The sequence below is a fragment of the Lepidochelys olivacea genome (genome assembly GCF_965140295.1).
Source record: "Lepidochelys olivacea isolate rLepOli2 genome assembly, chromosome: 1".
Taxonomy (NCBI): domain Eukaryota; kingdom Metazoa; phylum Chordata; order Testudines; family Cheloniidae; genus Lepidochelys; species Lepidochelys olivacea.
Genome location: NC_140411.1, coordinates 152,002,739 through 152,074,827, shown reverse-complemented (window position 1 = coordinate 152,074,827; position 72,089 = coordinate 152,002,739). Strand labels below are relative to the sequence as shown.

General features: G+C 41.3%; 1 protein-coding gene across 1 annotated transcript; it reads left to right on the top strand.

The window, feature by feature from the left end:
• The first annotated feature begins 29,718 nt into the window (after positions 1–29,718).
• TMEM47 (transmembrane protein 47) lies at positions 29,719–66,540 on the top strand. The gene is made up of 3 exons (XM_084612975.1): positions 29,719–30,354; positions 47,433–47,573; positions 61,946–66,540. The coding sequence occupies exons 1-3, from the start codon at positions 30,129–30,131 to the stop codon at positions 62,122–62,124; spliced, it is 546 nt and encodes a 181-aa protein (XP_084469101.1). The 5' UTR covers positions 29,719–30,128; the 3' UTR covers positions 62,125–66,540.
• Positions 66,541–72,089: the final 5,549 nt, after the last annotated feature.

The window sequence follows — 72,089 nt, the reverse complement described above, 5'->3', positions numbered from 1 at the left end:
CCTGAATAGGAAAGTGGCAAGAACGAAGATATATAATATCTAAGGCCCTACTTGAATCACATAGCCTATCTATCATCTTCCATCTATCATCTGTCTATCGGGCCTACTTGAATCATGGGATGCTCTTCAAATAATTGTGGCTGAGTTGCGGACAAGACATGGAAAATCGCAGAAAAGTAATAATGGACCTTTATTAATAGCAATAGTTTGGAAAAGCCAAAGTAAACCTATTGGTTTAAGAAAAAATTGCTGGAATGATATAAACTCTCAAGTATTATGTTATGCCTGCTAAATTTTTTGATAACCAGACATTTTGCTGGAACTATATTACATTCATTTTAAAAAATAAAGTGACAAGTACAATATAAAATTCAGAAGACTTTAGCTTTTTACATTTTACAGGCATTGCATGTTGCTGTTATACTAATTACATAATCAAAATGTATGCAAAATTGTGGACTGTGCAAAGTAAGCTAATTAAAATCAAAATTGCAGTAGAAACCTAATATTGCACGATCTGCAATATCGTGAATGAAGTAGGGCCTGAATATCCCTAATTTCAATGAATCCATAAGTGCTGCTATTAGCTATTATTTCTTTGTTAGTCATGAGCGCATAATTATATTATATTTTGACATTGCTTTTAATATCTTTCACAAGATATAACCATACTTTCACAGAGTGCAGGAGAACCTCAGTAATTTGCACTAATGTCTGAGATGAAATTTATATTTACCAGACTACTGTAAATGCACCAAGAAAGCAAATGGATGTTATAAAAGAATACAACCTCACAAAATATGCATTGTTCAAGTATTTATCAGAAATGTGATTACTAAATTTAAAAAATTTGAAAAAATAAACCAAATTGTAAAAATAAGGTATATACATATTTATGTTTACACACACACACAATGGGACGAATTTTCAAAAGGAAGGCCTCTTCTTTTGAAGGCACAATTGCGACCTGAAAAAAACTGGTTTCAGAGTAGCAGCCGTGTTAGTCTGTATCCGCACAAAGAACAGGAGTACTTGTGGCACCTTAGAGACTAACCAATTTATTTGAGCATAAGCTTTCATGAGCTACAGCTCACTTCATGCAAAAACTGTACATTCAATTGGATTGCAAGTGCAACTCTGAATTGTTGCAACTGTAATTACCTGATTGTGCATGCATATCAGGTAGTTAGAGGCACAAGCATTTAGATTTGCAGGGAAGAAATGAAGCTGTAAGCTTTATGGGCACAAAATAGGACTGAAAAAAGGGAAGCTGGGGCTTTTGGCCTTTTGAAAATTTACCACACTCTGTCAATATGTCACGAACAATATTATGGCAAAATCATCTTTCCAGCATGCATTTACTATTCATTTCATTCGTATTCTTTAACTTCTGACATAGTCTTCAATCTATTATAGTGGAGCTTAAGCTAACAATAAGAATAGGATCCCTTAGTGAGTCTAGACTACTCAATTTCTTCTTTTATTTTAAAAAAACGTTTTTAGTTTTTATTTACAATAGTACTGACAGCCTCCTAGCAAACACCCTGTCGTATCGTTTGTAAAAGTAATGAAGTTTTAGTAATAGAAACCTTCACTATAGCACTTTGCCTGTTAAATTTATGCTAAGAAAAGGGGCGAGTACAAAAATAAAAATCATCAAATTTCTGCATGAGCAAAATGAGAACTGGCGAGGTTCCATTAAATTGTATGTTTTGCAGTTACAGTGTATTTCAGTCAAACGATAATTAAGAGAGTTCACTGTTCTGTCATTCTTTGTTTTACTTACAAAATCTTTGATTAGTGGGTTTCACTAATTTCAGATCTTGCAGTCCAACCTCCTGTGTGGAGCGTGATCTTCCTATACACTAAGCCACTGGTTCTCAACTGTGGTCCACTGTTCAGGGAAAGACTCTGGCATGCTGGGCCGGTTTGTTTACCTGCTGTGTCCTCAGGTTCAGCTGATTGCGGCACCCACTGGCCGCGGTTCGCCGCTCCAGGCCAATGGGAGCTGCAGGAAGAGCGGCCAGCACATCCCTCGGCCCGCGCCGATTCCCGCAGCCCCCATTGGCCTGGAGCAGCGAACCGCAGTCAGTGGGAGCTGCCATTGGCCGAATCTGCGGACATGGCAGGTAAAGAAACTGGCCAGGGGCTTTCCCTGAACAAGCGGTGGACCACAGTTGAGAACCACTGCACTAAGCCAACTAGGAATTTATCTAACTTAGTTCTGAACATCTCTAATGAGGGTGACTCAGCTCTTTCAGTAGACAGTTTTATTTTTCCATTTGCTAATTACTTTTTCTGCTAAGAAATGGTTTCTTATATCTAACTTGAATCTTTCCATTTCTAATTGCAGGCCATTACTCCTGATTTTGCCCTGTAAAAGACAGAAAAATAGCCACTTCTTTAATCTTCTATTTAGAAGTAAAAAAACTGTAAGATTTTCAAAGGTGATTAGTAAGTTTGGATGCCCAACTTAAGACACCTTAAAAGGCCCTGATATTCATAGGGCGAATGCTCCCCTTCACTGTGTCACATGACAGACACTCCAAAATTGATGGCTGTGCCCCCAAATCATCAGTCACTGTAGAAAATCTTGGCTGTAACCTCACTAAGACTGTCTAGACTAGGGGTGTGATTCCCAGGACACACCAGCACACTCCTGCTACCTTGAACCAAGCTAGCACACTAAAAATAATAGTGCAGCCATGGTAGTTCAGGCAGTGATGAGCAGAGGCCTGGCCTAGCTACCTTAAGTACAAACGTACCAGGCCTCTGTGGGTATGTACTTGGGGCAGCTAGTCCATGCCATTGCCCATGGTACTATGGCATTATTATTTTTTCAGGTGCTAGCTCAATGAGAGCTATTGAGAATATGTTTATGCAAGCTGGGAAACACACCCCTACCTCCAAGTGTAGACATAGCCTTATGAGACCAACTAGCTAACCAGAGCTTAAAGCTTTGGATGGGGAACAAGTTCAGCACTGCTGTTCTCGATGCCAATCTTCTGTTGAAGCCAAGGGTTACATTTGGTCTTCAACAGGGCTGAGTTAATTCTTCCAAAACAGGTTTTTTTTTTCAAATATTCAGATTTTTAAATAAAATATTCTATTTTCTTCTAACAAACATACTAATGAACTAGTTTCATTTCAGCTTGAATGTTACCCAAGAGCACATTTCACAAAAGCAGGAATTTCAAATTGCATAACTATCAGTTCAAATGCTGAACTGCAGATTTGAATATGCAATGTGAAATGTGTGCTGCATATGATTAGTTGCAGCAGACATCCAGTCAGGGAACAATAACTGTCTGTCTGACTTGATCATGGGGTGAGTTCAAACTTTCGCAACAAACTCATTGAACAGTTGGCAGAACATTAAAGTTTGTTTGCTGAAGAACCTGGGAAATAGTTCTGAACAAGTACATATGAAAACTTAACAAAAAATTAGTTGATTATACTGGTGACAGGACAAGATCCTGCCCGTCTTCTGTCCGGTCTACACAGACTAGTCGGAGACCTTCCGTTGTTAAACACCACAGTGTAGTTTATTTGCACTGTTCTTCCCACCACCTTATCCAAGCTCCATATCATTTACAGCATCCATTGCTCCTCAGCCCTCCACCAAGGATCAGAAAGGGAAGACATCTCTTGGTTCTGGCTTTGCTAGCCTGCCTCTCCCACTAGCACTTCCTTCCTGTGCTGTCTTCTAACCTCTGTGTTGATGTGCTAATTAGCTCCTTTGTCCTCCCCAGCCCATTCTAATCTGCTAATTAGGCACAGTCAGGTCCATGGGAGGGAGTAAATTAATTGGTGTTTAAATGATCAGAGCGCTGGCTTAGCTGATGGTTCCCAGCCCTTGGCACAGTTCACCCCTCTCCCCAACACCTGCCCCTTTTGTGGTATGAGGGAGACTCTGGTGCATGTTTATCTCGAGTGCACCAGGTTGCAGCCCCTTTTTCAGCTCCTCCAGAACCTTCTCCTTAGGTTCTGGCTGCACTTTCACCTGCACCTTCTAATTTATGATACCCTCTTCAGGAACCTCTTACTGGTGCTGGCCAAGGTGGTCATCTATTCCACCAGGAGGAGGATGCTGGATGAGGAGCTCTGCAACTGTGGGTACTATTTTCATTCCTCCCATCAATCATGTGTCTGGGCAGAGTCCCTCTGGGCTGCATCCACTGGCTCCCTACACACCTTTGAGCAGCAGTGGGCACTATTCAAGGTTCTCTGCTTGGTGTCCCCTTCTGGCTCCCTGATTTTGAACCTGTAACCCTCACTCCTAGTCCTGTTTTTCATTTGTTGACCCCGGAATTATTTAATTCCTGTGTTCCGTAGCTCCTCCCCTTAGGATGGGGAATGGGCTTCTATCACAATACTCCACCAAGCTCTTCTCCTCAGCCTCAGAATCACGTTTCACTACACCATGCTTATTTGTATCAATCGGTTTTTAAATGTATCAATAAATCACAACAGCTTTTCCACCAACTGTCTGGCCTCTCAAATCATAGATTCCACTCCTCCCAGATTTCAGATGACACTAAACTGGGAGGAGTGGTAGATATGCTGGATGGTAGGGATAGGATACAGAGGGACCTAGACAAATTGGAGGATTGGGCCAAAATAAATCTGATGAGGTTCAAGAAGGACAAGTGCAGAGTCCTGCACTTAGGACGGAAGAATCCCATGCACTGCTACAGACTAGGAACCGAGTGGCTAGGCAGCAGTTCTGCAGAAAAGGACCTAGGGGTTACGGTGGACGGATATGAGTCAACAGTGTGCCTTTGTTGCCAAGAAGGCTAATGGCATTTTGGGCTGTATAAGTAGGAGCATTGCCAGCAGATTGAGGAACATGATTATTCCCCTCTATTTGACATTGGTGAGGCCTCATTTGGAGTACTGTGTCCAGTTTTGGGCCCCACACTACAAGAAGGATGTGGAAAAATTGGAAAGAGTCCAGCGGAGGGCAACAAAAAATATTAGGGGGCTGGAGCACATGACTTATGATGAGAGGCTGAGGAAACTGGGATTATTTATTCTGCAGAAGAGAAGAATGAGGAGAGATTTGATAGCTGCTTCCAAAGAAGATGGATATAGACTGTTCTCAGTGGTAGCAGATGACAGAACAAGGAGTAATGGTCTCAAGTTGCAGTGGGGGAGGTTTAGGTTGGATATTAGGAAAAACTTTTTCACTAGGAGAGTGGTAAAGCACTGGAATGTGTTACCTAGGGAGGTGGTGGAATCTCCTTCCTTAAACGTTTTTAAGGTCAGGCTTGACAAAGCCCTGGCTGGGGTGATTTAGTTGGGATTGGTCCTGCTTTGAGCAGAGGGTTGGACTAGATGATCTCCTGAGGTCCCTTCTAACCCTGATATTCTATGATTCTAACTTTTGCTGCTTTAACTGATGTCACATAGATTTTAAATTAACTGCATTCCATTCTGTTAATGTAGCAAAGAAGAAAATGCCTCGTTTGGTCTGCGAATAATGTCTCCTTTTTGGTCTTCTGATGTTCAGAAGAAAATAGAAACACTTGAAATAGACATCAAAACTGTGAGCAATAATACCTAAGCCACCTGAGCTAGGGTTGAGAGTTTAAAAGCTCTTTCTAGTGTTCAGATAAAGGACAATTCTTGGTTACATAGCAAGATTGAAATTTCAGCAAATAATAATAAAAGTTGCAATCTAAGAATACTGGGATTTACTGAAAGAACACGAAGTGGATAAACTTTTGAAAAATATTCCATTATTTTTGGATAGTCTCTTGAATTTTAAACAATTCCCTCCTTTAAAAGTGGTGAAATTACTACATAGTCCCATGATGGGGGTAGATTGTGTGATTCTTAAGCCATTTCAGTGACACTGATGTGATTGCTTGTTTAAGTGCTCACCAGTGTGACTGAGGGTAGCATCCTAGAATTGTAGGACTGGAAGGAACCTTGAGAGGTCCTCTAGTTCAGTCCCCTGCTCTCAAGTCAGGACTAAGTATTCTTAGGAAATTCTGTGAGGCACAGCACAGAATCGAATGCAGAAGGGGCAGCCTCGGCAAGGTCAAAGATGGATTTATGCCACCTTTGTGTCCACCAAATTTTGTGCCAGGCTACAGCCGGCTCCTCAGCCACCAATGCGACTTAGAGCATCTCGAGGGGTTGCTGTATGTTACTGCAGCCTTCTGTGGCTTGCTATGGACTGTTCCATTCTGTAGTACACTCTGACTACGTTCCCTCTCTCCTGCCTCCCTCCCCCCCAAAAAGACCATACCCAGCATGCTCTGGGCTGCTCAGGAAGTTGGAATAGGGCTCCTCCGTCCATAGGGGACCCTCTTAAGATAAGGCTTGTTCCTGAGCAGCTCCCTTTGCAGCTTCTTTGCACCACCAGGGGAAGAACTGGAGCACTCTTCGTCTGTCTGTGTAGGGATTACACCGTCAGAATCCGGTTATCTTTTTGATCAGCTGAGGGACAGGGATACAACAGGTCATTATAGACATTCAGGAAAAGAGAGTGCCACTTTTCCAGGAATAATAGGTTCTTATATTGCTGGAGTGTACACCGCCATCTTAGGTTTGAAGATGTACACTTAAGTATGTTAGAACATAATTTAACACGGAAACTGAAATACCAGCTGTGATTCCAACTAGGATGTGGATGATTGTTCTGAAAGGGCAAAAATAAAAATGCATTTTGCCAAAGATGATGCTAAATGGATGTGTTCTAGACATACACTGACAACTGCATTTTAGTGATGGATGAGGTGATTCGTGTGTGTGTGTACACACCTGTAAAGCCATTCAGTCCTGATCCTCCTTCCACTGAAATTATTTGGGGTTTTGCCATTGTTTAGTTACAGCAGGCTTAGGCCCTTAGTTACCATAGGCTAGATCCACAAAGGGAACCTTGGCTCAGCACTGCACCACCTAATTTTTAGGCACCATCCATTAGGTGCCCAGGCTCTTTATATAGTAGCTGGGATTCATAGCCATGCATCCTCTCCTAGAGTTAGATATCTATGGCAGATCACCATTTCCTTGCAAAAACAGTGGTGATGGCAGTGTCCCTGCTTATGTCCAGTGACTAGAGCACTCATCCAGTTCAACTTCCCACTCTGCCTGATATGGAGCAGGGACTTGAATCCAGGTATCTGCCTCTGGGGTGGGTGCCTTGATCCCTGGGCTACAGAGTATTTGGGGCTTGTTTTTTGTCAGTGTCTCCTGTTGAAAAACTTCCACTTTGTATATCTAATTACATATTCATTGGGCCACAGAGACTGTGGATAGCATACTGACATGGGAGAGCTACCACTGTGTTTTGTGCAGGCCCCAATCCACTAGATGTGCTCCAAGGTTCTCAGAGCTCATCTACTGGATTAGGCCCTGCAGGTGATATAGGAAGGAGAATGCCTAGTTTGAAAATCCTGCCAGGGTTTAGGCATGAATTAGGCCCTGGGTGTCAGGATGTACATGGCTATGTGTCTGGCCAACAGCAGAAATTTAGGTGTCTATGGGATGCTGGAAGCAGTAATGTAGGTGCTTAGGGAATTTAGGCACATTCAGGGGTAAGCGGCAGCTGAGCATGAGTTATGAGGATCCACATTTGGGATTTAGGTGCCTAAATTCCTTTGTGCATCTTGGTCAAAGTCTAATTGTACAGGTCTCAGAGGGAGAGAGAAATATTGCTGATGTTTTTTTAACTCTAAAAATTACCTAAACTAGCTTTTCTATACCGAACAATGTGATTTTAATGTACAAGATTTTGGGACCTCCCAAAGCAAGAAGCAAGGGCTATTGATCTGTTTGGAAACTAGAAGTCACCTCTTTCCACTAGTATAAATCTCCCACTTAGACTTCAGACCTGCCACTGGTGTAGGACTCACTATTGCCTACTCTGGGCCTCAGATAAGAGAAATGTTACAGGTGATACTTGTGATGAAAGAAAAAGATTTTTCTAGTGTTCGGGTTTTGTTTTTGTTTTTAATGGCAGCTGTTTGCATCTGCTCACAGATTTAGAATGTTATAACAAACCTTGGGGAAATGGATGAAAATAGGCTTACTGATGAGCTAGGTAGTTTCACCAAGAAATTTACAGATCTACAGGTATTGCCACCAAGAAAAAAAAAACCCTAATGCTGATGCCAACTCAGAGGCCTCATTCCCACAAATGCTGGCTTTTTTAAAGGGGATACTTACTTTACTTGGATTCCAAATGTGGGACACTGAGCCTTCTAAAATTGTTCATTTTTAGAGACATAAATAATAGCGGAAGAAACCTAAAATGAAAGGGGACCCATTTTTCTAATGTTTAATGTCATGCCTAAGCATTTCTGATGCAATCACTGACCATAATAAACTTATGGCGGATATCAGTGCATTGAAGTTAAGCTCAAGTTAACGTTAGCAACAACCTTTGTAATAAGTGTTAATTTGCAGGAATAGCTTGAAGTGGTGTATAATATTAGGACTCCTTGACATTAACTATACTAGTACTGAGGTTAAGCTTTGTGTGGTCCTCAAAAAAAGTATTCTAATAATTGCCCATTTAAGGCACAGCAACTGTCTTCAGTGACATACAATTGCTCCCTTATTAGATCCAGTTCACATTCTTCAAATGAGTAGGTATGATAGCAACCCACTGTTACTGCCACTCACAGGGACTAGAGATGGGTGAATTTTTTTTGCCAGATTCAGGTAATCCAAAACACTACATGAATTCATGTCAACTTTGGTAGTATCCTCCCCACTGAACACCCTGGTGATTAGGCGCTCTCGTGGGATGTGGGGGACCCAGGTTCAAGTCCCTTCTTTAGATCAGGGACTTTAACCCAAATCTCCCATCTTAGGTGAGTGCCCAGACCACCAGTACAGGGTGTTCGGGGGTTGGTGTCTCTTTGTCTTTCCTGTTAAAGCTGTTCCACTTTGAATAAATAATTAAATATTTATTGGAGCAGGGACTGGAACCCAGCTGCCCCTCCCCTTCTGTGAGTGACCTAGACACCAGATCAGAGTCATTTTTCACTCACGTGCTCGCTCTCTCTCTCTCTCTGGCCCAATGGATATTTAAATACTTAGTACAAAATGGAACAGCTTCAACAGGAGAAACTGAGAGCCCCCCACTGTAGCCTGGGAGTTAGGGTACTTACCCAGCATGTACAAGAGCTAGGTTCAAATCCCTGTTTCAGAGTGGGGATCTGAATCCAGCTGTCTCATCTCCCAGCTGAGTCCCCTAATCACCAGCCAATTGGCAGTAACAGAATTCCCATGTGCTTTGACTGTAAATCTATCCTGAACTATCATTTGCTTAAAAAAAAATCCAAAATTGAAATGCAATGTTTTTGGTCAAGCAAAACTTTTCCTTTGACCCAAGAGGAAATGTTTCCCAACTTTGATTTGCCAAAAATTCCCAGAAGATTGAGATGACCTGAAATGAGAATCTTCCCCCTAGAATTGCCAGCATACCAAAAACAGTAATTCACACACAGAGCTCAAACAGGGACACTGAGATTCCAATCAATAAGTTCACTCATTTTTCATTATTTTCACATTTCAGTCTGCCTAAGCTATTTTGTTTAGTTTCCTTTATGTGTTCCAAATTAACAAATCAAATAATATTTGTATTCAAACAAACAATTTTGCACTGTAGACACGTTCCTATATCTTCTAATTTATTTATCCTGAACTGTATCAAGGTTAATACAGTTATGTTAAATTCCATTGCCTGTGGATGTAATTATGAAAAAATTAACTTCAGACATACACTGTTTAACAGGAGCCTCCAGCAGGTGCTGCAGCTGGATACATGTTGTCATATTAGAGTTGTCCCACTCACGTATAGCCATTAATCTTTACCAGACTGAAAATGAAAACTACGCTTGATGCTGCAATACAGCAGGGCTCACTGAAGGGGGAAAGGATGGAAATATTATTAATATTATTTAGCTCCATAGCACTACACATGTGCATGGTACTTTACAAAGAAATACAGATGCAGTGAGTTTCTTACCAAAAAAGCATACATTCTAAGTTAAGACAAGACCAAGAAGAAGAGAAACTCCCTTGATATCCATGGCATTCCACAACAAATAGGCAAGTGATGGGGTGCTTTAAAAACATAACTCAACAGACTGCTGCTTTTGTAACCCACACACACTGCTTGTAAGAGAGAGAGCGAGCGTGCTCTGCAGCCTTAGCTAACAACAGTATGGCTTGTAGCTTAGTCAGTAGAGACTCGTGCACTCAGCTCCGAAGGTTCGATCCCACCCACTGACAACTGGGGTTTGTTGGTGTTACACTTTGTCTAAACTAATGTCTGTCTTCCTGAGTGAATAAGATTCCCTTCTTTAAAAGGATGAAGATCTTAGCCTTGTGACCCAGCTAATCATATCCTATTATTGAAGAAAGCCATATCAGGAACTAATTTATTGAGTGTAATTATTCAATACACATGTAGAAAACAAACATGAGCTTCCTAAAGGGTATAGTCAATAAAGGAAATGCCTGATTAACTGTGAGTTTATAGACATCTCCGTTAGAGACCCAGAATCAAGAGCTAGCACTCAGGAACAATGAGAATTTGTGCTCCTCTGTGGAGAAAAGTTTGGGTCCACAAACCAACAGGGTATGTGTCCTTTTACTTGTGTAACAATGGTAATATGGGCAACAGAACAATGCAACGTCGGTGCTATGCTTTTAGGAGGGAAACCTCTTAACCTGGTTCCTCCCCTCTTATCCCTGACTTTAGGATATTTTATGCATCTAAAACTGAACCAGTGTAGAATCATATTGGGTCTTTGCACATCACCAGCCTTGGAGTATTTTTTTTAATAATAGTGACAGCTGTTTCAGTGGCAGTTTCATCCATTTAGATTAATTTATGTGTACTGCCCCTCTTTTTTTCCTGCTTTTTTGAAGATATCTACCCAAGAAATATGGGGTTCTCAGTGATCTGCAGGCTATTACAAAATGAACTTTTTTTGTTGCATATCCTACACTTTGTCCCTTTCACTTTACAATGTGTCCAGGTGTGGTTGGGTGTCTTGCCGCATCTTCCACAGTAGTTTTGGTGTTTGTTTATTTGACTTTCCCTCCAGGAAATACTTTGTCCTCCCACTTTTTAGTTCTAGACGATTCTTATGTTAGGAGGTTAGTCTCATTGCTTGTTTCATTTGTTTTTCTCATCTTTACTGTATCAGTGTTATCTGATATGGTGCCTCCTGCTGCTAGAATATAAATTGTAGTACTCTTTCTCTATGGTTTCTTGTGCTCTGACTTGAGTTATAGCTTTCACTAGTATCAGATATGGGTTTATTGAAGATGTTCTGACAACTTATTATCCCTTACGTGTACAGCTATCCTATCTTTTGTTAGTTCTTCTTTTAAGGCTCCCTATTCTCAATGTTCAGCAAGACTGTGAACTGCTGTTATGAAAACGTCAGCTGTTTCCTCTCATTCCTGCAACCTCCTATTAAATTTGCCCTTTTCCTATATAATATTATGCCTACCTATAAATCAGGGATCAAATGCCTCATTCACTGGGGGTAATCTATCTTTTCCACATCAGTGAGGAGTAACAAATGTAACAAATCATCTGCAGCCCAGCCAAAGGCCAGTATTAGGGCATTTAACTGGGATTCTTCTGACTTTTCTATTAAACCATCTGGAATTTTTCAAATCTTTGGATCCAGTTAACCCAGCCATATGAGTTTTGACAATTGAATACTCTGGTGCAGTCTTTTGGACTATGGGTTCCATTGTTGCTATTTTTTTTGAAGCACTAGCAGCTTCTGTGCCTTTAAGTTTGCTGCTATCTTTAGTATGTTATGGAGATAGGTCTTGCCCTTATTTTTTGACTTTGTAGGCAGTCTTGAAGTTGTATTTATTTCTCTATACAGCTTCTGTTCAGGCTCCTTCTTCATCCTTTAGACTTGATATCTGGCTTTCCTTTCCTTTCAGTTCCCACAGTTGAGCATCTTTCTCTTCTTTTTGCTGTAGTTCTCCCTGTTACCTTCCCTGACTTTCAAGCTTTCCCCATCAGCGTACCCAGTTGGCAGTGAGGACTGTTCTTTCTTTCTCCATGCTCTCCTTTTAGAGAGAGGGATTCAGTCACTCCTGACACCATGTTGCTGAAGAAGAGAATACTCACACAAATAGCATACTTCTAGGAGAGAAACATCCCCTTGCCCCAGAAGTTCCCCAAATCTTTACTGAAAGTTTCCCTTATTTCCTAGTCCTTTCCACTATTTAGATGCCAAGATCTTTGTGGTTCCAGGATTGGGTCAGTATCCATTTACCATAGTGGCTACTCTTATGCATTCCCTTATTTTACTTATATAGCAAACAGTGCCGGTGCTAGGCATAAGCAGACTAAACAATTGCTTAAGGCCCCAAGCATCACAAGGGGGCCTCTGTTCACTTTTTAATATAAAAACTTGCCTATTTTTGTACTGGGGGGATATTTTTGCTTAGGGCCCCAAATGGGCTAGCATCGGTTCAAATATCAAATGCAAATAAAACATAATATCAACCAAACACAAATGAACACAGCCAAGTAAAACACACAAGTGGAAATGTCTAGAGTGGAAGTCACAGACATTTGGGATAGATGGGAGGATTATTTTGCTGTTTCTTAGATGTCTGTCAGCAGTCACCTCTGAATCTCATTGCCACTTCCAATCCTCACAACAGTCCCATCTCACATGGGAAGCATTGTTCTAGTTCTTTCTTTCTCAAAAGAACTGAGTGAGTTTCCCTACCAGATAAAAGGATGGGAATTAAACTGAGGTCTCCTTCATATCAGTGCAAAGTACTGTCACCAGGCCAGCTCCTTCTACTGTTTTAAGTAAAATTAATAACTACAGTTACAAAATTAAGAGCTTTTTCTAAATAAGAAATCATTCTGAAAAAAAAAATAAATACATTTGGAAACACACTGTCTTTTGCTTCAGCTGGAGTGGGCACAGCAAATAAATTTAAAATGACAAACTTTAATTTACATAGTTTTGGAGCCAAGGACATGGAGTGACTCCAGGTAAATATGAAGATGCTAGTTTATTATGTCCATTTACCTTTGTTCATACATAGCACCATCTGATGTGCTAAACAGAAATATCGGCACTAAGGTAAAGTCTCACAGCTCAATGAGGCTTTAAGATAATTATGGCACAGCCAGCTTGGATTTGATCCATCCCAAGCCTCACAGGATAACACAGGGTTATTCATTTTTTATAAAATGAAATTTTAAAAGTTTACAAAACTTCATAAATTAAAAACTTGATCGCTTTAGATCTCCATATTAGATACAGTGTCATTCTTAAGAATGTTAATCAAGAATTATGGAAAACAACTTTGAAATTCATGCTTATTTTCATTGGTGATGATAAAGCTATATTCTGAAGTTCTAAAATGTTTCTGTTCTTTGCTAATGTATATTTTTGTACTCTATTGGTTGGTTCCCACAGTGTTCTCTAGAAACTTTATATTTGTTCAACCAGGGTAACCTGCACTTGGTTCACCAAGGCATTTAAGATTGTCAAACTTTAAGCAGTCCCACTAATTTCCCTGGGATTACTTGTACTTAATTTAGGCACGTTCTTATAAATACCTTGGTGAATGGAGGTATACATTTTCAGTCGTTTCCTACTAGCTGTGGTAACTATAAAAATCTTTCCCCCAAAGCCAAAAGGGGCTATCATTCACTGGAGACTCTGGATTTGATTCTCGTTTCTACTAAGGCCATGGCGGTGGCAAGTAGGGTATGTGTAGCTTCATGCCACAGTGAAAAGCAGGCTGTGTTCACACTGTGGTGTGTCGCTACATGAGGCAGTGAAAAGTTCTGGCCGGGGGAAGGCAGTGGGGAAAGGCTTGAGCAGCGTGGAGACAGTGGGATGCTACACTGCTATGTGGGAGGCACTGCTCGGGTGTGCAGAGAGACATGTAGGTTACATACCTAAAGTTTTGGCATGTCTTTTCTCTACTCACATAGGTAGTACCTCACCATCTACACTGCTATTTATACCCTTGCTGGGGGCAGGGTGTAGCATCTAAACGCTGCTGTAGGTGTAGGTTTCAGAGTAGCAGCCGTGTTAGTCTGTATTTGCAAAAAGAAAAGGAGGACTTGCGGCACCTTAGAGACTAACCAATTTATTTGAGCATAAGTGTAGACATAGCCTCAGGCACCTTGACGCCACTGTAAGCTGCCAGAGTGGTGCAAAGATACTTGGATGTAAATAAGAATGTAGCTCTGTCTTCCTTTAAGATCTTTGATATCTGTGCAGAAATAGAACTCCATTATCTATTACTTAGTAACACTGAAGGGCCCCATATAAAATGGCTTGTACTTTCCCACCATACTCTCTTGTACTGCAGACAGCTTTTAAACAAAGTAGTGTGGTTGCACTGAAGCACAGAACACAAGATCAATAACCAGGGTTAATTTCAAAATGAACAGATTACCTTAGGCTTCTGTTCTTAGCATGCCTTTGGATACACTGCCTCCGGTCAGGACTCGAGAGAGAGAGTGCAAAACAAGCAACACTGGTGCCAACAGTTGGCCATGGTCCCAGTGCAGTCCCATAAGGATATAAAGTTTTAAGGATTAAAAATATATTATTTCTGTAAGTGATAAAGGAAAGGGAACAAACTCAATGCAGACTGGAAATTAAAGAGAATATTTGATTCCTTCTATATTAAAAAAAATACCAGTCATTTGGAGTCAAAAGTAAAAAATGCAATGATACGGTAGAAATCTTTTCATATTCTCTTCATGCTGTGCTATGAGCCTGATCCTGTATTCCTTGCATGCTCAGAACTATTTAAATGAATAAGAGTTTATGATGTGAAAGGAATGCAGGGCCCTATCTATGTCCTTTAATTTCCATGCTAGTCATAGTGATTTTTCTTCAATCTATCATATATTCTATGTATCTATAATTTTCTCTCAGTCAATGACTGCCATAAACTTAGTATATCCAGTGACACCTTTGAAAGCAGATTAGTTACATGGCCCTGGTCTTGTGATACATGTGTGCACTGGAGCATAGCAATTTCCCCTTTTAAATTGGTTTGTACTAAAATTAGTCATTTAATTTCAGATTCTTTGCTAATTGTGTGTTCTGGCTCTGTAAAAGCCAGCTAACTGTTCACCTTGACAAATGTACAATGATGGAGAAGATATCCAAGGGTGCTTTGAATTCTCTCAGTAGACAGGGACTGTGCCTGGCCCCTTTGTTCCTCTATCTGGGGAAGAAAATGAAGGGAAAAGGAAATATTCCAAGTTGCACTCAGGGTTTTCTTCTAACTTCTGTACTGGGAGGCATGCAGCTTGAACATCCACATACTGCAGGGAGTTTAGCCCCCCCAGGCCAGAGAGACCCGAATAGTCAGAGGGGAGAGAAAAGACTTCTGACTGAAGGCTCTTGCATCCACATAGCTGCTCTCTGACAGCAAGGCTTCCAGAAGAGCTGTGTTGTGAGGCATGGGCTCTCCCAGATATTACTGCTTTTCAGTACCTCCTGTTTGTCATTGCTTGGACTGCTTTTCCCTGCAGATTTGGGATGGCACTAACTGGCCCCCAATTCCAGGCTCTCCTCTTCTGCTCTGTCCTCAACAGTGGAACTGGAACTCTGCAGAGCCCTGGTTGAAGGTTTTTGGCAAACTGTGGTGGAAGGAGGAGCATGGGACAAAAATGAACCTCCCTTCTCCTCCGCACTTCCCAGCTGGGATCTGGACTTGGATCCCAGCCTCTCCCAGAAACGGAAGCACAGGGTTCACTATTACTCAAGTTCTCTTACTTTCTTTCTTTTGTTGGGATTGCAGATTAAAAACTAGTGTGATAATACACTGGCAGTTTTAGATTTGGCAGGTGGGGGAAAGTATGTTGGGCTGGATTGATCACTGCATTAATCCAGTTTTATGTTAGTGCAACTTGGTTGCCTTCAGCGGAGTACATGAGCATGGTACAACTGAAGCAGTGCAGCAGTGAATGAATCCCTTTATTTCTTGGGTTCATTGTGACAGTTCTTGAGGTACCCAGGACTGTGTTGACTTGTTACTCCCTGGCTCCAGCATGAGGAAGTCTTGCTTGTGGTAACTGGGTGTCAGCTTCCTAACATCAGCCTTTTAGCCACTCAAGCACGCTCCTCTGGGCTATGCAAGCCCTGTATTTGCCTTGCAGGTTAATAATAGGTGCACCAGAGTCCCCGAGTCTCCTTGAATCATTCCCGTCTGATATCCAGCCCCTGACACTGGCTACTCAAAGGAGCAGTCTATCCCAGTTTACCAGTTTTACCTTAAATCACTGCTCCTTTACAACACACAGCATATGTGAGCACTTATAAAAAAACAAAGTAGGTTTATTTAAGAAAGAATTAAGGTTCAACTTGAAATGAGAGTGTGCTGGAAAAAATGGTTACAATACCAAAAAAATCATAAAACATCACCTAGGGCCTATACCTTATTAAGTTATCTTTCTTAACTAATAAAGTAGGTTTGTCCCTCTCCCTTCTCTCCCCCCGCCCCACCCCCCCAAAATCAGTTTGTTGCAGATCTAGCTGGCTTCCCAGGAACCAGTGTACGTTCTTTCACACTCTAGAAGATGTTTACTCAGTGAAGGGATACAGAGTGCCTCTTCCCACTCTGTATTACGCTGAAACAGTCTTTTGTCTGTATTCATAAACAGGGCAATTAATGTTCTAATGTTTGTTTGTTTACATCCAAGTGGTTTTGATTGTTTGCAGTTGTCTGTGATGGTTTTCCACTGATAGTCTTGGGACTGAGCACAGCTAGACAATTGAACCTTGCATTATATCACTGGCTAACCAGGACAGGGTGACAACTCTCTCCTGCTTGAATGGACCATCACTGAGACATAGGCCCTGTGGCTAATTTTTACATCCAACACCATAAAACATATTTTTTCAGTGTAGCTGTAGTATTCCTTAAATATTACTCATACCCACATCTTGCAATGATTGAGTCTTGACAAGTTACACGCTTTCTGTAGATACCTTACTGTGACACTCTGTATCTCGGGGGAACACCCTCCACCCCCATGTTCATCCTTATAATATGATTGTGTGGTATCCAATGCAAAGTTTGTCGTGTCGGGTGTCTTCAGCGGGCTCATGATGCACTGAGCATTGTTGTTATAGTAAAGTTATAGGTTATAATTCCATGTATATAGTTAGGAGGCTGAAAATGTGTCCTCGTGGCTTAAAACAAGCCCAGGTAAAACTCTCCAGGAACAGTGGGGCAATTCACACCTCATCAGGGCATGTATGGGACAAACCCAGCCCAGTCTCATAGGAACAAAGGACCCTGGCCTAGGCAGCAACAAAGAATCTTTTGGACTCTCCAGTGAGTCACTCCCCTTCCCTTGGTCATTCAGGGACTACAATGAGGTAATGCTTACCTGACCCTGAAAGGGGGGCCAAAGCCAAGAGGAAGAAAGAACATGATAAAAGGGAGAGACATTTGCCATGCTCTTTCTCTCTCTTCCACCTCCATGTACTGACATCACCACCAAGTGACTGAATTGCTGATCAAAGGGGAGAGCCTGGCTGAAGGGCAACCAGTCAGCCTGTGGTGAGATGCATCTAAGTTTGTAAGGGCACTGAAAGTGTTAAGATCAGCTTAGAATGCATTTTGCTTTTATTTCATTTGACCAAATTTTACTTGTTGTGCTTTGACTTATAATCACTTAAAATCTATCTTTTGTAGTTAATAAATTTGTTTGTTTATTCTACTGAAGCAGTGCGTTTGGTTTGAAGCATGTCAGAGACTCCCCTTGGGATAACAAGCCTGGTACATATCAATTTCCTTGTTAAATTGATGAACTCATATAAGCTTGCAGCATCCAGTGGGCATAACTGGACACTGCAAGACAGAGATTCCTGGGGTTGTGTCTGAGACTGGAGATATTGGCTAGTGTCATTCGGTTGCACAATCCAAGCAGCTCACATGCTAGAGGCTGTGCGTAAACAGCCCAGGAGTAGGGGTTCTCACAGCAGAGCAGGGTAAGGCTGGCTCCCAGAGTCAAGGATTGGAGTGATCTAGCAGATCGCTGGTCCAGATAACATCAGGGGAACGACACACTTACATGTTATCTTTTATGTGTAAATACACTGCAAGATATGTTTGGTGTAGTGATTTTGACAGGTCTCAGATGAGAGTTGTTTGCAAAGAACAGGGGACCCTTTGCCAAGGGGTCTCTGGCTTACACTTGCATCTTAAGGGGTTTGGAAAGGTGATCACTTCAAGGAACTAAAATGATTAAAATGCATTTCTAAATGGAACAAGTTGACAACTGCCATCAGTTTCATTTTCAGTGCATGTTCCCTCATATTGCTTCATTCAAAGTCTATGCTAATTTTTAAACAATAATATTTACATATAACACATGGCTATGACTGCTAGAGGGGAATGAGTTTGGCAACATGTTCCACCAAACTTACTTTCCCTACCTAATCCCCTCTTTAAAATAATAATTACAGGATTAATGAATTTCCCCTTCTCGTCTTTGGCATTTTTGATGTGGCTGTTCCATTGATACAACACAGGGATAGATCCTCATTGATGATAGATCAAATGTATCTTTGCTTTATTGATGATACTAGGGGATTCTCCATGGCCAGCTGGAGTCCTAATGGTCCATCTCCTAATGGCTGGAGATTTGAGCTACATGCCTAAATGGACAGTGGAGAACTCTGTTCAGTAAACAACACAAATAAGTTGAGTAGCTAGCTACATGGAAAATGACTCATACTCATTTAATTTCTGGTTTAAAACCAATTTTGAAATTTGAATTTTGTTGGTAATGTTTAACCCTGAAAATAGAGCCCTTTCTAAAAGACTGATGAGTAATAAAGCTCTTAAAAAGTAGATAGAGATGAAAAAGCATTTTTGTGATCTCATTTCCCTAAAGACAATACTTGCTGAAACTTTGTATTTGATTCTATTTGAAATTTTTCAGGATCTTACAATTTTATCACCATAGATTTTTAGCCACTGTACTGATGATTGCAAATTTCCCTTTACTTTTATTTTTACCACTTCGTATATGACTGAGAGAATCCAGTGGAATCTTGTTTATTAGTAGCCTTACTATGAACAGGATAGCAACTAGTGATGCAATTTACCGTTTGTGGACTCTGTCAAAAACATTTGATGACTGTCATGTGGAAGAGGAAGGAGTCAGAAAATAGAGTTGTAGGACTCTTTGCACATTCGGAATAAGATAACTATGTGTGCAGAAGTGAACTTGATTGATGGGGAATGTAGGAAGACACTGAGAGGAAGACTGACAAGAGGAAAAGTACTCTAAAAAGAAACCTAAGTGCTGCTTTCCCTTCCAACCATTCAGTACAGAATTATAGAATCATTGATTCTTAGGGCTGGAAAGGACCTTGAGAGGTCATCTAATCCAGTCCCCTGCACTCAGGTCAGGACTAACTATTATCTAGACCATTCCTGATAGATGTTTGTTTAACCTGCTCTTAACAATCTCCCAGGATGGAGATTGCACAACCTATTTAGGCAATTTATTCCAGTGCTTAACACCCCTGCTAGTCAGGAAGTTTTTCCTAACATCCAACCTAAACTGCCCTGGCTGAAATTTAAGACCATTGCTTCTTGTCCTATCCTCAAAGGTTAAGGAGAATATTTTTTCTCTCTCCTCCTTGCAACAACCTTTTATGTACGTGAAAACAGTTATCATGTCCCCTTTCAGTCTTCTCTTCTCCAGACTAAACAAACTCAATTTTTTCAATCTTCCCTCATAGGATATGTTTTCTAGACCTTTCATCATTTATGTTGTTCTCCTCTGGACTTTCTCCAGTTTGTCCACATCTTTCCTGAAATGTGGCGTCCAGAACTGGACACAACACTCCAGCTGAGGCCTAATTAGTGCGGGGTAGAGCAGAACAATTACTTCATATTTAGTTTGTGATTCACTATGACCCGCAGATCCCTTTCTGCAGTACTCCTTCCTAGGCGGTCACTTGCCATTTTGTATATGTGCAACTGATTGTTTCTTCCCAAGTGGAGTGCTTTGCATTTGTCTTTATTGAATTTCATCATTTTCATCATTTTACTTCAGACCATTTCTCCAGTTTGTACAGATAATTTTGAATGTTAATCCTATCCTCCAAAGCACTTGCAACCCTTCCCCGTTTGGTATCATCCGCAAACTTTATAAGAGTACTCTGTATGCCATTATCTAAATCATTGATGAAGATATTGACCAGAACTGATCCTTGCAGGACCCCACTCGATATACCCTTCCAGCTTGAATGTGAACCACTGATAACTCTCTGGGAATGGTTTTCCAACCAGTCATGCACCCACCTTATAGTAGCTCTATCTTGTATTTCCCCAGTTTTTTAATGAGACAGTCAGATGACTTTGTGACTTTGTGCTTACCCATAACTATTTCACATTTGGGGACAATGTATACCTTCAGGTCAGCGGCACTGCTATGGGTACCCGCATGGCCCCACAGTATGCCAAAATTTTTATGGCTGATTTAGAACAACGCTTCCTCAGCTCTCGTCCCTTAAAGCCCCTACTCTACTTGCGCTATATTGATGACATCTTCATCATCTGGACCCATGGAAAAGAAGCCCTTGAGGAATTCCACCATGATTTCAACAATTTCCATCCCACCACCAACCTCAGCCTGGTCCAGTCCACACAAGAGATCCACTTCCTGGACACTACAGTGCTAATAAACAATGGTCACATAAACACCACCCTATACCGGAAACCTACTGACCGCTATTCCTACCTGCATGCCTCCAGCTTTCACCCTGACCACACCACACGATCCATCGTCTACAGCCAAGCTCTGCGATACAACCGCATTTGCTCCAACCCCTCAGACAGAGACAAACACCTACAAGATCTCTGTCAAGCTTTCTTACAACTACAATACCCACCTGCTGAAGTAAAGAAACAGATTGATAGAGCCAGAAGAGTTCCCAGAAGTTACCTACTACAGGACAGGCCTAACAAAGAAAATAACAGAACACCACTAGCCGTCACCTTCAGCCCCCAACTAAAACCCCTCCAACGCATTATTAAGGATCTACAACCTATCCTAAAGGATGACCCAACACTCTCACAAATCTTGGGAGACAGGCCAGTCCTTGCCTACAGACAGCCCCGCAACCTGAAGCAAATACTCACCAACAACCACATACCACACAACAGAACCACTAACCCAGGAACTTATCCTTGCAACAAAGCCCATTGCCAATTCTGCCCACATATCTATTCAGGAGACACCATCACAGGGCCTAATAACATCAGCCACACTATCAGAGGCTCGTATACCTGCACATCCACCAATGTGATATATGCCATCATGTGCCAGCAATGCCCCTCTGCCATGTACATTGGTCAAACTGGACAGTCTCTACGTAAAAGAATAAATGGACACAAATCTGATGTCAAGAATTATAACATTCATAAACCAGTTGGAGAACACTTCAATCTCTCTGGTCACGCAATCACAGACATGAAGGTCGCTATCTTAAAACAAAAAAACTTCAAATCCAGACTCCAGCGAGAAACTGCTGAATTGGAATTCATTTGCAAATTGGATACTATTAATTTAGGCTTAAATAGAGACTGGGAGTGGCTAAGTCATTATGCAAGGTAGCCTATTTCCTCTTGTTTTTTCCTACCCCCCCCCCCAGATGTTCTGGTTTAACTTGGATTTAAACTTGGAGAGTGGTCAATTTGGATGAGCTATTACCAGCAGGAGAGTGAGTTTGTGTGTGTATGGGGGTGGGGGGGATGTGAGAAAACCTGGAATTGTGCTGGAAATGGCCCACCTTAATTATGCACATTGTAGGGAGAATGGTCACTTTGGATGAGCTATTACCAGCAGGATAGTGAGTTTGTGTGTGTGGTTTTTGGGAGGGGGGTGAGGGGGTGAGAGAACCTGGATTTGTGCAGGAAATGGCCCAACTTTATTATCATGCACATTGTGTAAAGAGTTGTCACTTTGGATGGGCTATCACCAGCAGGAGAGTGAATTTGTGTGTGGGGGGGGTGGAGGGTGAGAAAACCTGGATTTGTGCTGGAAATGGCCCACCTGATGATCACTTTAGATAAGCTATTACCAGCAGGACAGTGGGGTGGGAGGAGGTATTTTTTCATATTCTCTGTGTATAAATAAAGTCTGCTGCAGTTTCCACGGCATGCATCCGATGAAGTGAGCTGTAACTCACGAAAGCTCATGCTCAAATAAATTGGTTAGTCTCTAAGGTGCCACAAGTACTCATTTTCTTTTTGCGAATACAGACTAACACAGCTGTTACTCTGAAACCTGTCAGATGAGACAGTATAAGAAGCCTTCCTAAAGTCAAGATATACCAAATCTACCTCATCCCTCCCATCCACGAGGCTTGTTACCCTGTCAAAGAAAGCTATTAGGTTGGTTTGGCTTGATTTGTTCTTGACAAATCAAGGTGATAAATAACAGTCAGCATGATTATCTTCTAGGTATTTGCAATTGATTTCTTAATTATTTGCTCCATTTTCTTCCAGGGTACTGAAGTTAAGTTGACTAAATTGGTTAGTCTCTAAGGTGCCACAAGTACTCCTTTTCTTTTTGCGAATACAGACGAACACGGCTGCTACTCTGAAACTGGACTGATCTGTAATTCCACAGGTTGGCCTTATTTCCCTTTTTATAGATTGGCACTATATTTACCATTTTCCAGTCCTCTGGAATCTTTCCCATCTTCCATGACTTTTCAGAGATAATCACTAATGGCTCAGATGTCTCCTCAGTCAGCTCCTTGAGTATTTTAGGATGTAAGAGTGGGAGTATGTTCCTTATTCCCATTTTACAGATGCAAAGGCTGAGATATAGAAGTGTGAAGGACTTGTCCAAGGCTATAGAATGGGTTAGCTGGCAGAGCCAGGAACAAAACTCTAAGCTTCTGGCTTCTATCCATGTCTTGTGAGTAGAGCTGGCTGGGAAACAAGAATTCCGTTTGGCAAGGATATTGGCTATTCTAAGATGGGTTGATCTCCCTCTCTGGTTTTGACCAAAAATTCAAAGTTACTTTAAAAAGTTAATGACCAGCTCTAGTTGTGAGTCCCCACATAGTACTTTATTCAAGTTGTGAATTTTTTTTCTCATTGCCTTTTACTAGACCACCCTAAGCTTGCAGATTTGAAGGCATTGTTTTTATAAAAACAAAAAATAACAATAAACAAGCGTGCAGTCTCTAAAAGCCATGCCATCTCTAATAGCAAGTGAACACCAGAAAACAAATGAATTACAGGCAAAAACAGAGCAACATCAATTCAGCCAATGAAAAATATATTTTTGTTCGTGCTTACAGACACATGAGAAGTGCTGATATATGAGTGAAGAAATGTGCTCTGTCAGAAATACAAATGACAATGACTTAGGGGAAAAGATTTAAAACATTGTGAAAGAAATTCCAACAGGAATCAAAAAGCAGAACAAATGCTCTTTCTTAAATGTGCTGACTATGAGGATTCATGGTAATGCACTTGACCATAAGGAGTGATGATATGTCAGGAGATAATAGACTCCTTATAATCACAGCTTCTGCAGAACAAAGACATCAAAATATATAGTAATGGTGCCAATCATCCCCATTATGGACTAACCATAGATATTCACTTTGCAATATGTGTCACTATAACATTCCAGGGTTTAATCCAGACCAGTGAGGGGGTGGATAACCTCAGCACTGCAACCATGGGTGCCTCACAATTCCTTGCTCATGTAGCTCCCATCTAGGCCACTCACAAACAGACTTCCAGCATGCAAGTCACACCCTAAGTATCTGTGTGTAGGTGCAGCTTCCCAGCCACTCTTCAGTCACACTCTGGCTTCCATTAGCTTTGGTTACCACATTCAGGGTGACCCCAACACACTCACAGTCCCAGATTTCCCCCACAAAATGTGTGTTCTGTGCTGCTCTGTCCAGTCCTCCCCTTTTGTAATAAAAAATAAATATAAAACGAGCACCGTATACTTTGTAATTCTGTGTTGTAATTGATATCAGTATATATGAAAATGTAGAAAACATCTAAAATATTTAAATAAATGGTATTCTATTATTGTTTAACAGTGCAATTAATCACTATTAATTTTTTAATCGTGCGATTATTTTTCTTAATCACTTGAAAACCTACTTACAAGGCACGTTTTGTACAAAGATTATTACAATAGTGTGTAGGGTGTGAATACAAGGGTGCATTCCATCACAGCCACCAACATAACCATTTCCTATCCTTGCTACAACTTCTGTCTATTTTGGTCATAGGATAGTTCATGCTTCATCTCTTCTTTTCACAAGGTAGACATACTTTGGCTTCATCATAGTCTTCAAGTTACAGTTCACCTTATGTATTTTTTTCTACTGCCTTCCATGCTCATACTAAGCTAACAATTTTCTATGCTTCTTTCTCAGTATTTCTGCTGCTTCTTGGCGAGTCACTCTGTTTTTGCTCATATGTCATGGCTAGTAGGACACTAGTATCCAAAACTGGTGGTGGGTTTTTTTTTAATAAGCAAAAAAGGCGGTAGTTCTTCATGACACCATTCAATACTCAAAGGGCTTCCCGTCTAGCCTGCAGTGATAGATTCACCGTGGGTAAGAACCATGCCACTCCTTCAGCTGGTAGCACGTCTCCTGTTTGGATGAGCGGGAGGGATAGCTCAGTGGTTTGAGCATTGGCCTGCTCAACCCAGGGTTGTGAGCTCAATCCTTGAGGGGGGGTCTCCTGAGGTCCCTTCCAACCCTGTGATTTTATGATGCTCCTTGGCTTAAGAATCTAATGTGGTACAACAAGCGCTAGCAACGTCGGCCACAAATAGTGCTGAACTGAAACACAAAGGCACTTTATGCATGGCACCAGACATAGGGGAAGACTGTTACGTTAGAATAACTATTACTACCATCTTAGGGCCCAGTCCTGCAACCCTTATGCATTTGTGCAGTTCTTATGCCAGTAGCCCCTCTGAAGTCAATAGAACTACTTGCATGAGCAATACTTGTGTAAAAGTTGCGAGACTGGACCCTTTGCAGGACTACTTCTTACATGCAGTCGTTATACAACATGTTGATCTGTGGGAATGGAGTGCACTTAGCACCTTACTGGAGTGGACACTAACTGGCAAGTGCTGCTCTCCTGAAGTAAATACGAGTTTTGCTTATGACTTTGATGGGAAAAGAATATCTGTCTTTGTCAGTTTCCCTCTGCAGTGTGTGTATGGGTAAATCACTTCAGCTTTTTGCTGACAGCAGAGGAATATTGACTTAGGATTCCTGGGCTCAAATCCAGGTTCTGGTGGGAGTGTGATATGGTTAGATTCTTATTCCTTCCTCCCCCCATCCGCACCTCCAAGCTTGTGTCTCACCCCTTCTACTCCTATCTCCCCCATCATAACTCCTGCCACCCTCTCCGGCTGTCCATCCCCCAACCAGCTTCTGTCTTTCTGCCTGTACCCCCTCTGCTTCTATTCTACCTTTCTTTCCCCATCCCTTTGAATTCCAGTGGGTCTGTTTCCTCCATCTTCTCCTGGACACTTCAGGGGGACCCATAGGAAGTACGGGGAAGACAGTTTCCCTACCCTGTGTTCCAGAGCCCCATACCACAGCAGCCAGGAAAGGCGATTGCAGGAAAAGGAGAACCCCCCGCAGCCCTGGGTGGAGCATGCTCAGTTGTTCATGCACAACACTATCCAGTCAGAAACAGGAGGTGTGAGGGATGGAGTACAGTCAGTACATATGGACTCTTCAGGGAATTTAGCTAAACACTAGCAAGTCTCTGTGCAGCATGTGCAAACTGGGACTTTTCAAAAACCTTACCACTCGGCCATATTTTCATGGGGATGATAAAAAGCACATTCCTGGGAGAATTTCTCTTTGAAATTTCAAGTCCCTGCACATGCATGGAGGTGCTGGAGCTTCTCAGTGAAACAGGCATAAGATTTTTTTTTTTTAACATGGGCAAAACCAATTTCCCCCCCTCACCCACTAATCTCATTCATGGAAACGGCCTAACCATTTTAACTGAAACTTTAAAAAAAAAAAAAAAAAAAAGGCAGCCTGAAACAGACACCCGACATGGAAAAGTTCAGTCCAAGCTGTTAAAGTTATAAGCAACTCAAAAGAAGGTCTTACAATGGAAAGTGCTAGGCCAACATTTCTCAAATGTGGCCACCGGGAGCTTTTCTTGTGGCCACAGCCTCCTGGGCAGTGACTTGGGGGGGGGGGGGGGGGGATGGGAGGAGGGAGAATGGGGTGGGGCAGGGAGAGAGCAGTGGACCCTCCCTCAGGGCCACCAGCAGGGAATGGACCCTGACCCCTTGTGGAGCCACAAACACCGGAGGAGCAGGCAGCCAGTGAGTTCCCACCTTTCCGGGGCAGTGAGGCTCCAGCTTTGGGCTTCAGTTCTGGGGTGGCGGGCGGCAGGCTTCAGTCAAGGAAGGGGCTTTGGGCTCCAGGTGCTGACCCTTGGCTCACCACTGGCCCCTGCTGTCTCCCTACCCACTTCCCCATCCAGGGCTTACTTTGTCCCCTGGTTTGCCAGGGTTGAGTAAATCTGCTGTGAAAATTGATATTTGTATATTCGTTAATATCACTTTTCACAGCCTCCCAGCAAGCTAGTAAGTCTGCTGTGAAAAGTGATATTAACAAATATTACTTTTCACAGCAGCAGACTTACTAACTAGCAAGTCTTTTTAAAAAAGGCAACCAAAGAAGCAAAAGAAACAACAAAAAAACCAAGAATGTGCAAAGTACCTTGTTTGTGTTTCTGTTCTGTTTAGATCCAGTAAAGAATAAAGGCAACTGTACATTATTTTTATTATTGAGTTTGCAAAAAGAAAATCTACATAAATAAATTACGATGATTTGGACATGTATATTTGTTTTTCTTAAGTTAATTAAGTATTTTAGGAAAGAGTGTCACTCTGAGCCCACCAAAAAATTTGTTGTGAAAACCCCGGAGCTAGGCAACACTAAAGACAGCATGACCATCTCCAACTATAATACATACAATTTCCCTGTGCTGCTAACATTTTGCTGACATTTACCCCACTCTCATGAAATTGTGGAGGAAACACTGAGCCGTGATTCTTCATATCATCCCGGTTTGGAACAGTGTGTCTAGCTTGGCCCAAGTACACTCTTCATCCATTTTTAATCCTGTTCTCATTTTCTAATTATATTTCCCATATTCTTTTAATTAATAATTATTATAAGATGAATGTAATGCTGAGGTTCAAGCAAGCTGATTGGCTATTGTATAAATGACTTCTACCTACTAATTGAAACTGCCCCAGTCATTAAAAAAATCCATACACCTATTTCACACTCCCTTCCAACTTCATCCTAAAATAGCAAAATGATTCAAAACAGGGTATTTCCTTGGGATTAATGACTGGCTGAGATTAATGGGCTTCAGCTGTACTCCACAAGGACACAAATTTCTCCTACATAGAAATAAAAATCTTAACAACCTGTTTAAAAAAAACCTTTTAATTCTACTGTTATGATTTGGTTTTCACCTTGAGCATTTTGAAATGGATAATGGTATGCTGAGGCACAGGGGAAATTGTAGAGTCCATGAATCTCCTTGAAAATTAGAAATGGTTGCAAAATATGACAATTATATGTACTGCAATGCACATACATGTTACCAGTCAAGAACCAGACTCCATTGTGCTAAGCACTGTTCAGACCTATAATGAAAAGACTGTTTCTGCCCCCTAAAAATTTAGAATCTAAGTAATATGATCCCCGCCCCTCCATCTCTCTCTCTGGGCTTGAGTATAGGAACACCTAGTTCACAGCACACTGGGAAGGAAATCTAACTTGCACTAGTCTGCCATGCACTAAGTATCTGTGTGGACCCTGCACGTTAAAAGTTTGGTAGTGTGCTTTGATCTGAATGGCTTTTGAAACATCTCAAGAGGATATAAATGGAGGAAAACAGGAATTTGGGAGGGGAGGGGTTAGGTTGTCATCTAGATTCTGATCTCTTACCTATTATGTCACTGGCAAAATTCCTATGGAGTTCAAAAGAAGCAGGAGGAGGCCTTTTAGAGAAAAAATGGAGCTTTAAAGAAAGATGGATAACTTGCATGCAAAATAATTAGTATGGCCTAGGGAACAGTTCCTTGTATTTAGGGAGTCTGATTATTGCTTCCTTGAGGTGCTTTCTCCTACCTACCCATTTTTCATAGTCCTACCTCAAATGTACATATAATGATATACAATCAATATATTTTTAAAAATCTGGAACTTTAATCAGTTTATTAAAAAAATAATCCTTGCTTGACACCAGAAATGTTCCCAGGCTGTTTCCATCTTTCTCCTGTAAGTTGATGTGGAAAGTGAAGTGAATAGGACCAGTATCAGTGTTTAATAATGACTCAAAAACATATGCCCTTGACATTCACAGCACTATAATGCTAATTACACACACACACAAATGGAAACAAAACTGCCCCACAGCACCAATAATTTAAGACTGAATTTGGGGTAAGAGATTCAGTTAAAGAGAGGGAAATGGAAAACACTAGCCACAAACACACCCTTTGGGGTTTAGAAGAGGCAGAGGGTTTCATCCTTAAAAGAATGAATTATAGTCGACATCCTTCGCTGCTAATCCTGAACCAGAAGTGTTCTTTCATTTCTTTGTTAATATACTTTGCAAAATAATTGTGTTTGAAGTAGGCCTACCAGTTGGGGGCTGTTAGCCTTACTTCCAAACATAGCTTCAAAGACATTCCTCCTCACTCTTGTTTTCGTGCATGTCCGCTGGGTTCATTTCCCTCCCTGCCCGAAAATGATTCAGACTAGTGTCCATAGGAAAAAAAAAAAAAAGGGGGGGGGAATCGTCAAATCTGAACCAGACTGTGACAACCTCCCCCCCCCCCAGCATTCTTTAAAAAAACCACGATAGACGGTATCTTTTCAAGTGTGGTTTTGGTGGATTAGTTCTCACGAAATGAAATTTAGGGTTAAAAAAAATCTAACTACTAGATTAGCAACTGCACAATCTACTTTTACGCATCACAGATGCTTGAGATCATAGGTGTAAATCGAGGTCACCTCCCACTCAAGTTATGAGCGGAGAGTTCCGGGTATGGGGTGTCTGGGTGGGGTGCAAGGGGAGATCTCGTCTGCACGGAGCTGTACTTTCTTATTTGCACGGTCTCTCAGCGGGGCTGGCAACTTTCCCCAGAGAAACCTTGTGAATTTAATGGTCCCGAAAGGGTTTTGTTTTGTGTCTGAACAGCTTGTTAAACAAATGAATCCGACCAAATTAAAAAGAGAGAAAGAAAACGCCTAGGTGGCGTAAATTGGAAAACGGGATTGATTTGGAAACGGTGCGAATGGATTTCCAAACTGCTCAGGTTCAAATCGCCCCCGGGAGCAGATCTCTAGGGGCTGCCAGGCACAGCCGAGAAGAAAGGGAGCAGGGGACGCAGAGTGGGAGCGAGGGGTGAGCAGGGAGGCTGCCCAGGGTGGGGAAGGGGAGAAGAGCTAAAAGTTCCCAAAAACTTTATCGGGGGGAGAGGATCGTAGCGAACCAGGCGCAGGAGGCGGGGGGGGGGGGGGGAGTTAATCTGCGTTAACATCCCTGCACAGCCGCCCCTTTCCCCACCACCACGGCCCTCGCAGGAGCCAGGCAAACAGGCTGGGGCGACTCTCCCCACAATTGGCTGGGGAGACCAGCGTGTGCCGGAGAGCAGGGCAGGGCCAAGCGGCTCGCCGCCTTTCCTTCCCCCGCTCCCTGGAGGAAGCCCTGGGCGTGACGTGCGTGGCTCGGAGGGGGGCCCCGGTGCAAGCTCCCCCGCCGCCCCCCCCGCCTTCCCGAGACGAGGGGAGGGGAGGGGAGGAGTGAGCTGGGCAGAGCCGGGGAGCGGGGCTGGGCGCGCTCAGAGAGCCGGGGGACTGGCGGGAGCTGCTGCTGCCGCGGCCGCTGCTGCGCGTGGTGACCGGGGAGGGCTCGGGGCAGGGGTCCAGCCTCCCGCCCGGCCCCGCTCCCCGCCGCGGGCTGCAGTTCACCAGCGCGGCTCCCCCTCTTGCCGGGCCGGTGTAGCGGGCGGCGGCGGCGGCGGCGGCTCTGCCCCGGCCCCCATGGCTTCAGCCGGCAGCGGCATGGAGGAGGTGCGCGTGTCGGTGCTGACCCCGCTCAAGCTGGTGGGGCTGATGTGCATCTTCCTGTCGCTGTGCCTGGATCTGGGAGCCGTGCTGAGCCCGGCCTGGGTCACGGCCGACCACCAGTATTACCTGTCCCTGTGGGAGTCCTGCCGCAAGCCCGGCAACTTGGACAGCTGGCTCTGCGAGTCCACCCTGCACAGCGGTGAGCTACAGCGTCCCTGCCTTCCCGCTCCCCGGCAGCTCCCCGTCACGATCCCCCCCTTCAGCCGCCCGTGCCCCCCCGTACCCAGCCAGCACCTCTACCCCAAGTCACTCCGACCTCGCCATCCCACCCTCCATCGACCCGTATCCAGCACCCCACCCTGCAGCCGTCCAGAATATCCACCCATACCCAGCTTTCCCACCCATTAGATCCTAGCCACGCCACTCCGACCTAGCACCACATTGCAACCCCAGTCCTTCCACCCTGCACTCTATCCTCCTCTGCCTGCCTATCTGCCACCATTGTCTCCGAATCCCAGTCCCCCTCCACAGCCAGGCTGCATCCCAGTCTCCCTCTCTGCTGCCTGGCCTCCTCCGTGCTGCCTCCCAGTCCCAGCCCTCTCCTCCCTCTAGAGATGCGTCCCAGTCTCCCTTGTCTTCTCCTTTAGCGCTGCCTCCCAGGTTCCACTCGGCCATGCTGCATCCCCGTCCTGCACCTCTCCTCCTCCCCATCCATCTCGCTAGTTCCAAATGGATAGAAAGTGATATCTGTGAATAATGCATATGTGCAGAGAGCTCCCATGTACCACTCATGCCCTTTCTCTATTTTGTGGTCAGGGAGGCAGGAGCGGATTAAGAATGGGTAGTTTCTGTAAATCAGCTAGGTGGCTGCATTTGTCTTTGTTATGCCAAAAGGTCCTGAGTTTTGGTTAGTTCTGGTTTTTGACCGGTGGTGGTTGTTCACCAAAGAAGGAGCAATTCTTGGAGAACAAGGGTTATATCACTTCTCCCCTCCAAAGTGACCAGCAGGATCTGCCTGTAAAGTTGTGGCTTCCAGCCCAGTGATCTGCAGATCAGCCTAGGGTGACCAGATAGCAAGTGTGTAAAACCGGGCTGGGGATGGGGGGTAATAGGCATCTATATAAGAAAAAAGCCCCAAATATTGGGACTGTCCCAATAAAATCAGGACATCTGATCACCCTACAAGAAATAGTTTTGCTTTTTTTTTTTTTTTTACTTTGTCCTGAGCAGACACCCTCTGGATTCTGTCCTCCCTTTGCTCCTCTCTTCCCCCCTGGTTATGTGCTTCCCTTCTTAGAAAGTGTATGTCTTTTCCAGGAAAAAGAATGAGGAGTACTTGTGGCACCTTAGAGACGAACAAATTTATTTGAGCATAACCTTTCATGGGGTAAAACCCACTTCATCGGATGCATGCAGTGGAAAATACAGTAGGAAGATAGATAGATATATACACACACACACAGAGAACATGAAAAAATGGGTGTTGCCATACACACTGTAAGGAGAGTGATCAATTAAGGTGATCACTCTCTTATTGTGTGTATGGCAACACCCATTTTTTCATTTCCCGGTGTGTATATCTATCTATCTATCTGTTTATAGCTATATATCTTCCTACTGTATTTTCCACTGCATGCATCCGATGAAGTGGGTTTTAGCGCATGAAAGCTTATGCCCAAATACATTTGTTGTTCTCTAAGGTGCCACAAATACTCCTCGTTCTTTTTGCTGATACAGACTAACACGGCTACCACTCTGAAACCTTTTCCAGGAAAGCTACCTACCTGCAGGGCCGCGGACAGGAGAGGGGTAAAAGGGGCAGCAACGTTAATGGGCTGTCACTGCCCCTTTTGCCCCCCAAGGGCCACCAACGTGGGGCGGGGGCAAAGTGGAGAGCTGCCCTGGGGCTGGCGATTTAAAAGGGCCTGGGGCTCCGCCCTTTAAATCACCGCCAGAGATGGACTGGCGCGGACCGGGCAGTGTAGAAGGGCTGTCTGGGGGAGGCTGACCCCCAGCCCCACCCCTTCCGCCCGGAGCCAGGCCCCCATACCTGCAAGTCTTTTATTTTACTTTCACCCCTGCCTTTTGTCTCCTTTCATGCTCCTTTCGCCCTATTATCACTTCTCTCGTTTTGGTTTCTTGGTGTTTCTTCAACTTTTTGTTCATGGATGGGGGGGAGCGGGGACACCTTTCCTACTTAAAAACTGCTTGGGATACTCAGAAACAGTCTGTGAATAAAACAAACAAGCTGCCTCTTAGATTTCACTCATTTAAAAAAATCTGCTCTCTTATGGGTTTTTCTAGGCTTCATTGCAAAAACTTCTGGAGTCCCAATGGAAACATTTACAAGTTAAATCAAAACCTGCACAGAAAAAACTGCAAAAGCATCCATTTGGGTCAGTCTTTGCCCTCAGATTTTTGGTAACCATGCAGGGAAGAAATCATCATCTGTTTGCCTGGTTTTGCACTGTATGTTTTTAATGCATGGATTTCTTCTTTTCCTGGTTTCTCTGAAATCTTTTTGTAGTTCTCAGAACCAATCTAAGCTCTGCTTGAAAACAATATTACAGAATTCCCCTCGTTGGTTGTCTTAAATTATTTTATTCATTGTCAGTGTCTGGGGTAACATTTGGTGGGGTTTAGTGTTATTTGTTTTAGACTGTGTAATGCAAAAATTACTCTCAAAAATGTCATCTTGGTTCAGTTACCAGGGAATTTAAACAAACTTTGGAGGACAGCTTTCTTTTCTTTCTTCAGTATAAATGTAAATTTATGTAGGAATGTCAGCTTCGAAGTGTCTCCTTAGCAACGTGAATCCTTTGCCCCTTCTCTGTCTCTTGAAATAATATCCCCTTGATTGCATAAAGACTTTTCAGATGGCTTTATCTCCCCCTTTTCTTTCACTGTGTGTTTGCCCCTTCCGCACAAAAGAATGTGGAGAATTAAAAGAAGCTGGACAGTGCAAAGCAGCATTTGAGGGTTGTTAATCTGTCTCTAATTGCTTTGTCAGTCATCTACCTTTTCTATTTTTATGGAAGACAGAGGGAGGCAGGTGGGTGGAGAAAGGGGGATGGGTTAGGATGTCAAATGCAGTCTTGCTGGACACTGCATGTTAAAAATTAGGACAGATCTGCTGCCCTCGCCTGACCTTTTCTCCACCCCTTGCAAAAATTCTTGACTGTTCGATTCTATTCCAGTTCTTTGAAACAGCTTTGCTCATTTTCCTTTAAGGAGAGCCAGGTTTCACAAGCTACTGGGGAAGAAGTGAATGATTGTTTTATTTGAGGTGACTAGAACAAGACCTTTACTTTCCTCATGTTTGGCACATGATCCTATTCTCAAAGGGAACCTGAAATATGAGAAACTGAGCTGTTCTTTCTGCCCCGCTTCTCTTTAGAGCCAGATACAACTCATTAAAGTCAATGGAAAGGCTCCTGCTGAATTCAGTGAGAGTTAGATCAGACCCATATTCCATGACATCATGTGTTCTTGCTTAATATTTGAAATGCAATTTCTTACTACACGAAGAATATTAAGCAGTAGAGTTTGGAAACTTTTGTCATAACTAGACTTAGGGTTCCCAACTGCTATCAAAAGAGCAACTTTGTTGTGTTTATAGCAAGGAATTTACTGAGAGTGATTGCATGGGCTGTAGCTGAAAATAATCCCTTTTGCCTGTTTTCATCCATGCCAGTGCTTCCATCACTTGGCATACAGTATACATCTGTTCTTGAGGATTTTTTTTTAAATAATTTTAACCAAGCACCCCATGTCTTTCTTAGCATTGTTATACTTAGAGCTTTGTGAATACTTCCTAGTATTGCCAGCCCTATGTGTTCAAAAATCATGAGTCAGGCCAACAAAATCACGAGATTGGCTTAAAAAGTATGAGATTTTTACAAAGTGTAAATACATTTTAGGGTTCTTTGTATTTGCCTCCTGGCTTTGGAGTCTTTAGGGTTCACTTGGATGATGTTTTCAATTTTTTCTCAGCAACCCTGAGGGCTAGAACCTTAATTTAGTTTTCAAATGAAAGTTGATATTCTTACCTAATCACACATCTCCAGAAGCTGGGGCTTTAAGGAAAAGTCACAAAGTATCACAAGACTTGCAATACAATTGCAAGAGTTGGTTATGCCAATTTAGTATTTTAGGAGTTGTGCTGGAATACAAATTTTGTCTGGGGCAAAAACTTAACACGCAGAGTTTTGCCTATGTGCAAATATGCCTGTAATTTTTTTTTTAAATTCATCCTTATGATTTTTAAATATGTGGGACTAACACCAAGGATTTACAGGATTTGGATGCTTTCTTTGGCTTTATTTTTAAACAGACTCTTGCAGATTATTATTCTGATGTGGGTTAGGCTCTTCTTAAATTGTAATGTGTTTAAGGCAAAAGAAGTCCATGTTTAAATAGGGGTTATTGACCATGCACACTTAATTTTTCATGACTTTTCTATATAATTAAATGCATCTTATATAAAAATGGTATGGTATGTCTAAATAGCTTGTTCTGCAGAACCATGAGATACTTGGGTTTTTTGGCTTTTTTTTTAACAGTAGACCTTAGCCAATATAGTCTGTCAAATCAAAAATACATAAATATGAACTGATAAATAGATCAGTTCTGAAGGAACCATTTATAGCAGGTAAACATTGTGTATTTTGGTTTAAATATAGACACATGTATTTCATAGACCAAAATGGTTCGTTGGGGAGCATTATGGCTTATTGCATCAATAATGCACATAAAACTCTCTATGAATATAGTTAACAAGTGTAAAGCCTTTCTGGTTTATAGGGCACATATATATTCTTTTTAGTAAACCACCTAAATACACATATTTGCCACATTTAATTTCCTTTAAGAAAATTATACTCTTTACAACTTTCCATGAAGGTTTAAAAGACAAAACAACCCCAAGGGAATAAATACAACAAGGTCTTTATAGATCTTTAAATTTAGTATTCAGAAGTCATTGAAGATAAGATGATAATCCATCCTTAACTTGGAACATAGTGCATATTAAACATTATTTAACTGTAGATGTATGCTTAAAATCCTATTCTAATGTAGTAAGCTGTTCTTAAAAAAATAAAGTAGAACTGATCTTGTTTGGTGTCAGATCACTTGCATGAGTTTAACCTAAATTATACACTAGGTGAAAATTTCTGAACTAACATGGTCAATAGTCTTGGATGACACATGCATGCTTATTTTGAACCTGATCAATTGTTTCAAAGCAAAGTTGCTAGCTCAAAAGTGACTTTGTCCTTGGAAGCTATGGATCTTTGCGTTAAGTGAGTAGGTATTGACACATATTTGCAGCAAGATGGGCAGTCACTTCAGTATCCTCTTCTGGCTTGCTATAAAGTAGCATAAGCAGAACAAATGTAATTTTATTAAGTCTAAAAAAAAAAGGTAGTTAAATAGGAATGGAAAATTAATACTCAGTCCCATTGCTAACATGAAAACTTTTGTACATCCAAAAAAAGTTATATGCCAAAGTAAATAAAACACAATTTCTCTTTTCTGCCTTGAGAGAAAATTGATTTTTAGTGATTTTTCTTTAGATTTCCATAATTCCAGAACATACACATTTCCCCCACCCCTCAAAGGAATAATACTGACCTATAAGGATACAAACATTTTTAGCATTCTTTTCTGTCAGTGGCAGAGAAACATTAATCCTCATATAGTAATTCAATAGATCAGGTTGGAGCTAAGGGGCCTGTTGGGTTATTTAATCCATCCTTCAACAAGATCACCTCTTTTAAATTGGCAGTTTACGTGGACTCAGCACAAAAGTAAAATACTTACTTCAAACCTGCCACCAATGAAGTTCTGTTAATAATAATAATAATTAATAATTAGTATTTATATAGTGCTTGAAACATATTTGAAGTGCATTAGAATCACTAACTAATTAATCATCCCAACAGCCCCATGATGTAAATATGTTCCCTGTTTTATGGGTAGGAAAACTGACAAAGTGACTTGTCCAAGACCGAGATCTGGCTAACAGAACCAGGATTAGAGCTCAGGACCTTTTCACAGCAAATCCGATGCTCATTCTTCTAGGCTACACATGTTCCCACTACAGCATACCGTGAAACACACTGTTTCAGGCCTTTTGGTGTGACATAAGCAAACGTTCTCCGGTCACCTAAGTGAGAAGCATATACATGGAACCCAGCAATACTCTCACTAAGCAAACACACATGGGGTGTGTGTGCATGTGTTTGAATAAAGAAAGACACCCAACAGTGTTTTTTAAAGCAAGAAAAATATTTTCAATAAAGTTTCTCCTAACCTACTTCAAATTACTGCCACTGCTTTTGTGCATTATCACTTTTACAATGATAATGCTTATTCTTCTATTAAAGTGTGCTTATTTGAAAGAAAAAAAAATCTGGTTCCAGATGCTCTTATGCTCTTAAAGCTAGTGATAATAGAAGTGGCTAAATATTTGATGAGAGTTATATTTAGAACCAAGTGGACTGTAACATTGGCCAAAGATGATCACATAGGATCCAATCTAACAAGTAGGAGTGAGTAGGGTCTGTCAGGTTGTATTGCTACATTCATTTTTTGCTTGCTCCAGATTAGTAATATAAAGACCATCATTTTGATGGAAAATGCTCTTTGCGTGATTTTGAAGTGCTAATAGTTTTTCCACAGGGTACATTGGAATGAGTTTTACAAATGTTAGGAAAAAAATTGCCCGTTCGCTTTAAGCACTCTGGTAATTCTGGTAAATAATGATAATTCTGGCAAATAATGACATTCATACTGCAATGTGAAGTGTATTTCTCTCATCTTCCCCGCCCCCATTTCTAGTTGTTGAAATATTACAAGCCAAATGCAGTGGTGTGTATATAGGAGCTCAGAAAAGGAGAGATTAGATTCTTTTTACCTTGAAAAGTAGTCTTCAGTCTTTGTCTCCCTCCTTTTCTCTGCACTAGCCACATGTAATTCTACAGTTTCTAGCTTTCTGTAGTTATTGGAATGAATGCCCAGCAATTATTTTTAACACCGTAAACATTCTATAAGAATCTCAGCGCAAGGTCATGTATCTGGTGCAGAAAATTCCCAGGCATACATTACACGGTGAATAAATTATAGATTACATGATTTCCTGTAATACTGTGCTTGTCTTGTAGTCTGAAGATTGGTTGGCTAAAGTAATGTCTGATGTATAGCACCTTTTAAAAAAAGTGTTAAGCATTTCACATCAAGTATATCTTCTTTCATCTGATGAAAACACTTTCTTCCTCATCACTTAAAGAATAGTCCCACAAGGTCTTAGAAGCTTGTGTTCAGTGGGGTTGGAAAAGCGAGAGCAGCTGGCTTGAAAAGGAAACTTTGTATCCAGTTGTTTTGGGGGATTTTTTTATTAAATAAAAATTAAGTTTTACTTTGCTTGGAAGCAATACATCAATGGCCAAATGATCAAGTGCATGATACATCTCAAGTTGTTCATACATCTGTAAACTTATGCATCCTGGTGCCCCCCCCCCCTCCTTTTTTTTTTTAACATGCAAACCTGTATTATTTACAGACTACTAGATGCTAATATCTTTGGGATAGATTTGATCTTTCTTCTATGAAGACTAAGGGTAAATGATTAGAGCTAGCTGGATACATACAGCACAGCGCCTTATCATAGAATATCAGGGTTGGAAGGGACCTCAGGAGGTCATCTAGTCCAACCCCCTGCTCAAAGCAGGCACAATCCCCAATTTTTGCCCCACATCCCTAAATGGCCCCCTTAAGGATTGAACTCACAACCCTGGGTTTAGCAGGCCAATGCTCAAACCACTGAGCTATCCCTCTGCCCTAACAAGCAGCAATCACACCCATTGACTGCAGTGTAGACATATCCTAAGTCTAATTGAAAATCAGTGGGACTTAGGCTCCTAAGTCATCTAGGTGCTCTTGAAAATTGTACTGCAAATTCTGTTTGAGTTATGTGAAACTCCTCTTGTCTTAGGCCCTGGTCCTGCAAGCTGCTTTGTGCAAATGGATCTTTGCACAAACCCCCACTGATTACAGTACCATTTCGGATAAACACAGGGTGCTGCCTATGTGGGGCAGTGTTGTATTAATTTAGATGGAATAAATGGGCAAAAAGTGTTAATGTAACCCAGTCACTGTCAAACATTAAACATGTTAAATATGGTCCAGGGTTTGGCATGCAGAGACCTTGGCATTGTGGCAAACAAACCATTAAAATTCTTTTAAAAGTTTTACTAAAGATACAGAAATGAATAAGGAAAACCCATTAAAGCATTTGGAATGTAAAATAAGACCTTTTATTTTAACAACATTCCTTATTCTCTTTCCCTTTAGCTGGAGAGAATCTTGCAAGGAAAAACCCCCTAGTTTGACAGTCTTTCTGATGGTGTTAAAGATTGGGTGGCCTAGTGCCTGGTTTTCGACTGGAAAGTCTTGTTGAAAATGGGACCTGATAGTGTCCGGTCAGATATCTTTCTTGTTCTAAGATAGCAGCAGAACTTGGTGGTATTAGATATTTGGTTTGTAAAAATACTTCTGTCTTTTCCCATGAATGGCTGCTTTCAGTGCATTTGTAGACTTAGATAGCTGTACTGAGTGCCAAAATTCAGTTTCATGTCACAAACAGAGCAATGACTCAACAAAGTATTTGTATTCAACCCTAAGAAAACTGTTTATACAGCCACAATAGTGCAGGTTCACAGACAATGGCTTCATGTAGGCAGGATTGGCCTTAGGTAAAATATTCCCAAGTGCCTAAGAATCTGCTACAACATACAAAGATCAAAAGGGGCAGCACCAGTGATGCATGATGATGGGAACAATATAAGCAAGTAAATAGCACAGAAAAGTCACCTATAGTAGTATGGAGTGCTTGTGTAAGGGACTGCTATGGAGGTTTGCTGATGGAGTGACTTCACGGGGGTGTCTGTGAACCTCTGCAAGATGTGCAAAGGATCTGTGTGACGAGAGCCATAAGGAGAGATGCTGCAGATCCATCTTTATTTTGATCTTGATGACCCCAGTATTCTGTGCTCATAGCTGGGGAGATGGACTGCATAGCAGACCCATGGCCTGGCCCTGGCTTGGTGGGGATGGAAAGGATGGAAGTGGATTTCACGTTGCTAACAGCTCTGCACTCTGCCTGCAGAGAGTCCAAATAACCTTTCCAAGAAATTCTTTGCATGTACTGTGTGCCACTCATGCAGAGCCCAGATACTTGGTGTCTATGTGGGTGGAGTAATTTCATCACAAGAGCTTTGTGGTGGTCATGATATTCCTTTTCCACCAATAACTCCACTGACTTCAATGGAGTTACTCCTAATTTACTTGGGTATGAGAAGAGAATCAGGCCTAGCATGTTAGTCTTTGCATATGGATAATCTTAAGAAAAGAGATGACAAGTTTGCTGGTCAGATAACTTTTTAGAAAGGATACTCTACTTTGTTTTGCTTTAATGATGATTTGTTTCTTTATGGTTAATTTGTTTTTGGAGGTTTGTAAATGTAGCAAAAGGAGAGGTATATAGCTATTTATAACTGCACAAATCGCTTGACATTTTAAAGTAATTAGAAATGTCTCATCTTATTTGCTTTATTGGTTACTTGCTCTCACACTCAGTGGGCTATACTTAATTTCTTTTGCATCTGGTGTAGGAGTGTCAATAGTTTTTCTTCATTTCACTTAGCACATTTTTTCAGGTTCATCATTCTTTGGTCTAAATTCTGTATTACAAACTCTGAGGATGTGTACTGTTACTTTAAATCTGTAGCAGGATGCTAAACAGGAGGAGGCTGGGATGTGTCCTAGGTATAAGTTCTAGGACTGAGAAGCTCAGAGAATAGTGTTAGAGAAAATACTATTTTCCTTATTCTAATAAAGTTTCTTCTTGTTCAGCATTGGAAGAAAGAAACACTGTCACAATGACACAAATAATTTCTCTTATTTCATTCCTTACAAGCAGAGGGCTCAATGGAGAACTTCTGTACAAATCAAAGGACCCATCCTTGGCTTCATCCTATTTTCCAAAAGAGATTAACTAAGTTTATTTACAGTATATGAAAGAGCTACTGTATGTTAACATTCAGTATATTATGTATTTTCACAACCACATTCAATTCAGAGTTCTGTGGATAGAAAAAGATTTTCTTTTTCAGGAATTCCCCAAAACATTGAAGAACTGAAACACACAACATTTGCATGGCTCTTTCACATATTTACAATGAATGACCTCTTTATTAAAAGGAAATACATTTTTTTATTCTCGGCAATTTGAGACATTTTATCCTTCTTTTATGACTTCTGCTGATATTATCCTAAAACTGAAGTATTATTTTGGCAAAGAAATTGAGCAGATAAAGCTATTTTTAATTAAGAATGAAGAACTTAAGCTGACTGCTTAGGTTCACTTCACTTTACTGGGTAGCAGGGTGGAGAGTGATACTTTTCAAGGTCGAATTAACACCGTGCTTATAAATAGCTTAGAAACTGGCAGAATTTCTAAATAGATATGAAACTGAAGCTATGCTCAGCTAGGAAAAGGCAAAGACTTAAATATGAGTTGCACGTAAGTGATTAATGTAAAAGGGGCCAGGACTACTTATTTTTATTTTATTTAATTGAGAAGAGCATTTATATGTTAAAGGCTCATTTTCTGTTTTGTATGGCATATTCTGGATAATGAAAATATGTATGAAATTGTTCCGGTTAAAAATCATATATACTTTGCAAATTTTGTGATACCCCTAAAATAATAAAATTATTACTAAATCTTTGTTATAACAACACCCACCAGGATCAGCGTAGGGGTGATTGTTTCCTATGGCATGTATAGTGTGTCCCCTTAAGGGCACAAATCTACATCTAGATTTTCAAATACATGGGTAGCTGTGCATTGAAAGAAGTGTAATTATTGGGGCTGCTCAGTACACCAAACGCAGCGTGCAAGTGCACCACAACTTGGGGGCAAGCTCTGTTGGTGCTTCAGTAGTTAGGCCTTGCAGGTGCTAGCCCTGGCGGGTCCCAGTAAGTACTAGGACTGGCAGGAAAGGGAGGGGTTGCAGATAGCTGAGGAACACAGCCTGGGGGCTAGTCTAAGCTACTATGCTACATTGGTGCATCAGCACTGCTTCTGCTGAAGATGTGATATGTCAACAGGAGAGCGCTCTCCTGTCAGCATAATTACTCCACCTCAACCAGAGGAGGAATTTATGTCGGTGAGAGAGTGTCTCCTGCCCACTTAGTGTGGTGTGGACAGTGCTTAGGGTGATGTAACTTGCATCGCTCAGAGGGTAGCTTTTCACCCCCCTGAGTGACATAAGTTACATTGCCTTAAGCAGTAGTGTAGACAAGCCCTTAAACAATTACAGTTCTAGTGAGCAATGGAAGTTCCTGTTTGGGCCTCTGGGGCAGTCAAATCGAGAGACAGGGCTCCTCATGCCTAGTGCCTGAGGTGCCCTTTCCAGTCCAGTCTTTATTTGAGCGCATAGAAGCTTGCAGGGTTCTAGGCCAGGCTCAGTTACTGTATCTTATGGGGGCCTCTCTGGACTGGTTCTCTGCCCAGCTGTTGCTTCTCCCCCATAAGTACCATGCAGACCTACACCTGGCTTTATCGTCCAGCATCCCAGCCTGGACACAGGTGGCTCTGTGTACAGTCCCTGGGGATTCCTCTCTGCATCTAGCTTCTGTGCAGCTTCTGGCTAGCCATGCAACTTCTGCTTCAGCTTCCCTGACCTCAGTGGCCATGTAGCTGCCACTTCCAAACAGAGTCCAGCCGTTTCCTGGTTCAGCACCATTCCCATTCCCTGGCCAGGGGAAAGGAGATATGCAGTGGGAAGAGGGCTGATGGCAGTTGTAGTCCCCCTGCTTAGTATATCTATCCCAGAGGCATTTCATGAGGAATGTATAATTATATACTAGGTATGTTAATTGTGATCAAGCAGGTGGGAATTAAAGGACACATTTAATGTAATAATTCTGTACTTGTTACTAACAGCAACTTAGATTTTCAAAACTGAAAGAATTTTAAAACCTAATTTACTTTTCTTTTTTCATTTCTCTCAGCTTGTCCAATGAAAATCAGTTAATTCAGTTTCACTTTTGTTCATGACCAATTTCAGGTTCTGGGTGTTGCAATATTTGGGTTGCAAACACTTTATGAGTGAAAATAACTGTTTTCTTTTAAGTGTTAAAAATACCCTGGAAATATTTCAGGTGGGTTTAGGTTTTTAAAAAGTTATTCTTTCAAAATCTAAGTATCTACATTTGGGTTCAAATTTAAGGAGAACATTCTTTTAAATCCCAAATTATATAAGATATCTACCATTTAGGCATAATGAAAAAACTAGCACAATTTCTAACAACTTTGTTGTAGTCACCAAAGTCTTGCTCTGTTCGTTGATGTGTAATGTTGTGTATCTTGCTGTGATGTACTGTACTATTACAATGTACGTGGATTATGTTTCAGAACCAATACAACTAATACTGGTCAATAAGGCCTCAATTTTCAAACTTTCAGTCACATCCATCACTTTATACATGTGAGCAATCACACTGAATTTAAGGAACTACTCACATATATAAAGTAACTCCTGTGCTTGTTTGCATGATTGGGTTTTAAGTCTTTGAGGAAGCAAATTTTGCATGTCTCTAAAATAGACTTTGTAGTGTAATACAGGGAGTCATCACTCTTAATCATTTCATGTATATATAAATGGTATGAAATAGTTAAGCTTAAAAAGAAGCAATTTTATACTATTTTATTTTGTACTGGTAATGCATTCATGTGACATCAACTCTTAAGTACTAGTGATATAGATAGAAGAAACAGAGAGAAGAAACCTTGCTGTTAACTGATGTTCTTGCTTTGTTACCATTTATTATAAATTATTTCACTGCAATTCCGTAGATACATGTAGTATAAAAAAAGAGTTCCTTATAAAACAGAACATATATTTATTACATAAAATTCTCATTTTTAAAGGCATCTATTCCCATTTTTGTTTTTCTGTATAAAAGCGGTCCAACAGTCTGCATATTCCTTTTAAAAATATTATTATGCATGTAGGATGAAATTTCCCTCTGTACAGAGAGCTCTGAAGGCCCATGTTCACTTAAGTCCCATTTAAGCTCTCCTTTATCACTAGCTGCAATAGCCTTCAAAACTTGAGGATTGAGATTTTTTCTAAGGGGATTTTGATGCATCACTCTCGTTTGGTCATCTATGCAAATCTCAACCCAAAATTATTTTGTGCACTACATAACATTTGACTGTGTTTCATATTGTGTCATCAGTTTTTAAACAGAACTCCCTATTGAGTCCAGTCGGGAGTTCTGCTTAAAAACTGATGTTACTATATGGCCCTGTGAGTGGAGACTTTATGAACCAAGATACAAAAGAGGCAGTCCCTGTTGGAAATCTCCACCTCTCCCCAATACATTTGAGTCCAGAATTCTGCCTGTAGTTAAAATAACTGTCCCTCAATTAATATTTGGGAATGAATAGACAAAATTGAAGTTCTGCTGTTCTGAGCTGATTGTCAACATCACATTCTCAGTCCCCATGTCCCGGAAGTCCATTCCCCTTGACTAGTCCAAATCTCTTAGTTTGGAAAATGGGTGTTTGTCAACATTGATTTGTCTGCTTACACCCACATCAGTAATGAAACATGGTGGTATCGTTGTTTTTAACCTTTCCAAAATCCATAATGTGTCTGAACTGGTGGCTAAGATGTTAGCCCAAGTTCTCATCTTGGACTTGGACTATTGTTACCACTTGATTGGTCTTCCTGCCTCATCTATTACCCATTTGCAATCCCTTTGGAAAGCAGTAGCATTCTTAATTTTTTCATCACCTTGTAGCTCCAGTGTCACACATCTTTATTTAAGGAGACATTCTGGCTTCTGATCATCCTGAAGATAACATTGTCACGGAGTCCCCGGGCAATGCTCTGGAACTGCTCCCTACGAAGCCAGGCAGGACTCTGGGGAAGTCTCCTTTCTGTGAGCAGACTGTCTTCAGGACACACATCTCACACAACTTCCACCTTCTTGGGTCTGACCTCGGAGCATCCTCTGCCCCTCCGTGTGCTTCCCACAGCGAGTCCACCCAGGTGGGGTCCTGGAGAAGCCAGAGGGTTCTGCACCCCAACTACGCAGTCAGACGTGACTCTCAGCCAGCCAGTAAAACGGAAGGTTTATTAGACGACAGGAACATGGTCTAAAACAGCTTGTAGGTGCAGAGAACAGGACCCCTCAGCTGGGTCCATTTTGGGGGGGCAGTGAGCCAGACAACCAAGTCTGCGCTTCACTCCATGTCCCCAGCCAGCCCCAAACTGACTCTCTCCAGTGCCTCTTCCTCTGGGCTTTGTCCCTTTCCCGGGCCAGGAGGTCACCTGTTCTCTTTGTCTTCAACCCTTTAGCTCTCATCTTGCAAGGGGGGAAGGGCCAGGCCATCAGTCGCCAGGAAACAGGGTGTTGGCCATTCTCTGTGTCCAGACCCCTGCACACACCTGTCCTCTAGGGCTCTGCAGTGAAAATATATCCTTATCCCACCACCTAGATACTTAAGAACTGCATAGGGGAAACTGAGGCACCCCCACAATATTCAGAGGAAACATTAAGAACAGTCCTGCTTCGTCACAAACATGTAATCTCTTATTATTTGTAAGCATTTAAAATTTCCATTCCCTAGCTTCTCCATATGTATGCAATTTGGTTTATACTTGCACTCTTGGGTGAGCTTTACTTTCTGGGCTAGAGGAATTACATGTCTTGTCTTTGTACCTGTGCAATTTTTAAGTGTAGGGTTTTCTCTGATGTGGTTCCATGCTGGTGGGATGCTCCTCCATTTGATATCTGTAGTGTTACTATGTTTATATATTCGTTTTGTACAGTACTCTGTTACTGGGAGAGTGTCTTATACATCAGTAACAATAATCATTTAACAAAAATTATAATAATTTACAATTTTCTTTGTCATATCAGCATTAATCAGTCAGTCCTTGTAACACTCCTGTAGGTAGATAAGACAGTATTTCCATTTTACTAATAGTAAAACACACAGAGAGAGAGAGAGAGAGAGAGTAAATGACTTCTTTAACTGCATACTGAGTCAGGGTAGGAGACTTGAAGAGTTCCTGGTTCCCAGATCCATAGGCAGTCCAATATATGAACCTCCGTCACCGAGAACCTGTCTTCATTGCTGCAGATTTCTCTAATGTGACCGCATCTATATAGTTACACTGGCGAAGACCCATTAGCGAAGAGATGCTCCACTCCTACATGACTTACTGGTGATTTACTGGGCTAAGTCATGCAGGTGGTAAGTCCCTCTTCAGGTTATTGCAGAGTGTCTACTTTATGGGTTTGAATCGGTTGTGTACTATGTATATATTGTTTTTATGTAATATGTATTTACACTCTTAGTTTCTTTCATTCATACTGTAGGTGTCCTTCTAACTAATTGTTGAAACCCAAATGTGCTTAATTTTGAACACATTTTGCTTGCTTGCCTTTTAAAAAAAAAAGTTAAGGGTTCTGGGCAATTTATTCTTCTTGATTTGATCTTATTCTGGTAAAGTTTGATCTCTAAATCCATGCTGAGAATGAGGTCCTAAATCAGTTCTTTATTAACTTTGTACCAGTCATACACTTTGCTTTTCTATTCCAACTGAAATATCAGCACTAGATGTGCCAAGGAGTGAGAGAGCCAAAGTTTCCATAGCTCTTTCTGTCCCACTAACTCATTGTAGGGATTTGTGTTGGTGATTATTTCTCTTCTAGTTCTGAATGACTGGAGTTGTTGCTATGATCCTCTTGCTTGATCTGTATTGTTGCAGTGGGACTAAGGTTGAAATCTGCTTCTTTGCAGATGGTCAGCACAAGGCCCCCTCAATTTTAGATTAAACCTTCAAATTAGGATTGCCTCGCCCTCCGCACAGGGGTGGATTTTGCAGTGTACAGAAATGCATGATTCCAGACTGCTGAGATGTTTGTGAATTATCACTGGGCTTCAGATTCTTAAACCTTGGGTCAAGTGCTGTAGCTATCTTTAGAAATCTGACATTGGTACCGTCTTTGCGTTTTGTCAAATCTGCAGTGAAAGTGTTCTTAAAATGAACACGTGCTGAATCATCATCCGAGACTGCTATAACATGAAATATATGGCAGAATGTGGGTAAAATAGAGCTGGAGACATACATTTCTCCCCCAAGGAGTTCAGTCACAAATTTAATTAATGCATTATTTTTTTAACAAGCATCATCAGCATGAAAGCATGTCCCCTGGAATGGTGTCCGAAGCATGAAGGGGCATACGAATGTTTAGCATATCTGGCACATAAATACCTTGCAATGACAGCTACAAAAGTGTCATGCAAATGCCTGTTCTTACTTTCTGGTGACATTGTAAATAATAAGTGGGCAGCATTATCTCTCGTAAATATAAAGAAACTTCTTTTTCTTAGTGATTGGCTGAACGAGAAGTAGGACTGAGTGGTCTTGTAGGCTCTAAAGTTTTGCATTGTTTTGTTTTTGAGTGCATTTATGTAACCAAAAAAATCTACATTTGTAAGTTGCACTTTCACGATAAAGAGATTGCACTAGAGTACTTGTATGAGGTGAATTGAAAAATATTGTGTCTTTTATCATCTTTACAGTGCCAATATTTGTAATAAATATAATATAAAACGAGCACTGTACACTTTGTATTCTGTGTTGTAATTGAAATCAATATATTTGAAAATGTAGAAAAACATCAAAATTAATAAATTTCAATTGGTATTCTGTTGTTTAACAATGTGATTAAAACTGCGATTAATTATAATTATTTTTTTAATTGTGATTTTGTTTTAGTTAATCGCATTAATTGACAACCCTCGTATTAACCTTTATTCTACATTAGGGGAAAGCTGTGATTTAGATTGGACTAAGCTAACACATGTTAACTAATCCTGACCTAACCTTGTCCTTTCTCCCTAAACTGGAGAAAGCCAAAGACTCAACTCCAGCAGTTGTTACTCAGGCAAAACCCCCAGTTGAATCTTGAGAAAGGATTGCAGGATTTGCCTTTTAACTTGCATCTATCATATGAAGCATTTAAAAACTCCTGAAGGATTTGTACTCATTTAAAAAAAAAATGGTTGTGAGTTTCCTCAGGTCCTGATATGTTCTGTACCTGTCCTTTATAGTTCTCCTTTTCCTCTGTAGGGCAAGTGTTTGTTGTTTTGCTGCAATTGTTTTTATTTCTTTCTCTTTCTAGACTGGCAGATAGCGACTCTCGCTTTGCTTTTGGGCGGTGCTACCATCATTCTCATAGCTTTCCTGATTGGTTTGATCTCTATCTGTGTGGGGTCTCGGAGGCGGTTCTACAGACCACTAGCGGTCATGCTCTTTGCAGCAGGTAAATAAATTAATCACTTCCAGAACTGTGTTTAAAATTTTATTCGTACAGCTTTACTTTCATGCAGTAGATGTCCACTGTAGTCATACAGAGACATTTAGTTTGTCTTATCCCAAAAATACCTAATACTATTTAGCATACCAATTTTGTAATATGTTAATAATTTTTACATTTACATTCTTGCAGCTTCTAAATCCAATGCAAATAAATATTGTCTGAAGTACCTGCTGCATGAGGGACTGCAGGGGATAACTCAAAAGTATCAGCTTTTTGAGGAGGTTATTTTGTGTTGCTTCATGTCCCCCTTTATTCTTCTTGAAGCCCATTCTGATAAATTTTAATGTTCTTTTTTAAAATTTGAGATTGAAAAATCAATTCATAAGGGTGAATGAACCCTTGAAGCCATAAGGATGAAAATAAATAGGATTAAATTTTAAAGGTGTTTGTTTCTGCTCCTGCACCACGAGAGGAATTAATTTCATTGTTTAACTCTTAATTATTAATTTTAACAGTTGTCATATACTTTAAAGCTCTTCTTTGATTTTCAAAGCACCAAAGTGGAACAGTTTATGCAAAGATACACGGAGACCTTAAGAAAGACCTTTGAAAAAAAAATAGGCCCCAAGAATTCTGTAATAACTGCCATACCAAATCCTATCCTATTATGCATTCTGGTGTTTTTCGGCTTGGCCAGTAAACGATATATTTCCCTCCGCCTGAGATCCACCAAGCATGACTTCCCTTCATCCTGTCAATCATATCTGTGCTGGAGCCAACAGATTAAGCCTCTCTGATAGCCCATAATGAAGAGACTGACAGATACATCTAGTCTGCTAGATGGATTTAAAAAAAGCCATTTTCAAGGATATGAAAAGATAGGCCCTCAGAATGTGGAGGGTATTTAGAACTGAAACAAAGCTCTGGGGAAGGATCTTGCTGCCCCCTGCTGTATGTATTAATACAGTTGGCCTGCTACAATTTAGCAGGAATAGGGACACGCTTTTATGCATGCATGTAATATAACTGTTTTCTTTCTCATTTGCTTTTACTGAGAAAATGCAAAATAGGTTCAGAAATTTTGAGTAGAAATGGATCTTTTTGATCTGTGTGTGAATAAACTGACACATGCCCACTAAATGAATGCACTAGTCTCTTTTTTAGTTTTTTTTAAACTCACCTTCAACCATAACATTATAAAACACTCCAGGCAGTTAATTTCTAGGGAAATGGGATTATTGTACTTCTCTGGTGGTTTCTCATTTGGCCTTTGACTCCAAGTCTCATAATACTGTGCAGTAATTGCCCAGAAATATACTGCCTATCATGACTTATTGCTTAATTAATATGTTATTAAATTTGTAGCTTTTTCTTTTTTTATAAAAGCCTTGCTTTCTCTTTTCATGGAGACAGGGGGAGAAAGAATCCCAATGTGTACCACTGGGATTAAAGTAAATTTGCTTGTTTATTACAACAATTCTGCTCTTAACACTTACCTACATCAGTATGACTATATTAAAGCTCTACCTTGTGGAAGATAATTTACCTGTTTCCTTTACCCTAGGTTATTAGTATTTAAGAGCCATGGCCCAAAATGTGTTGGAGGGAGGGATATAGTGAGGCTGAGAAGAGCTGCCCTGTGCAACAATGTTGCCTGGCAAATCGGTGGGAAATAGTTTTGGGATTTAATGCTGACGTTGTCATTTGTTCCAAAGGGTCACAGCTCTTCTTTCAACTATCTTTGGAGTTGGACAGGGGCCAGGGAGCACCTGCGAGACCTGTGATGCTATTGAGGACATCTAGGCTGGAGCACAGAGGTGTTTTCCCTCCATGCAGATGTCTCTAGATTCAGATTGTCTTTGTGGATTTCAGAATATTTTAGAGGTTGGAGGGTCCCAGCTCCAGGAACCTGCATGATTATGGTTAAGAATTTATTCCTTCTCCCTTCAGATGGAGATATCTACTCCAGGCAGAACAAAAGAAGTGCCTAGAGCCACAGACTGTGTGTGCTGGGGGCAGATGAGAATGTGTAAGGATGGGAATCAGCCCACCCCATGTCACATGGTGGCCTCCAGAGACTTTAGATTCTGGACAATTGTTGAGGGCTTTTGTGATTGACTACCACTTTGGTTTATTTTTTTTCTCCCAGCAAAAGGCCTTAGCTAGTAAGTATGTGTGTGTAGTAGGATACTTGGGGAGTAGGAAGGCAGAAGCACAACAGATAGTGAAGCAACCCTGGCTAATTATTGAGAATGGGCCAACACAGGGCAGAAGGTAAGCTAGAACAGCAGATCGGGATAGCTTACATGTTAATACACATCTGAAATTAACAATGGGTAAGTAGAGGAGCAACTGAGGACAAGGTATATTTAAAAAAAATAAGAACAAAAACAAGCCCCTCTTCTGCAAAACACTGTGAAGCAAACAGGATGCTAGTCAATCATTCCCTGATCACTTTGCTTGTTTGTATATCCCGCTACCCTTGGTATGTCTTGGCCTTTTAGTTTGTATACTCTCGAAGGCAGAGGCTGTCTCTTCCTGTGTGCCACACCTGTAATAATAGAGCTCTCATCCAGATAGTGGCTTTTGAGCACTGGGCAATATAAGAAACGACTAATAAAGTGAGCAGGCAAATGCTGCCCCCTGTTTTCAGGATGTGTCAGAAGCGCTACAAACTGAAACTTGAAGCGTGTCCTCAAAGGGATTTCCATAGTAGGGCATGAGTTCGTTGTGAGTATGTAAGCACAATCTAGTTTTAGAATAATGTATATTTCATTTGTATTTTGAGTTACACTCTCTGGTAGGAGCTCCCCTCTTGGGTAACTACTTGTCATAGAATCATAGAATCTCAGGGTTGGAAGGGACCCCAGGAGGTCATCTAGTCCAAGCCCCTGCTCAAAGCAGGACCAATCCCCAACTAAATCATATTTGTTCCAAACTCTTACCACCCAGGATTGATTGAAGTGCCGTGCAGTTGATTAGCAGAGCCGCTCGCATCCAGCTGGCAGCATGTATTCAGGTGCCCCTCCTCCCGCTGCTTCATGTTGCTCCTGCCCTCGGCCTTGGAGCCCCGGCTGCTCCTGAGACGCTCCTGCTGGCTGTGCAGAGCGGGTGGGGAGGGGAAGGGGGAAGGGGATACTGATGTCAGGGTGTCCCCCTGCCCCTGTACTCCAGCAGGGGAGAGGGGACAGCCTGGAGGGTCTGAGGTCTGAATGCTGTTCCAGGTGGTGAGTGAGTGCCTTTACCTTAAAGAGAGAGCGCACGGTCTCTCAGAGTCTTCCCCAGCACATACAATCTCTGTCTGTCTCTGTCTCTCTCTCTCTCCTTTCTCATTCACACTCATGCACACATGCAGTTTGTGTGTCTCTACACACACCCCTCCCAACACATACTTGTGTTATTGTTGTTTACTTCTTGGTACTTCCTGCAATGCACATATATTCTCTGTAATTTTAGTCTTTCAAAGTGTGTTATTTTAGTTTTTTGACTGGTCTATGCATTTCATAATTTTTATTTCTCTTACACATAAATTGAATTATTTGAATAGTGACTTCTAAAATGCCTAACCTTTCCTGGCTGGAGTGATTATCTCTATGGTAACTTTTAAAATATATATATTATATCTAGGTTTTTTCGTTTCTAGTCGTGGCGTACAGTACCTCGGTGCACATAATAAAATTTATTCCACACATGGATGGAAAAAATTAGAGGTAACATTGATCAGGGCTCCTACTTATCTTTGTGTTCTGACCAATTCTTGTATACAGTTTCTGTGACATTACGGAGGATACAATCTGGACCGTTGGACAGCTGTGTCCCCTCAATTCTCCAATCTGGGGTACCTTTTCCATTGCTTTGCCGGGAGAGTAACCACTGCTGGTCTGCTCACACACAGTTCTAGCATGTAAATTACTCCAAGTTATACTGTATGAGTGCTATAGCCAGCCACTCATCAATGACACTGCAGGGAAACACCAGAAAACTCCTAGTCCCAGACTTTCCCCCAGAAATGTGCATCTTGGACAATACAAGCTCATATAAAGTCAGTAATTTCATGAAAAGAAAATGATATGCATGAATCCTGTTATCCCAAATGAAGTTTCCCAAACACTTCAGTCCAACCACACTGGTTTAGATAAAACAGATTTATTAACTGTTTTACAGAAAGATAGATTTACAGAAAGATAGATTTTAAGTGATTACAGGTAATGAGGCATAAAAGTCAGAATTGGTTACAAAGAAATAAAAAGTAAAACACAACTAATACCTAACTTAACAAGCTAAATGACTTCAAAGCCAAGGTCTCTCTCATCACAAGTTCCTCCTGTCTTAGTGGCTGAATCTTTCAGTCAGGATCCCTCCCCAGTCCAATGCTGCTCCTTTGTTCTTCAGGTGTTGGGGATGCCATTGGTAGAGAGAAAGGAAGAGATGATTTGGGGCATTTGCTCTCTCATCTTGTAGTTATTTCTCTTGTGCAAGAATCCTCTCCAGCTGAGGTTCAGGAGACAGAAACTCTGTGTGGACAGGAACCTCAAGTTGCTTCTTTGTCAAAATGCAGATTCTTTGCCCACAGCTTCTCTCATGCTAAAGAGTGGCCACTTATATCAGGTGATGGTCCATTTGATCTCGTGGACGCCTGGCTGAGGCGTTGGCTAGCCTTTTGTTTCTGGGGAAGTGGTTTGTGACTGCCCTTCAGAACATGCTGGAACATGTAATATCTCACAGTGGAATCTTATAACTTTACATACTATGTGGCCACACATATTTTACCAAGACAATAATGATCAGCAAGTCATGAGTTTTCAAATGATCCCTCACAATTCATACTTTGTACAAGTTTTATCATGATCCTCTAAAAGGCATGGACGTAGGGGTACACACTGTCACAGTTTCATACCTAGAGACTGCCTCCCAGCCCAAAAATCAGATTCTTCTCCTGCACCCAGCATAATCTCTTCTTCCAGTTGGAGGAGATTGGGCAGCAAGAAGTAGGGTAAGCCTTCTGCTTCCAGACAATGGTTGGCTAGAGAGCTGGCAGGAAATCCCACCCCTTTGATAAGTTTTAGGACTGAGTCAGGGATTTTCTTTAAAGGCCATCACCAACACCTTGAATAGTACCCGAAAGCCCTGTTCAGACTGTTTGGGACCAGTTCTAGCTGAGAGACCCTTCTCTCTCTCCTTATACAATTCCAAGGCAGCGGAGATCAGTTAGGAAATGCTTGCTTTCAGACACTGCATTTCAACACTTCATGACAGTGTGCTGGGCACACGCTCCCTCTCCAAGGGCCCATGTCTTTGAAATTCACTTCCCTTCTCGGCTCATTAGAATCCAAATCTAGTGATTATAAGGGCATGATGCACAGGATTTGGTTGACTTTGTTCTTAGTTGTTTCACATCGTATATCTTGCATGTCTGCTAATCTTTGAAATTACAGCACCTACCAGTTATTACTCAGTATGTGTGTGGGGGTGGGGGGTGAGAAGTATATTTATATAGCAGTACCTCCATTTTCATAAACATTTTCCAAATAGAAGGCTGTATTGACTGTTGTTCAGCGAAATCTTCTTATCTTAACATTTTTGAACAAGATGAAAAAAGCTAGTGGATTACTTTTTTCCTATTTTCAGAAGTGTTGTTCTTCTGCATATACAGTGTTATAAAAAATTCTGGTTCAAATGCAACTTCCTGGAGAGAAGTCTTGGAAGTGCAGTAGAATACTTCATAAAAACAAGCCCTGCAGGGTGGCCTGGACTTGAATATTTCAGTTTGTAACCAGGACTAGCACATTTTGAGTAGCAAGAATTTATTTTAAGCTTTTTTTTTTTTCTTGGGCTACTGAACGAATCAGCGAAGCCAGGTCAGGATGCCAGGAAGTCAGACCAGGGGAACAAGAGCAGAAGCAGGATAGATCTCAGTTGTTCACACAGCTGCCTGTTGTTGGCTTATGTGATGTCAGCGGACCAATTGGCTACTCTGGGATTCTGCCAATGGGATGTCTGTCTCTAACTGGGGCTGGGCTTTGTGGGTTGTGGATCAGACATTGTCAGAAGGCACCAGGTGGAGGGCTAAAGTGTGGCTGCTCTTGTAATCCCTGTGGACCTGTGTTTGAGGCCTGTGAGTCATGACAGAAACTTTCCTAAATGTACTGATTGTAAGCTTAGTGAAACAGCCCAAACTCATAGATCAAGACAGTTCTTAAATCAAAGAGAGCAGCAACAACCACCTGGAAACACAGCTAGTGACAACCAAAGTCAGAGGGAGATGCTGGATGCTCAGCACTTCTCCAAATTAGGTCACTTGTTTCTCGGTCTGAATATGGATTTACAAACCTACCTCTAAGCTGCTATTTTTACAGTTGTAGCCATGGAGCCAGATGTTTAACTCCTGAAGAACTAATCAAGGCAACTTAATGAAGTCGGTGAATTAAACAAGTGAGAGATTACAATAGCAAACTTGAGAAGAGTGAGAAATAGTTTTCTTTTAAAAGCTAAGAGCATGACTGTGATAATTCTGCTCATGCTGTGGAGTACCATACTTCACTCATGCTCTCATTGCCTTCAGTGTAGAGTAGGTGGTAATAACTCGGTGTGAGTAGCAGTATCACAATCAAGTCCTAAATGTTGAGAGACCAGTTGGTTCAAGGAATAGTGTGGTTCTTTTATTTTCTTCTGTGCTTTCAATTAAGGACTGGATCCAGCAATTGGATCTATATGCATGGACTGTTCTGTTTGTACAATGTTCCAGTGGTTTGGGAGCAACAGAAATAGGGTGATTACCTGTCTTGAATTGGGCGGGACAGTCCTGAAATGTAGAGTTCAAGACCCAGTCCTAGGCTGAATGACTCTGGGACAGCATTTGTCCCCAATTCCCTGCGGTGCTGCTCTGTGCTCAGGGGCAGTGTCAGCCTCCTCCTAATGTAGGAGAACAGAGGTGGGCCTTAGCTCCTCCTTGCCAGGCCAAAAGCCAGAGCCAGGCAGTCGTAAGAGCTGCGCAGGGAGCCCGGGCCACTGTGGGTAGCCCTGGACCCTCCACCTGCCCTGTTAGGCATACCCTGGGCAGCGCCCGGGGGTGGGGGAGGACATGGGCTGGGGGTTACTGTTGGGCCTCCCAGCCCCCCTCCCTTCCGGCTTCTGGCATAGCCAGGGGCAGGGCCTCGGGGAAGAAGAGGAGCAGGGGGCAGGGTCAGAGAGGGGGTGGGGCTTCTGCATGTGTTCCACTTTCGTCTTTTGAAAAAGTGATCACCCTAAACAGAAGATTTTTACTGTTGATAGCTGGTGGCCCCAGAACAATCCCTTAGTGGATGGGCATCCATGTCACAGAAATCTGTATCTACGGTGGCCAAAGAGAGAGAGAGAGAGGCCAAAGACTGATTGGCCAAGAAAACCCCTCTTACTTTTTGGTCTCTGTCGGATATGAGATGCATTGGCAAGACAGGAGCAGTAGCACAGAAGCCAGCAAACAGAGCTGAAAACGGGAGTTTGAGTGGGAGTTGTAAGGGGAGTTTGGGGGAGGGACTGCGTGGTTGTGTGTGTGTGGGGGGGAACGGGTGGTTCCTTGACAGGAGCTTAAGAGGGAAGCCTATCACAGCTACAGAAGCAGCAGTGGTAGTGACTCAAGGAATGGAAGAGATAATGAAGATGACCATGGAAGCTGTGGCATGCATGTTATCCTGGAGCGGTACCTGGACAGTGCTTTGTTTGTATGATGAGCTGCCTGATAGAGCTGATGGTAGCGAAGTGCTGAGGTTTGGATTTTCAGGTAGAAAATATGATTGAGTTTTGAAGGGGATTTAAGCTGATGATAGCTGGAAGACGAGAGTAGGCTGAAGGGAAAACTCAGGACTGGCAGATGCAAGCTGGGCTGGAGAACTGAGAGTAGATTGCTGGATAAGGAAAGTGGCCAGTGGAAGCATGTGATTACAAGAACTAGCCAGAGGAAAAGACTGGCTACTGAAGGAGAAATAGAGCTCAGGAACAGGTTTGCTGAATTGGAAAATGAAGGGGCACAGCAGGCAGTAACAGACTGTGGGAGGGCAAGGAAGAAAAGAGCAGCTAGTTCTACAAGAAGAGAGGAAAAGTCGATAGAGATAGCCAGAGTTCGGAGCCCCAGGAGGCTAGAGGATGACTTGCAGAAGACTGCAAGAGAGAACAAAAGATACGAAGACTTGCAGCCAGAAGGAATGGAAGGAGGAAGGCCAGAGAATTGCAACCATCAGAAAGAGGCAGGTCTATGTGATTGGGGACATCCTACTAAGAAGGACAGAGGGACCTGTTACCGGAGCTGATCTGGAAAATAGAAAGGTGTGCTGTTTGCTGGGAGTTAAGATATGGGAGCAGGAAATAATCCACCGATTGTCCTTCATGTGAGAACAAACGACACAACTGGATTCTCGCTGGAACGCATCAAGGGAGAGTATGCCAGGATGGGGAAGATCCATTAAAAATAGAGACTCAGGTGATATTCAGTGGGATTCTTCCTGTCCCTAGAGGAAGAGAATGAAGGAGAGAAAAGATTATGATAATCAACAGATGGCTCATGCAGTGGTGCTATAAGGAGGGCTTTGGGATGTTTGATCACTGAGAGGCATTCATGGACAGAGGACAGTTCTTCTGGGATGGACTCCACCTGAGTAGGGAGGGAAATAGATTTCTGGGATGGAGGTTGGCACAACTGGTTAAAAGCTTTAAACTAGGAATTCATGGGAGATGGCTGGGAGATGTTAATTTGCAGTCTCCACACGTGATTCTAACATTGAGTGGGAGGACAATCAAGTAAGAGAGGAGAAAGCAGTGGAGAAAGGAACAATAGGGTAGGAGAATGGACGTCAAGAGAAAAGAAAGTGCCAGTACCAATGACACTAACAATCAGGTAGGTGATACTGGCAGTAGAATGACCATACCTAATCAGGTGAACAATCTGGGTGAAGCCCAGCAGAAACAACTAAGATATCTGTAGGCCAATGCAAGGAGCCTCGGTAACAAAACTGAGGAAGTAGAACTTCTGGCACAGAAGAGAAACCAAATATAGGGATAACAGAAACATGGTAGAACACTAGTCATGACTGGAATACAGGTACTGAAGGATATGTGCTGTTCAGAAAAGACAGAAATAAAGGTAAAAGTGGTGCAGTAGCATTGTATATTAATGACAAGGTAGACTCTAAAGAAATTAAGTGATAGAATGGATAAAACAGTCTTTCTGGGTCAGAATCACTTTGGGGGAAGAAAGGCAACAGAGGCTCCACTGGGTTAGTACTTGGGGTCTGTACTGGGATCCGTTTTGGATATGAATAGAGACCTCTTTAATATTTTAATGAAATAAATACTACTGGGAATTGTAAGATTATGGGAGGTTTTAATTTTCCAAATCTAGATTGGAGGACAAGTGCTACTAATAATGTTAGGGCCCAGAAATTCCTGAAATGTGATGACTGACAGATTTCATCACCAAATAGTCCCCGAACCAACAAAAGGTGATGCTATTTTAAATTTGGTATTGGTGAGTAGTAAGGACCTCATAGAAGAACTGATTGTAGAGGATAGCCTTGGTTTGAGTGATCATGAGCTAATTCAGTTTAAACTAAATGGAAGGATAAACAAAAATAGATCTGCAACAAAGGTCCTTGATTTCAAAAGAGCTAACTTAAAAAAATTAAGGGAATTAGTTAGGGAAGTGGACTGGACCAAAGAAGTCAAGGATCTGAATGTGGAGGAGGCTTGGAATTACTTTAAGTCAAAGTTGTAGAAACTATCTGAAAACTGCATCCCAAGCAGGGGGGGAAAGTTCACAGCGAAGGGTTGCAGACCAAACTGGATGAGCAAGCATCTCAAACAGGTGATTGAGAAAGCAGAAAGCTTACAAGGAATGGAAGGTGGGAAGGATCAGCAAGGAAAGCTCCCTCTTGGAGATCAGAAGATGTAGGGAAAAAGTGAGAACTGCCAAAAACCAAGCAGACTTGGACCTAGCTAAGAAAATGAAAACCATAGTAAAAGATTCTGTAGCCATATAAATAAAAAGAAAACAAGGAAAGAAGTGGGATCACTAAGCACTGAGGATGAGGTGGAAATTAAAGATAATCTAGGCATGGCCCAGCACCTCAACTAATACTTTACCCTACTTTTTAATATGGGTAATGAGGAGTTTAGTGGTAGTGACAGGGTGGCTAATAGAAATGAAGATATGGAGGTAGAAATTTCCACATACGAGGTGGAAGTCAAACTCACACAGCTTCATGGAATCAAAGTGGAGGCCCCAGATAATTTCCATCCAGGATTATTAAAGGAACTGGCACATGAAATTGCAAGCCCAATAGCAAGGATTTTTAATGAATCTGTAAATGGAGAATTGCTAATATAGTTCTTATTTTTAAGAAAGGGGGAAAAAAAGTGATCCAGGAAACTACAGGCCTGTTAGTTTGACCTCAGTTGTATGCAAGGTTTTGGAACAAATTTTGAAAGACAAAGTAGTTAAGAACACAGAGGTGAACAGTAACTGGGATAAAATACAGCATGGTTTTACAAATGGTAGATCATGCCAGGCCCACCTCATCTTTCTTTGAAAAGATAACTGATTTTTTTTAAGCAAAGGACATGCAGTAGGTCTAATCTACCTGGATTTCAGTAAGGCATTTGTTACAGTTCCTGTGGTAAATTATTAGTTAAATTGGAGAAGATGGGGATCAGTATGAAAATTGAAAGGTGGATAAGGAACTGGTTAAAGGGGAGACTATAACGCGTCAGACTGAAAGGTGAACTCTCAGGCTGAAGGGAGGTTACTAGTAGAGTTGCTCAGGGATTGCTCTTGGGACCAATCTTATTTAATATTTTCATTCATGACCTTGGCACAAGAAGTGGAGGAGTGCGCTAATAAAATTTGAGAATGACACAAAGTTGGGAGGTATAGCCAATACAGAGGAGGACCAGAATATCTATCAAGATGATCTGCATAACCTTATAAATTGGAGTAATAGAAATGGGATGAAATTTAATAGTGTAAATTGCAAGGTCACATATTTCAGGACTAAGAACAAAAATGTTTGCTATAATCTGGTGATTTGTCAGTTGGAAGCGACAAAGGAGGTGAAAGACCTGGGTGTAGTGGTTGACCACAAAATGACTATGAGTCACCAATGTGATGTGGCTGTGAAAAAAGCTAATGCAGTCCTAGGATGCATCAGGTGAGGTATTTTCAGTAGAGACAGGGAAGTGTTAGTACCGTTATAAAAGGCACTGGTGAGACCTCATCTGGAATAGTGTGTGCAGTTCTGATCTCTCATCTTTAAGAAAGATGAATTCAAACTGGAATAGGTGCAGAGACGGGTTACAAGGATGATCAGAGGAATGGAAAACCTACCTTATGAGAGAAGGCTTGAGGAACTTGCCTTGTTTAGCCTAACCTAACAAAGGCTGAGGGGAGATATGATTGCTCTCTGTAAATATCACAGAGGAAGAGGAGTTATTTAAGTTAAGCACCAATGTTGACAGAAAAACAAATGGATATAAACTGGCCATCAACAAGTTTTAGGCTTGAAATTAGGTGAAGGTTTCTAACCATCAGAGGAGTGAAGTTCTGGAACAGCCTTCCAAGGAGAGCAATGGGAGCAAAAAAAAAAAACCTAACTGGCTTCAAGACTAAGCTTGATAAGTTTATGGAGGGGATGGTATGATGAGATTGCCTACCATGGCATGTCGCCCAACTGTTACTGCTAGTAACAAATATTTCCAGTGGTTGGAGATGGGACATTAGATGATGAGGGCTCTGCGTTACTACAAAGAATTCTTTCCCAGGTGTCCGTCTGGTGGGTCTTGCTGACATGCGCAGGGTCTAACTGATCACCGTATTTGGGGTTAGGAAGGAATTTTTCCCCAGATCTGATTGGCAGAGACCCTGGGGATTTTTTCACCCCCTTCTTTCAGCATGGGGCATGCGTCATTTGCTAGTTTGAACTAGAGTAAATGATCGATTCTTTGTAACTTGACATCTTTAAAATCATGATTTAAGGACTTGAATAACTCAGCCAGAGGTTATAGGTTTATCACAGGAGTGGGTGGGATTTAAGGACTTGAATAACTCAGCCAGAAGTTATAGGTTTATTACAGGAGTGGGTTGGTGAGATTCTGTGGCCTGCAATGTGCAGGAGGTCAGACTAGATGATCATGATGGTCCCTTCTGGCCTTAAAGTCTATGAGACAGTGTTGGGTTGAGATTCATTGGCAGGACAATTTTGTGCTATTGTTGTTGCACTTCCTGTTCTGCCAGTAAATCGAGGGCTTTAGTCTCTAGTGCAGTCAAATTGGCATCTTTTGGTAGCACTAAAGCCATTTACTTAAAAGAGGAAAAGAGTGCACAGGGAGGATCTAAAAAGCAAAATGAAAATGATTTTTGTGCAATAAATGTTTAAACACCAGGATAATACAATTAAGATGTATTTCATTTTACTATAATTTTGCAATGTAACTTCAGACAGAATTCTGGAATTCAGAAAAGTCATTTTTTTAGTGTAATTTTAATCTGGCACTGGGCTCACAGAGGATTATCTCTAAATAGCGTTCTTATTTTTATTACATTTAATACATTTCTTTGTTTAAAAAAATGTGGTGTTATATCAGATAGCTCTGTGTTTTCAACGATATATGCCCCAATGCTGCAATTACTTAAGCATGTGCTTATCATTGTGGTTGTGAATAGTCCCACTGAAATCATGGGGCTGCTCCTGTGCGCAAAGTTAATCATCTGCTTAAATGTTCATGAGATCAGGGGCACATTGTGTATTTAGGATGAGAAAAGGCTGGAAATCACATTGCTCTGGTGTCTTTTCTCCTCTTGTGCACTTGCAGTTCATAGAGTTTAAGGTCAGAAGGGACCATTAGATCATCTGGTCTCACCTCCTGCATAATACAGGCCATTACATTTCACCCATTTATCCTTGTATTGAACCCAATAGCTGGTTGTCTCAATTATGCTAATGGTAGTTATGTACCTGCATTAGGGAAGGATGGACCATTATAAAACTGAGCTCTCCAAACAGAAAATTAGGTTCTTCATCCATGCATGCACACACAATGCACTCTCACTGTAAGCATATTCCATTTGGTCAGGATACAACACAATAGTTAACCAGGTTTATTGAATTCCATTGCAAATGTGTTTGGAGCATATTCCTCTTGCTGTATGAAATCTTCTGACTCTCTCAGGGACAGTATCATAGAAAATAATGATTTTTAAGCATCTCGCTTCCTAGAATTTGCTCTGTTTCATCAGTTTTGAGCCAGAGCCAGACATATTTTTCCTCTCTGTATTTACTGTATGCAGCAAATATTTTTCCACATATTAGAGTTTTATGACTTCACAATAGGTGACAAAGCTTTATGAATTCCTTTGGTAATCCATATAATATATTATTAATCCTGATTATAGTAGATGATGTCTACATAATATATAATTCCATAAGAATTATATTGTAATTGGACATATTAATATCGCATACTGCTCGTCGTTTAGAATAAATTGGTTGAGTGTGAACTGTATTTCTTCAGGTTCCTTTATTCCTCCTCATCTTCGATGTGTTCTATTTATAGTATCCATTTGATTAGTCAGTTTGGTTTTATTACAGAGAAAATGCAAACTCCAGACTTAAAAAGGTAGAGAAAAGGAAATTGAGAAGAGATTGGTGTTACTTCAAATCTCCAGGGAACAAATAGAATCATATCATTATCCAATAGCAATAACATTTGTTCATCTCCTGGGGAATATATTGGAGTTGCTATACTCTCTATGGATTAAATAAAGTTTGTGTCAGTTTATTTTTATGTACAAGCAGAGCAAAATATACAAATAAAAATTGGACCAAAGGTATTTTTATAATTACTTTTTAAAAAATACAAAAAGGTAAATGACTTGCTTGTGTATATTACCAAGTACCCTACATTTAGCCAATTAAATTACGCAGTTATGCAACTTAACAACTTGTTAAAGCTGCAAGACTAAACAATACAAAATCAGATGGTATTACACAGAAATAACATGTTGGAGTGTGTCTGGGGGGGGTTAACAGTTTTTTTTTAAAAAGGAAGGAGGAGATTGGAGGACGGACAGAGGGAGGGGAAAAGTGGAGAGGTGAGGTGGAATGGAAGTCTAGCATTATTTGAGCTATCTCAACATTCTTTACCCAAATGTATCAAGAAGCAGGATCCAAATTTCTTCCAATTCATGTAATTGCTCTCTGTGTTGATAGGCTGCTATTTCTTTCGCTGCTAACTGAAATAGGTTCATGTAACCAAAGGCATTTTTAATGTGAGTGTTGGTAATGTAATGTTTGTGTTTTTATGTAAACGAGTAGAACCCTCTTCTGACTTTTGGTTAATTTCTCTTTCAGTTGTTCTTCAGGCGTGCAGCCTAGTCCTTTATCCAGTCAAGTTCATCGAGACAGTCAACTTGAAAATATACCATGAGTTCAACTGGGGCTATGGCCTGGCTTGGGGTGCAACTATATTTTCATTTGGGGGTGCCCTCCTTTATTGCCTGAACCCTAAGATCTATGAAGACTACTACTAGTGCCACTTTAGTTTGGGGGAAAAAAATGGAATAACAGAAGGGTTACTCCATCTTTTCTAACTCGCTGTTTTTTAGAATACTTGTGGAGCATTAAGCAGTCGCTCTGTTGATTTAATAGCCTTTGCCTTTTGGCCGCAAACACTATAACTAGCTTTTACATCCATTTAAGAGAACTGCAAAAATTAAGATTACTGATCTTACACAGGCAAACGTTGCAAGCTGCTGATACGTTAATGTCATTTTTCTTGACAACAAGCGAAGGATCTACATGACAGCGATCATTGCGAGGGACGTTGCTGGAGTGAAAATGCAGTGCCTGCATCTGCCATCGCCTGCAGGGGAGCAGCTGGCATAAGCTCTATTTAGAAGTTTCCTTATATCGTGGAGGATTCAGATGTCATGATAAGCAGGTGGTGCCATCTTATATCGATAAGTGCTGTTGGGCCCTGGTCGCTTGCTAGAAAAAGCTGTTGAGAAATTAGTTGCAAATGACCATGTGTTGGGGGCAGTGAATGTAAATGATAAATGAATTTCGTAATGTCTGCATTGGACAGTTTGCTGAAAAAAAACCCGGGAGTTTATGCATTAGCAAGCCACATCTTCCCTGCCAACTATGGCAGATCCCTGAAGGGAAGTCAAAACCTGGAGACACGTGCTTCTAATTATGTGGCTGGAAGTTGTCTCAGCTCTGAGTATTGTGGGGTGGGACGAGGGGTAACGGGGGCCTCAAATTTCCCTGTGGCAAATAAAATGAGCTGCATTTGTCTTCATGCCCTTTTAATTTCCAAACTGTGCAGTAGAAATACATGAATAACAAGTCCAACTATTTTTATAGAAGGCATTTGTTAGTATAAATGAGTATATATATGTAAACATATATAAACATATGCAGAGGAAGAAACACATTACATCTCAAAATGGTAATATTTGCTGTAGTGCAGTGGTTAAAGCACTAACTTTGTATGCCTTCTTAAGAGTCTTGGATCGCTATCTCCATTTAGGGTCAGTAATGCAAAATAAACATCTTAAAATTGGTTGCTTTCTCTGTATGCCCTTATGCTCTGTTTTGATGGGAAATATCTAAAAGGTCATATACATTTGAGGTGGAATTAAATCTAATAGCTAGTTGCTTGATACTTATTACAAGTATTTATTTTTTTTAAAAAAAGCTGTTTAATGGAGAGAGACTACCACTTTCTAAAAATCCAGTTAGTTTCTGTCTCTAATTGAAAGAATGTAGCTGAGATCCAGTTACGTACAGTATAAAAATGTTATCAGTACAGTATGTACTCAAATATTTGTTTCAGAGTAGCAGCCGTGTTAGTCTGTATCTGCAAAAAGAACAGGAGTACTTGTGGCACCTTAGAGACTAACAAATTTATTGAGCATAAGCTTTCGTGAGCTACAGCCCACTTCATCGGATGCATTCAGTGGAAAATACAGTGGGGAGATTTATATACACAGAGAACATGAAACAATGTAACAACATGAAACAATGGGTGTTACCATATACACTGTAACGAGAGTGATCAGGTAAGGTGAGCTATTACCAGCAGGAGAGGAAAAAAAACCAAACAAACCTTTTGCAGTGATAATCAAGGTGGGCCATTTCCAGCAGTTGACAGGAACGTGTGAGGAACAGTAGGGGGGAAAATAATTATCACTACAAAAGGTGTGTTTTTTTTCTCTCCTGCTGGTAATAGCTCACCTTACCTGATCACTCTCGATACAGTGTATATGGTAACACCCATTGTTTCATGCTCTCTGTGTTTATAAAATCTCCCCACTGTATTTTCCACTGCATGCATCTGATGAAGTGAGCTGTAGATCCTGAAAGTTTATGCTCCAATAAATTTGTTAGTCTCTAAGGTGCCACAAGTACACCTTTTCAAATATTTGTTTTTCTCCGAGTGTAAAGGTTGATTGACATGCGTCTATTTACTACTTGCTGAATGTTTCCCACTTAAAACTTCCAGAGTCTATACAAATGAAATGAGACCCAAATTAAACTAGGGTGGAATTTTTAAATTGACTTACACAGCATAACTTTTATTTTTGTTTAATATTTGCTTATTTGGGTACTTTGAATTAATTGTGAACATATTTTTATACAACTCTAATATACAACTTTAGAAATAATTATTTTTGTTAATTGAGAAATTTAAAATATATCCTAGTTGGGCCTCTGTAAGAACAGGGACTTTGAAGCTGTAAAAATGCTTTCGTATTGTTGATGTATTGCTGGTTCTGCAAAAGGATTGCAGAATTACTTAACATTAGGACCACATCCTATGTATTAAATGTACTCGCCACAGTTTTCAGAGAGAGGCAATTCAGCAATAGGTATAGAAGAAGCGTAAACCTGCTTGTAGCCTGTTGTTAAAAGTATTTCTGTCAAACAAGACCCAGTTCTTAGCCAACATAGGCCTCTCTGGGAGAGAATGTGTAATATCACAGGAGAATAGTCCACATCAGCACTTTTCCCTGGATCAGTGATGATTAGCTAGACTAGGATGACAGAGCAAAATGATAGCTTCACTTAAATGTTTTTGTGCATCCTGCTGAAGAGTGAGGGCAAAAGGACATGAGGGAAAGGAGGAGAGCACCTTTCACTTTCTTGCAGGCAGCTGAGAATCTTTGGAACTCTGCATTTTTTCCTGCGTGACTTAAAGCCGAGGCCTGGCATGTGGTTAACTGCAAATCTTTCTGGACTGCAGCGTAACGCTGCTCTTATTTAGCTGCATTAGGAACATTGTGTGATGGAATGGGAATTAGGCTAATTTTAAGAAGCCTACTGTGAGTGGATCTCTGTTCCTTTTTAGGGGAGTGGTGGTTTGGTGCTGACCGTTACACAGCATTTTGCTTCGTACAAGGAGAGGAAGCCGTACAATGCTCGACCTATGTCATATCTACTAATCTTAATAAACTCTCTTTCTCTTTCTGTGTAGCTAGAGAGAAGATATTCAGTGGGCTATTGCATATACACATAAGTTGCACATATACTGGAGAAAACACAATTCATAACACAAAAGGCCTTTAGGCAAAAATTTTCAAACTTGAGTGCCTAAAGTTAGGATCCTGTATCCATATTTAGGCATCAAAATTTGGGGGGGTGCTTGATTTTCAGAGGTTCTGAATACCTACAACTTCCATTGAAGATAATGGGATCTACAAGTGATCAGCACATAATCACATAATCAGTTCCCTGCCATTGCAGCGGCCGTGGGCATTGGTGGCATCTTGGTCTCTTCTGTTCTCTGCATGTGGGACAAAGTTTAGTTTCCTGAGGACTGAAATGTTTTGTTCTAACTCAAAGGCATCTGAGTGAAATTTAATGGCCTGTGTTATATTGATCAGTCTAGCTGATCTAATGGTCCCTTCTGGCCTTAAACTCTATGAAACTAGTTGGATTTGTGTGTGGGGAAACTTCTCAGAATCAGGTCCTTTTTATTTAGGGGCCTAAGCATGGAATTAGGCACCTAATTTTAGCCTATGCTGCTGCTTTTTCCCCTACCATGGCCAAGATTGCCAAATATTGAATGTTTTGGCACCAAACTAAAAGTAAATACAATGTAAAGCTGAAATATTTTTTCTACCCATAGAATAAAACACTCCTGTGTTGGAGTGTATTTACAATAGACTTATCATTTTTATATATTATTCTTATGTCATGCCTTCATCATTTCAGTTATATTTGGCTTTATCTCACTAGCAAGGTAATTTTTCACACCACAAACCCATTGTTTCTCTTCCAGATATATATAGTGAACTTGCAAGCAGGGCTAGTTATTTTTATTTTTTAAGCTTAAAGTATACTATCTGGTGCAACAAGTACCAACCCACTCTTTTGAATTTCTTGCACAACTACATTTAGCTTTTGTAAGTTCAACATGTAAATTTTAAAGACATAAATATAGAGACCTATGTGTTTGAAATATGAATGATATATGGATTAGCATGTAACTGTATATTATTAAACATGCAATGAACTAACTGGTAAGTGAAGTCTAATCTTATGGCTAGCAATGTAATTTATTCAGACTGTATTTTTGTACAGAACAGTGCACACTAACCTGTTGCCTGTGTGTCCTCTATAATGCCTAAAACTGTGCCTAGAGATTTCATTTGTCTTTACAAATCAATCAACTAAATACTTCATGCTGTTGATGGTATTAGTTTCTCTAATGTTGTTCTCTGTTTATTTTTGGAAAGTGTATGGTATGTTTATTGAATGAATCCGTCAAAATGTGGTTCATTTTTAATGGTCATTATTAGGGGGAAAAGACAAGTTTTTTTATCTAAGCTGTTTTAAGTTTGCTGTTTTATTACCATTTTTGCATTTCACAACTTTTGTAGCTTACAAGAAGTTATATGTGAAAAAGTAACTAAAATTAAAAAAAGGTTACCCGAACAAAATGCACTTCTTTTTGCCCTGTGTAGAATATTTAAACACTGAAAAGTTCTGCCGCTGTTTTTGTCTGTGTTTACTTAAATGAATTTGTCTGGCACTTAGATATCACAATAAGGGCAGGTTTATAAAAAATAGAGCCAAGTTCTGCCCTCGTTAGTATCCTGTGGGGTTGACTGTGGTATACATCTCGGCACTATTCAGCCCCAAATGCCTTTATGTAATATGTTGTAACCTTTGAATGACACAGCCCTTTAACTTATTAAATAAAAAGCAATGTACTGGCATTCAGAATGTACCACTCCAACTACTTCAATGGTAAATTAATCTGCGATATTCAGTATTCTTTTCCGTATTTCCAGATTATACAGTGCTATTTTCTGTATGAACCTGAAGTATGTGTTACTTTTTCACTTTTTGAATAATCTTTTACACTATTCTTCCCTTTTGACGTGGAGGGGAGTATTGAACTGTGTGTTAAAAAGCACAGCTTAAATAAAGAAAACATGTATTATGATCTCCATAACATTCAGGTTACAGCTTGTCAACCTCTTTCTCACACTGATATGCTGAGATCTACTTGAGTGCACTCCATGTGAAAATGCTCGTTTCACCTTGCAAACATAGTGCAGTGTGCAGCATGCCACAAAGAGATGGACAGTGTTGCCCATGCTTGCATCCAAACAGTTTTGAAGGCAACACCATCTTGCTTTGAATCTGCCAAATGTGCACTCAGCCACCAGCCTGCAACTGCCAAGTATTTTACTGAGCTTTCTTTTGCCAGGTTCTTTGAGCTCAGAGTACGGTTTCATGAGCCATGGCACGACAGTGTAAGCAGGGTCCACTGTCATTAGTGGGCACAGAGACCCCGTTGATGATCATGTCATTTGGAGCAAATAAGGTCTCTGCTTCTCCAAACAGGTAAATGCCAGATCTTAGCACCGTGGCATCATGCATCTTGCCAATACAGCCTGCTCTGGTGTCCACAAACCTGCCCCTTTGGTCGGCCAAGGCCTGCATAGCAATTACGGATGTAAATATTGGTTAAAAAAGTTAACCGGTTAAAGGATTAAAATGATATCATTTGATCGGTTAGCTGTTAACTGATTTCATTCCGCCAGTAGCACAGCGTGGGGCAGCAGGGCTCCTGCTGGGGCTGGGGCCCTGCCGGTCCACTGCAGCTGGCAGCTGGGGCTGCTGCAGCCCACCCGCTGGCACAGTGTGGCCAAAGCCGGAGCTCCGCCAGTGTAGCCAAAGCCGGGGCCTCTCCAGCCCACCAGCCAGAGCCGGAGCCCCAGCAGTGTGGCCGGGGCCACTCCAGCCCACCGCCTGGGTCTGGAGTCTCACCAGGGTTGCTCCAGCCTGCCTGGCCTGGCGCAACTGCTGCTGGGGTCACGCCAGCCAGTCACCAGGGTTAACGGCTAGGGTCCTCTTAACAGTAAGCCGAATGCTTACCAGTTAACCGGTTAACCATTTACATCCCTAATAGTAATGGAGTAGTATCCTACAAAGGATCCTTTGTAGGATACTACTCCATTGCTATGCACGCCTGGGCGCCAAAGAGTTGACATAGTTGCTTGCTCCTTGTGGAGGGCAAACTGTGGGCACATGTGTAGCAATTGTAGCCATGGTGCAGTTTGGGAAGCCTATTCTCACAAAGCCAGCAGTTATTTTGGGCACATTAGTTTTACCCATCACTTTTGGGTAAACCACAGTCCTAATTGCATCACAAGGCTCCATAACGCAAACAGTTCACTTGGGGTCTGTAGTAGTCTGGGGTAGCCAGCTTCCAGATGTCCACAGCAGCCTACTTCTGGAGTGGTATGGCCTCCCTCGTGTGTGTCTCCTGGCACGGGGAAGTTGGTGCATGCTCCTCACACAGCTACACAAAGGTGTGTTTCCTAATGCAAAAGTTCTGGACCTACTTTTAGTCATCTCACATCTCCATGACACTGAGATCCCACTAGTCTGTGCTTGTGACCCTGCTTCAGAAACTCCAGTCTGTGTGGAGTATTCACAGCTATGACAGCACACATCAGGTGCATCAACTGTTCCAGAGCTGTACCTCACTCCGAGACGGTGAGGCATTCATACGGCTGCAGCGTGGACGTTAGGAGGTGAGCTTGGCAAGTGCAGGTTCATGGGCTTGGATGCCCAGAGCAGGGTACACTATGCAGCGCAGACATATCCTGAATAACTGCTCTCCAAAGCAAAACAGGGGTGGATAATCTGGCCCTCAATAATTTGAAAGGCAACAGACCTTTTATGGAGTATGGATGGATGGATGAGAACTACATCTGGGCACATGAGAGGGTGGGGAAATGAAGTGGTGGGAAAAGAATTCAGAAGAGAAAACTGGACCAATAAAAGAGGAGGACTGGGATGCCTTAGAAACCTTGAATTTTAGAAGAGAGGGACCGCGGGGTAGTAGGAAGGTAGTAATAGTACACTAGAAACAAGAACATATATGCTGCTAGAGTGCGAGATGGGAACATGGAAACAGAAGATATGCATAGGTTCCATCCTATGGGTTGTGAAATCCTTCCAACCCCAAAGGGATGATGAAAAATGCCCTTCAGAATTATTTTAAATAAAATTTGCCACTTCAAAAACATATTTCTATATGTTTTGGGAGTACTTCCCCACAACATGTTTCATGATGTGGAAATTCTGAAATTCTAAATTCTGACTGAGTATATAGTAGAATGTTGTTTTCTTCTGTCTCTCTTATTTCATTCCTCTCATTTTCCTTCACATTTACTGAAATACAATAGTCAGAAACTTATTTTCAAAAACAAATTGGCTTCAAAGTGGCCACTGGAAATTAAAGGGGCACTGAGGTTTGACAGGAGGGTGCATTATCTCCCAGAGGAGTGCTACATATTCAACTAATAGCTCCAACAAATGTTTTGACCTGCTAAGGGGGCCATTCTGATATAGATGTGCCAATCTTTTTACAAATGTGTATAGTGTCAGGCAGATGAGGCAATTATACCAGTCTTGGGTGGGGGGACATGGGGTAGGGCAAGGGGTTTTTATGACAAACCTATGAAGCTTTATTGAACTAAATCTCCTATAATGAGTGAATGAGTTATCAAAAATTAATATAAAGATACAAAGAACTTTCCCCTCCAGCTAAATGTTATAATAATTACACTCCCCATTTCCTATTTTATAACTGTGCTTCTTTTTTGACTCATTTTTCTCTCCTCCTTTAGGGCCAATGCAGAGTTTATGCTGCTCTGATAGTGAAAAGGGGCCAGAAGAGCCACAATGTCACCACCAGGGAAAATCCCCAGCATAGGGCCTTCCCTCAAAGGCAGAGAGATGGCATAGCTGACTCTACATCACCCATCCTCCCAGCCCCAGCAGATGGCATGTGATCAGGAGGAGGGGGATAGAATGCTCCTAATCTCGGCTGCTGTAACGTATTTTAGGACAGGTGGAGAGATGGTGTGTTTAAGGAAGTGAACTGGGACCCAGCATACTTGGGTTCACCTTTTGGCTCTGCAGCAGACTGCCAGGTTGATCTTGGGTGAGTCACTTAATCTCTCTGTGCCTTAATTTTCCCGTCTTCAGCGTAGGGAATAATAGCATTTTCTGACACCCTAAGTGTTGTGAGGATGAATACATTAATCTGTTCGATGCACTTAAGACTTGTCTATATCAGGTACATTTACACCAGTACAAACCCCCCAGTGTAGATTCAATTCTATTCTCTATTGGTTCTTATGCCGTGCTTGTCACTGTAGTATTGTGTATCTTTCAGTACTGCAGCAAACAATGGGACTAACATCTGTCACACGTTTGTTCTCATCCGCTCCCCAGAGGGAGGAGAGTGTGGTAAAGTGTCTTGTTCTGGATTTTTTATTTACATGTTGCTATATATTTATGGTAGAAAAAGCAAAGTCAAAGAAATGCACCTTGCACTTAGAGCAGAAAGTGGCGAAGTTTGTGATGGGTCTTAGTTTCTCTTGGAGTTCATGCCACAGTCTTGGGCTGATGCCTGAGAAATTTCTGTCTCTGCATCACCAGTGTTAAACTATTTTAAACTGGGATAAGTCACAGCAGCGAAAATTCATTTTACATCAGTGCAGTGCATCAACACTGGGGTTTGCACTGGTGTAGCTAGACTGGATACAAAAAGCCATACAATGGACAAGTCCTCAGATATGACAATGATGGGTGTGTGTGTGTATGAGAGCGGGTGACTGGATGGGCCACACTGAGGATGCTCTATTCTGGGCAGACTGCAAAGAATAGGGCAGACAATCCCGAAACTGGTGGTTTATTCAATAATTAGATTCACCAAGCCAGTAACAAAATAGCTTCTGTAGTACCACGCTGGTTATCAAGAAGCCAAATACAGTCCCCTTTAAGCATGCCAGCTCTTGTCCCCCACCTAGAGAGCCAAGTCTAGTATAGTGAGTGGTTCTTGAAAACCAGATTCATCATATGTTAGGTCCACCTGTCCCAAAGGACAGGACACCGATTCTCAGGTCAGTATGAGTTTCAAATCTTACCCAATAATCATGCAGATGCCAATCCTTTAGTAACTGAAGGTTTTAATAATAAAAGAAAAAGAAGGAAGAGCACTGCAGTGGTTAAGATATCAATATACACACAGATATGTAAAAAGTCCTCTGGTCAGTTTCATAGCTGAGATGGTGAGGCTGCTGACTTGTAAAAGTCTTTCTGGAATCAATGTAAAAGGTTCTAGTCCACTAGGCAATCTAGGTATAATGTTTGTTCAAGCTTTTCCATGAAAATTCCAGGGTAAATCCAGAGTAAACCTGGGGATCTCAGTCTCATGCCTGAGACCTTTCTTGTCTTAGTTTAAGCAGACCTGAGATAAAAAGGATCAGGCCTTTTCTTCATAGTCTTCTAACAAGCTGATAAACTTCTTGACAGCAATTGTCACAGCAGGACCTTTCCCCAATGAAGAATAGACAGTGCAGAGTGTTGCTATTTCCTATGCATTCAGGTAAATTAGTTGTATTCATTAACACAATGCAATTAGCCATTCAAACAATCAAGGCAGTTCATTATAACATACATAATTAAGCTGAAGACAATGTAAATAATATTAATTCCTGTAGAATCTTACATCTTTGACCTTTGAGACAATAGAATACAGTAATGAAGCATTATAAGACAGGAACAGGATTTTAGCATCTACAAGCTAATTAGATCACATTGTTAAACTTCTAACAAGATATGGGTAAACACAGACAAATGAACTTAACATCTACCCTTGATTTATATTACTACAAATAAATGGGTTAATGATTGCTGGTCTAGGACATCTCTTTGAAATTCACATACCAGTAGATTGTCTTGATTACATTTCAATGCCTCTTGTTAAAATATTATAGGTCATACACAAGTTGGGCAGTTTGTCAATGTCACAGTGTTTGTCCCATGTAAGTATATATCTTCATAATAGAAAAATTAGAGTAGCCCTGACACTGCTCTAATTTCGATTGGGATGAAATACCCACCTTTCCCAACACCGTAAATTCCTGTGCCGAGTACAGCTGTGGCAGGAGGGAAAATC

Excerpts from the sequence above, each read along its gene's own strand:
- TMEM47 (XM_084612975.1), top strand. The coding sequence starts at position 30,129 with ATGGCTTCAGCCGGCAGCGGCATGGAGGAGGTGCGCGTGTCGGTGCTG. Across the intron at positions 30,355-47,432 it reads CGAGTCCACCCTGCACAGCG|ACTGGCAGATAGCGACTCTC; the intron begins GTGAGCTACAGC and ends TTCTCTTTCTAG. Across the intron at positions 47,574-61,945 it reads GGTCATGCTCTTTGCAGCAG|TTGTTCTTCAGGCGTGCAGC; the intron begins GTAAATAAATTA and ends TTTCTCTTTCAG.